This window comes from Lactuca saligna, chromosome 1 (genome assembly GCF_052625555.1).
Source record: "Lactuca saligna cultivar CGN05327 chromosome 1, ASM5262555v1, whole genome shotgun sequence".
NCBI classification, from domain to species: Eukaryota; Viridiplantae; Streptophyta; class Magnoliopsida; order Asterales; family Asteraceae; genus Lactuca; species Lactuca saligna.
This window is the reverse complement of record NC_136417.1, coordinates 50,851-122,939: the sequence shown is the minus strand read 5'-3', so window position 1 is coordinate 122,939 and position 72,089 is coordinate 50,851. Positions and strand designations below refer to the sequence as shown.

The 72,089-nt window shown below is 37.6% G+C and overlaps 1 protein-coding gene and 1 long non-coding RNA gene across 2 annotated transcripts; both read right to left on the bottom strand.

The window, feature by feature from the left end:
- Window positions 1–37,064: 37,064 nt before the first annotated feature.
- Window positions 37,065–55,165, bottom strand: LOC144996878 (SCY1-like protein 2 B). Its single transcript, XM_078976810.1, has 14 exons — window positions 54,476–55,165; window positions 53,424–53,528; window positions 51,585–51,695; window positions 51,281–51,463; window positions 51,009–51,135; window positions 41,589–41,650; window positions 41,412–41,498; window positions 40,999–41,085; window positions 40,761–40,874; window positions 40,221–40,349; window positions 38,692–38,754; window positions 38,390–38,551; window positions 38,172–38,290; window positions 37,065–38,095 (listed from the first exon to the last, which is right to left on the bottom strand). The coding sequence occupies exons 1-14, from the start codon at window positions 54,959–54,961 to the stop codon at window positions 37,312–37,314; spliced, it is 2,619 nt and encodes an 872-aa protein (XP_078832936.1). The 5' UTR covers window positions 54,962–55,165; the 3' UTR covers window positions 37,065–37,311.
- A 3,634-nt stretch (window positions 55,166–58,799) lies between these two features.
- On the bottom strand, window positions 58,800–59,386 carry LOC145047673 (uncharacterized). Its single transcript, XR_013682323.1, has 3 exons — window positions 59,223–59,386; window positions 59,006–59,099; window positions 58,800–58,916 (listed from the first exon to the last, which is right to left on the bottom strand). It is a non-coding gene; the product is annotated as an uncharacterized LOC145047673 (long non-coding RNA).
- Between the last annotated feature and the right edge of the window lie 12,703 nt (window positions 59,387–72,089).

Genomic DNA, 72,089 nt, shown 5'->3' with positions numbered 1-72,089 from the left:
CACATTTCCCGAAGTGTTTATTCTTACACTTGTCGCACCACTTTTCTTCGGCTCCTCCCCTCGAACCAGACCTCGAGAATTTTCTTTTCTTGTTGGACCCTGAAGATCCATCGAATTTCCTTTTCTCACCAACCTCGGCCCTCTCCAGACCCCTTTCCTTCTGCTGGGTCTCCACACTCTTAGCCGCTCAAATATTTGATTTCAGAGTGGTTGCCATCTTAACTGTTGGGCCAAATTCGGCTGGCAATCCATTTGCATAGTTCTCAATTTTGGAGAGTTTGGTTGGCACTAGGTATGGAAACAACTTCATCTTCTTCGTGAATGCAACAACATAGTCGTCGATGCTCATTCTCCCCTTCTTCAAGCTTTGGAACTCATTGTTCAGGTCAATCATATTTATCTCCAAACAGTACTGCGCCTTCAGTTGTTCCAAGAACTCATCCCATGACATCTTCAGAGCTTCTCCTCGCAGCATTGTATCCGCCAATAGCTTCCACCTGCTCAAGACTCCAGTTTTTAGTTGTCTCACAGCGAAGACGGTCTTCTGTTTCTCGCTACAGTCGCAAATCTCAAACACCATCTCCATCTCGGAGATCCAATCCATAATGTCAATAGGCTTTGGGCTTCCAGCGAAGATGGTCTTCTGTTTCTCGCTAAAGTCAAAAATTCTGCCCTCTGACAGATGAACTCGTTGAGTCACCTGATGAACTCGATGAGTCCCGACAGTGACTCGGCGAGTTGGAGAGTTAGAGACCAGATCTTTCAGGATTTTGGCCTATATTGGGTTGGTATAATTACCAAAAACGTTTTTGATTGATAAAATCCGAATTTTATTATATTGATATGATTATCCTTATCCAAATAGAAGATAATTGTCAATTAATAAGATAATTATTGCCTTATATGATAACTTTAATTATTTGAATTATTTTATTGTATTATCTTGCGATGAAATTGAATTAGGTCAATTTTAGATAATCACTAATTAATTTTTGAATTAAATTATTTGTAATTTGATCTAGAAAGTTTTGAAAAGTTTCAATACTTGTCTTCAAGTTTTGGAATTTAAATATTTTGATTAAAAGTTAACTTTTGAAACATTTAAATCCTAAACCCTAGAATTTTACAAGTTTAAAATTCAACCCTTATACTATTATTATTTATAAGAATAATGATTATATATATATATATATATATATATATGTGTGTGTGTGTGTGTGTGTATAAGATAAAGCTAGTCTTAACATTAATAGGCCTCATTCACGAAGCTGATCTATAAGGGGGTATAAGGTTGTTGCCTATAAAATGACATTTTAATGGGTGTCCACTCTTACCCACAGCTTCCTTCATTGGTGGAGGGTCATTAGCCGAACATGTAGGATAGGGCACCTAATTCCTCATTAGTAAGTATAATGAATGTATAAAGTAACTAAATGCTTTTATACATTCCCAATCTTAGTTAGTTTAGGCAAAATGTGAAATGATGCTATTCCATGAAATTACACCTTGCGCCTTGCCAGGTCGTTAGTGGAGCGTGTATGGCTAACCGGCACACAAATTTGGGACTAGCAAAGGTGGAAAAGGGTAGTTTGATGTTTATCATAGATCAATGGAGTGTGTGTGGCTAACCGGCACATTGATTAGGTGATTTCTAACATAGAGAGTACCAAGTACATTTTCATGGTTATTCACACCTTTTTTGTGATCCTCGGTATCCCAGTCACAAACTTGAAGGGCATATCGAGATTTAAACATGTCATTGAAAAGTTTAATGAATCTCAAAAGAATGTAGGAATTTAAATTCATTTAAAATTTAAAACTCTTTTTCATTTTTCATGGTGGAATTTAGTGAATCATCATTCACTTACCTTCAAATTATTTGCAATTTAGATTACGGCATCCCTCTTGTAACACCGTAAATTTTCAAACAATTTTTTTCATTTTAAAATCACATAATTCTCATAACACACTTCACAAAAATCTCATTTATTTATTTTATAAAACGCAACTCCATAATTGTTTGATTAATAATCCAGGATCCTCAAAACATAACTCTTTCTCTGGTGTGTACAATCAAACTTGCACCTTCTCGCGATTCTGAGAAGAACCCGAAACACAAACTGGCGCCTCTCATGGCTATAACTTGGCATGGACCCTCCGGTCTCACGCGTCTCAGTGAGGATCCTCCGGTCATGTGTCTCAGTGAGGATCCTCCGGTCTCACAACTCGGTTTAGACCCTCCGGTCCTGTCTCAGTGGAAACCCTCCGGTCCCACAACTTGGGTTGGAACCTCCGGTCCGATCTCAATAAACACAAAATATAGCATATATATCACACAGACAAAATGCATAATATCACATAACACAAATAAGCACATAAGACCCTCCAGTCACACATATATACCACTCATGGTAAAGTATAATGAGAAGACTCACCGTAGATGATGAACGGCTCCTATAGATACTGCTATTGCACCGTCCTCTAACACTAGACCAAAATCCACAATTACCCAATTAAGATCTATGTTCAAAGCCTCACTCTTTATGTTTAAAGGTTGTCCACTAACTAGCCCATCAATAACCTAAACACATTGGGCCCACCAAGGCCTAATAATGAGTGGGCTCTCCTGAGGCCCAATTCTCAAGTCCAAGCGACAAACCCAACACAAGAGCCAAAGACATCTATATAATATTTCTCTGCTCAAAATCTCTAGTACACAAGCCTAAAGATCCAGGCACGACCCTTAAGGCCCAAGATAAGACTTAGCCCAAAAAGCCCATGACGGGGTTACACGAGGCGTAACTCCCTTGGTATACTCAGCGTACACAAGCATGCACGAAATCTGATCGGGGACACCAACCAGTATGCGGGGCGTACTAGGATTACACTCGGTACAAATCCAGTATGACTTTTCTCACTTTCTTGGTCTTAACATGTTAAGACCTTAACTCATACATATATCTGGACTCCCTAGAGGCTCTTACTCCATAAAGTCTGTGACTTTAATCCTTTGCATGGCTGATAAAGTCACCAACACCCAAAACTCTCATTCTCTTATCTCGAAATGCTCATATCTCATGCATGGGTTGATTCAAATGTCTAAGTCTTGATTTTTATGACACTGTACTCTTAAAGACACTCAAAGGAGCTGCTCATAATCTCTGGAGCTCATTTTCTCATAAATCATGCAACTTTGGGATGAAAACCCTAAAATAGTCTAACATGATCCAAAAAACAAAAGAGTGAGAAAGTTTTGAGCATTTATACCTCCAAATGAAGCTCCCAACACATATATGCTCAGATCTATAGCCTGGCCTCCCACTGCCACTTCTTCAAAGCTCTTTATTGACTCCAAGAACACACAAAATCACTTAAATGCTCTCTAATGGACACACACACAAGCTCAAGAACGAGGATTAGGGTTTGAGAGGGTTGATTTCCCAAGGATGGTAGCCAGGAATGAGGCCATCTTATTCTTTATATAGGGACACCCCCTCATTTAGGGTTTTAACTATGTCCCTAGTACGCCCAGCATGCCCTCTAGTAGGCCCATCGTACTAGTTTGCTCCACTTAAAAGTCACACACATGAGTACGCTAAGCGTACTCACACGTCCGCCCATCGTACTCAGTTGCCACCTTTCTCAAATAAGGGACCTATCTTGCCAAAACTTCAAACTTCCATAGATTCCTTGATATATCTTTGTTTCCAATGAACCTCATACCCACGGATAGGTGACGAGAAGCGCTATGCTTCTAGCAACTCATCGCAGCTCTAGGGCTTCCTCATGCCCGAGTTGCAGCCCACGAACCCTAATCGCGGACGATCCGAAACAGGATGTTACACCTCTTTTAAATTGTGAATAATTGTGTGGGTCCTAGCCCTAGTTTCTCATTTGGGTGTTTAATTAGGGATTATTATCTAATCAAACTTTGTCTCTTTTTCTTTTCAGATGTCTACTTCAAACAACAACGCTTCTGGCTCAACCCCTTCCGGCTCATTCTCACTCATGAACTTGTGTGGGAGGGTGATTTGCGATGGGTCCAACTTCAATGATTGGATCCACAATATCCGAATGGCCACCTGTTATGAGGTCAAAGAGTATGTTCTCGACAACCAGTTGAAGGAGATTGACACCAACACTGCTACTCCCAAAGAGATTGTTGCCTACAAGGCTCATGAGTGCGATGCTATGAAGGTTCATTGCATCATGCTCGCAACAATGACTGCTAAACTCCTAAAATCCTATTAGGAATACTATTCGTACGAGATGCATCATGATTTTATGAATAGGTACCATCTAATGCCTGGGCTAATTCAAACATCCAAGTCTCGATTTTTATGACACTATACTCCTAAAGTCACTCAAAGGAGCTGCTCATAATCTCTGGAGCTCATTTTCTCATAAAGCATGCAACTTTGGGACCAAAAACCTAAAATGTTCTAACATGATGCACAAAACAAAAGAGTGAGAAAGCTTTGAGCTTTATACCTCCAATTAAGCTCCCAACACGGATATGGTCAGAGCTATTCCCACTCCTTCTTCTTCAAAGATCCTTTTTTACTCCAAGAACACACAAAATCACTTAAATGCTCTCAAATGGACACACACAAGCTCAAGAACAAGGATTAGGGTTTGAGAGGGTTGATTGCCTGAGGATGGTGGCCAGGAATGAGGCCATCTTATTCTTTATATAGGGACAACCCCTTATTTAGGGTTTTCACTATGTGCCTAGTACGCCCAGCATAACCTCTGGTACGCCCAACGTACTAGGTGGCCCCGCTTAAAAGTCACGCACATGAGTACGCTAAGCGTACTCACATGTACGCCTAGCATACTCAGCTGCCACCTTTCTCAAATAAGTGACCTATCTTGACAAAACTTCAAACTTCCATAGATCCTTGATATAACTTTGTTTCCAATGAACCTTATATCCATGGATAGGTGATGAGAATCCCTATGCTTCTAGCAACTCGTTGCATCCCTAAGGCTTCCTCATGCCCGGGTTGCAGCCAACAAACCCTAATCACGGACGATGCGAAACAGGATGTTACAATTCTTCCCCACTTGAATTAGATTTCGCCCTCGAAATTGCTCCTTATCAACGCATAGATCAAACCCAATAACCCGAGAAGCACCACTGAAAGGACCTCATATCATACAACAATCTCTTCCAAAGACACCCGAACCCAATAGGAAATCCGACCCCGAAGAAGGAGAGTTACTTCTGCCACTGTGGTACCCGATCTATCTCTCCAGAACTTGAAAACTCTAGTGGTCTGTCTCCCTTCCATACCACCTTGCAAAATATCATCATGTTAATCGCTCATCTAGTAACAGACTCTAAGAACACTCTACCAATTCTGATTCTATAATCGGTCCCGGTCTCACTCAAAAGGAATGGAAAGGTCACATCCCACCAAGGACCCACCGCCCGAACAACTATCAGAACTCATCTGAAGGAATGAACCTCAAAAATCTGTCCTCAAACACAAGAAAATGATCATACTCACTTGGAAGTATCCTCTGACATCTATACACATAAGTCCCAACTTCCTCTCAAATATCCCCTTCAACATTGAGCACCAGGTCAGCTCTCGACCCAATAGTTGAACCTCTAAAGGTTACCCATTGCATACCCAAAAAAACGTCTTGCTTGCTTCCTTCTCACGATAACTATCTTGGCCCTTTTGACACACAAGTCACGAAGTTTGCTTTATCCCAAGCGAATACTACAATCTCAACTAAAGTCACCTCACCTCCAACCTCTGTCATCTACTATCAATACCCCTTAAAATGAAACCCATCTATGAATTTGTAACCTCATCTCACTACTCAATACACGAATTGTCCCAAACTCAACATGAGAGTCTGATTCAACAACATAATTGGAACCACTCATTTCCAATCTGATACTCAATCCATACCCGTGATTCGCGAATTTATGCACACCCCATCTCTCTAATTCCTTCTGAGTATGATAATCCCTCCTCAACCCGGGATATAACAATTCTCGACCTTCACAGAGACCCCAATCTTGCCCTTGTTCCAGCAACCAGGTTCTCGAAGACTCAAGTGGTAAGGCTACCCAAGCTTAATAACTCATCTGCATCATACTATGACTAGTGAATACTACAACTCCCCGTAGTACCACGATACCCTCTCCCACTGACTCATGGATACTACGGCTCCCTGTAGTCTTAAAACGCTCTCTCACTCACTGACTCGCCATGGGCTCACTCCATGGTTTTTCCTGATAATCCCAAGCAACTACTCCCACTCGGATCCACTTTCTCTCTCATCACCCCATAATCTCATCATCAAGTCATCACTACACTGAGTTCACCAACTCATGCTCCGCAGCTCAACATAGATAGGTACCCATCTTATGCACCACCACTCCTGATGTAAGTTCTTGTAGGCAATGCACTTTCCTCAGCACAGATACACCCCTAGATAGTCCCACTCTGGAGACAATTAACTGATGGGTTCCCACTGGAACAAAAGTCACTCGATACTCCACTCGCCATCTCACAACTTGAGTCTCAACATCACAAAAATTAGGACATCATACTCTGGTACCTCGGTACACCATCACAGCATCTCACAATGTCTTGCCTCAACCATTGATCTTCCACTCACGCAAATTGAAACCTTGAAATACTCCCATCTCACAAATTGAAACATGGAGGAATTGTCAATGATTGAAAACACATCGACGAAAATCTGAAGCTCCATTCTCTACTGATCACCACCCATAGAAAACTACTCATACCGACTATGAAATTGGTTGACAAGTCAACTGTATCCCCTCCTGGAGTATAGATCACAATCTATAACTATACCCGCAAATCTCAGCTATTGCACCCTGAACTCAGCAACCCAACCGCCTCGAACTCAACATTTGCAAACCCAAAAATCCCTGGCCACAGTAAATTCTCTCGCCAACAGCCACCTATCGTGGATTCAACCATCCTTTCTTAAGCACACACACATACATCATTTCGCCTTGCACCTTGCCTCATCCACCAATAACCCATGTCTCATGTGTTTGCACCGCAGATCTCCATAACCAGTTCTCTAACCGCACTTGAACGGATCGTTGATCCTCTCAATAGAATACCCAGTTTCCCCCACTCAGGGTTCAAACCGTCACCAATTTCCATACCAACAATCTACTCCCTAGACTGTTTCACCAGACATATCACACTTGACTCTTGCAACGTACCACGTAATCACTTCAATGATCTTCCCGATGGGAACCAAGCAACTCGAAATATCCCTTAACTCAGACAAAAATCTCAGAATCCTCCCAACGTAACTGCCTTTAGTCATCTCGAAGCCTCAGACCGACACACCGCGGGATACCCCAACTGTTTCGAATTAGTCCTGACTCTCAATCTAGAAATAATGCACTATCACGCACCTCGTCTCTGATTCCTTGACCAGACTCCCATCATGGGAATCATCATAAAAGCAAGATATCTCACTCTCACAGTTGATACACAACATAGACAACAATGGCCACCACCCCGATATACTCCTCTTTATCACCTGGAACTACTGATAAAAGTATGCCTCTCTCAATAAGGCGCCTCCGTGTTCTATTCCATCTTTGTCCCACTAACGACTCTCTCATGGTATAAGAAATACCTCGCAGCAAACATACTACCCAAATACTCTGATGAAAATATTTCAACCCTATGCTATCCCTTAGGGTTTACCTCCAAACTCTGAAATCGATAGCTAGTTATCTCATTTGCTTCTCCTAGGAAATGGGGACAATGCAACTCTTGTCACAGAAGGTGAAATCTCATCTGTCGGTCAATTACTCAACTCAGACCGTGAACCTCCAGTAAGCATCATCTCTACTCATCCCTGAGTCTTGCGACTCCAACTGGCATCTCACCAATAAAATCTCTCGTAAAGTAACTTGAGTTCCCTCTCAAGGTATGCTCTATTGAAACTCGTTCAACATGGCCCTCTGTCCCCACACTCTATCATATATGTTCTCAATCTAATCAATCACAACGGGATAACTAGTCAAATCATAAGCACTAACAGCCACGATTCATGGTACTCGAACCATGTGATCACCTCTCAATCTACTACGAATCATGGTACTCGAACCATGTTATCACCTCTCAATCTGCTACTTAGAACTCCTGGAATTCTCCCTGTTTCTAGTATGGGTCCTCTGCTTTCAGTAGTACGGGCCCATACTACCTGCCACATCTACCCATACTTTCCGCATGGATCATCCTAGATTTCCTAAGTAGTTGCTCAACCTTCTCGATCACTAATCTCGTTATACCTAGTCTCTCTCCAGCAAATACTCTCCTCTATCAGTGTACTCATCTGACTAAGGTCACTCCATAGGCTCTTCCTAGGTTTTCACACTTCTCTGCCATCAACTAATGAATAACTCCTTATGATGCTAGCCATCTACCTCCTAAATATCATCATATTCACTTAGTAGCTGACTCCAATCATCAAGAGTTCCACAAATCACGAAGCAAATAGCATTCGGGGATCGAATAATCACCACCAACACGTAAAACCACTGTAGGTTACAACTCCACTTGCTCTACTCACACTCAAAAGGTATCACCAAACTCAAGTAACCCTACCTCTCGCGGGTATCTAACTACTCCCTCAGTAGGCTCCTCCAATTCTCATCTCGGTATCTCTCCTAGATTACTCCTCTACTCAAAGTTCTCTCTAAAAGATTCCTGCTGGATACTCTTACTCTGCGTATACTCAAAGCACATCACAGATAGCAAAATTCCTAGGCTAAGGCATCACAAATTAGGAAACTCTAGCCCTAAATTATGAAATACCTAACCTATCTTCTAGCATGCATCACTAATATCTCAATAATAACTCATAACACAAATAAGTAAAGGTATTTTAGGAAATCACCGTTCAGAATCTGGCTGATTGTACACACTGCTCATTCTCATTTTTCTCTTAAAAAGTCTTGCTCATTTTAGAAAAATCATTTCTTTAAAAAAAATTCTCAAATCCTCATTTTGAGTCTAGATCTACCCGAAGGTGCATCCGAATCCCTCAAACCAAGGCCTTGATACCAACTTGTAACACCATAAATTTTCAAACAACTTTTTTCATTTTAAAATCACATAATTCTCATAACACATTTCACAAAAATCCCATTTATTTAATTTACAAAACGCAACTCCGTAATTTTTTGATTAATAATCCAGGATCCTCAAAATATAACTCTTTCTATGGTGTGTACAATCAAATCAGTTCCTTCCCACGATCCTGAGAAGAACCTGAAACACATATCACATAACACGGTAAGCACAAAGCTTAGTGAGTTCCCCAAAATACCACATACACAAATAATAAGCCTCTTAAAGCTATAACCCGGCATGGACCCTTCGGTCTCATGCGTCTCGGTGTGGACCCTCTGGTTATGTGTCTCAGTGAGCACCCTCCGGTATCACAGCTCAGTTTGGACCCTCCGGTCCTATCTCAGTGGAAACCTCCGCTCCCACAACTCAGGTTGGACCCTCCGGTCCGATCTCAGTAAACACAAAATATAGCATATATATCACACAGACAAAATGCATAATATCACATAACTCAGATATGCACATAAGACCCTCCGGTCACACATATATACCATTCATGGTAAATTATAGTGAGAAGACTCACCTCGGATGATGAACATCTCCTATAGCTGCTGCTGCACCGGCCTCTAACACTGGACGAAAATCCACAATTACCCAATTAAGATCTAAGTCCAAATCCTCACTCTTTAGGTTTAAAGGTATTCCACTATCTAGCCCATCAATTGCCTAAACTCATTGGGGCCACCAAGGCCCAATAATGAATGGGCTCTCATGAGGCCCAACTCTCAAGTCCAAGCGACAAGCCCAACACAAGTGCCCAAGGCATATATATTATATTTCTCTTCTCAAAATCTCTATTATACAAGCCTAAAGATCCAGGCCCAACCCTTAAGGCCCAAAATAAGATTTAGGCCAAAAAGCCCACAAAGAGGTTACACGGGGAGTACCTCCCGTAGTACGCACAACATACACAAGCATGCACAAAATTTGATCGGGGACACCAACCCAGTACGCAGGGCGTACTAGGATTACCCTCGGCGTACATCCAGTATGGCTTTTCTTACTTTCTTGGTCTTAACCCGTTAATACCTTAGCTCATATCACAAATCTGGACTCCCTAGAGGCTCTTACTCCACAAAGTATGTGACTTTAAGCCTTTACATGGCTGATAAAGTCACAAATTTAAGCCTTTACATGGCTGATAAAGTCACAAACACCCAAAACTCTCATTCTCTTATCTCAAAATGCTCATATCTCATGCATGGGTTGATTCAAATGTATAAGTCTTGATTTTTATGACACTATACTCCTAAAGACACTCAAAGGAGCTGCTCATAATCTCTAGAGCTCATTTTCTCATAAATCATGCAACTTTAGGACCAAAACCCTAAAATGGTCTAACATGATCCACAAAACAAAAGAGTTAGAAAGCTTTGAGCTTTATACCTCCAAATGAAGCTCCCAACACAGATATGCTCAAATCTATAGCCTGGCCTCCCACTCCTTCTTCTTCAAAGCTCCTTCTTGACCCCAAGAACACACAAAATCACTTAAATGCTCTCAAATGGACACACACAAACTCAAGAATGAGGATTATGGTTTGAGAGGGTTGATTTCCTGAGGATGGTGGCTAGGAATGAGGCCATCTTATTCTTTATATAGGGACACCCCCTCATTTAGGGTTTTCACTCTGTGCCTAGTACGCCTAGCATGCCCTCTAGTACATCCATCGTACTAGGTTGCTCCACTTAAAAGTCACGCACGTGAGTACGCTAAGCGGACTCACATGTACGCCCATCGTACTCAGCTTCCACCTTTCTCAAATAAGGGACCTATCATGACAAAACTTCAAACTTCCATAGATTCCTTGATATAATTTTTTTTCCAATGAACCTCATACCCACAGATAGATGATGAGAATCCCTATGCTTCTAGCAACTCATCGCAGCCCTGGGGCTTCCTCATACCCGGGTTGCAGCCCACGAACCCTAATCACGGATGTTCTGAAACAGGATGTGACACCTCTTCTAAATTGTGAATAATTATGTGGGTCCTAGCCCTAATTTCTCATTTGGGTGTTTAATTGGGGATTCTTATCTAATCAGACTTTGTCTCTTTTTTTCTTTTTAGATGTCTACTTCAAACAACAACGCTTCTAGCTCAACCCCTTCCAGCTCATTCTCACTCATGAACTTGTGTGGGAGGGTGATTTGCGATGGGTCCAACTTCAATGATTGGATCCACAACATCCGAATGGTCATCCGTTACGAGGACAAAGACTATGTTCTCGACAACGTGTTGAAGGAGATTGACACCAACACTACTACTCCCGATGAGATTGCTACCTATGAGGCTCATGAGTACGATGCTATGAAGGTTCATTGCATCATGCTTGCAACAATGACTGGTGAACTCCAAAATTCCTACTAGAATTACTATGCGTACGAGATGCATCAAGAGTTTATGAATAGGTACCATCAAAGCGTGAGGTAGGAAAGGTATAAGATCATTGCTATAATGATCACTACCAAGATGAAGGATAGAGAGTCCATCATGGCGCACCTGTATAAAATTGAAAGGTATGTGGACCTCTTGTTGAAGTTTGTTGTTAACTTCGATGAGGAGTTGTCCATAAATGTCATTCTATAATCCTTGCCTCCTTTTTACGACCAGTTTCATATGACTTACCACATGAACAAGGAGGAGATCACTCTAAGCAAGCTTCAAGGCCTGCTAAGGACTACTGAGATTAGTCTGAAAAACAAATCCATTGCATCTACTCCTACTACTGCCCCTGTCTTGGCTTTTGGGCAAGGAAAGGGTAAGAAGATGAAGGCTCCTTCCAAGAGCCACAAGGGAAAGTCCTATGATTGTACCTCCTCTAGTGGAGCCAAGGTTAGTCCCTTTGTACCCTCATCTAACCCAAAGGATGCAGAGTGCTACTTGTCACACCCCAAAACCGAGACCGACGGAATCCGTTCTGAGGTGGAGGACTTCATGTTCAGTATCATAACAATGCATAATAGTAAGAACAAGCAACAACATTCATTACATTAATATGTTAATTGAAGTACATGTGTGTTCTGTACATTTAAGTAGACACCAAAAGTATGAACGAAATAAAAGATGAGTCTTATACATGCTCCATCTTCCTAAAAGTTGCATCAGTACCTGTTTATTTTTGACCTGAGAATACAAGGTATTTTGAAAACGAGTATCAATGTAAAGCTGGTGAGTTCATAAGTATTTAGTGTCATTGCTTGTATAAAAATGTTTACAATCATGTAGTGTAATGGCTGTTATCAAAATTTGAAAGTAATTTGATTCCTAGAAAATCCCATATTTTCCGGTAAAAGTAGTATTTTACCAAAACTAGGTTATTTGTAAGTTCGTGTCTTTGAAAATGTAATAATCTTCTCATGAAAATATCAATAATGAAAATACTGTTTTAAACTCGATCATTTTAGAGAAGGAATGGAGTTTCACCCTAGCAGCGTCCCTGTCGGTTAAATGTAATAGTGAATGTAACTCCGGATAGTATTAGTTTTGTATACACCTTGGGATGTGTGTTTAATTAAGGTTTTAATGTGAGCTCGTATGAAATCGTACTGAGAGATAGTAGTGTAGCGGTTGACCCTACAGGTCACCAATAGTGTAGTAGTGTTTTGTCATCCGTGGGCCAAAAAAGGTTGGGACTGTAGCTAGCAGTCGGGATGGGGGAAAATCCGTCCCATATAGATCTATACACATAGTGGTCGCTCTCCCTCCAGGAGGCGATGTTTACCCGACAGTTGCATAGCAAATTGTCGTATAGAGAAATAGTGCATCACATTCCATTGTAGTAATTTTCTCTCGTATAGTATATAGTATTCTCTTAGTGTACTATATATTGTTCTCTTGATATAGTTTATAGTGTTTCTTCATATAGTGGATAGTGTTACCTTAGTATAGTATAGTATATAGCGTTCTTTTCACATAGTGTATTGTACATATAGTCTTGTAATTGTACTGGCCATAGTGTGTATCACAGTAACATCGATAATGAACAGTAATCCTTAAATATACCTATTATAGTTAGATAGATTACTTTAGTTTAGTGTCTTCGATAAGTAGGAGTATCGAGCTAGAGTGAAAACTTTTATATCTAACACAAATATACAAGATATATAACTAAGTATTAAATGACAGTCGGACAGATAACCTAACACCCTAAGTCCACAATCAAATAAGAACAGGAAATAAGGCCAGTTATCAGTTCTAAGTCCTTCAATACTTACTTATATAAATATATTGGCGTAGACATGATTTGGAAATAATTTAAGGTTTGAAAACATTGAAAATCACTTTCGAGACAATTGATTCGTGAGAATGAGGTTAATAAACATTTGAAATAACTTTACTGACAAGATACTTTAAAAACGTAGAAAATCCTTTTGATAGCAAGTCTTAATCACGTGTGATTGATACTGCAATGTATCGGATTCAACTTGTATTCCCCCCCCCCCCCCCATAAAAGTAGTTAAAAAAAACATTTGAAAGGTTAATTAAGGGGTATGAACTCACCGTTTAAGGTAGGGTTCGAGTATGCGATTCGTATGAGTGTCGAGTGTCAACGGATGCTCTGAACGCGAGTAGCCCCTATTAATTATATGGTGACACATATATAAGTTAGAGCTAAGGTGTTTCATGACTAAATATGATGGGAAATCTCTCCTAAGGGCTTGGAATCACTAAGACTAAGTGTCCCATGTTCTATACACAATGATCTATGCAAGTTTAAGGCCAAATATGGGTATTAGGGTGTGTGTATGGCCATAAAGGTGAGTGTGCGGCTGGGGTATGCGGCCAGACTTGTGAGTGAGGCTGCATACTAGAGTGTGCGACCGTACAGGGTGTGTGTGCGGCCGTAAATAGGGGTGTGTGGCCGTACACTCCTTGCTTGAGTCCCATGTGTCGATTGTGTGGCCTTACTCTCACTTTGGAGGGTATTATGAGTGTGTGCGGCCACTTGATGAAGGTGTCCGGCCACACTCCTTCAAGGAGTGAAGAACACGAATAACATTTTGAGTTCTGGGCTTGGATTCAAGTGTTTTACCTCTATAACAAGTTGAAAGATGATGTTCTTCCTGTTTTGGAGGATTTTTAGGTGTTTTTAGGTTATGTTTTTAGAGAGAGAAAGTAGAGAGAGGAAGAGAGTGCAGCCAAAAGTGAATGGAAAGGGGTTCTCTACTATATATAGGGTTGAGTGTGAGGCTGAAGGGGGTTTGCGGTTGGGGGTGCGGCTGGCTGGCCGCACACACCCCTCTTGGTGTGTTTGGCTGGATTTTACAATGTAACACCCTTCCTGACCCTTCCTATGGCCCATATTTATGATATACTAAGCCTAAGACACTCGTGCGGACCCAATATATTGTTAAAAGATGCTAATTTCACGTGAATTATAGATATATGGATCGATTTCACAATGTAAAAGTGTCGGGTTGTCACACTACTACTGTCATGAAAAGGGTCATTCAAAATGAAGCTGCCCGAAGTACTTGCAAGACATCAAGGATGGGAAGATAAAGCCATCCTTCGCATGTTTTATGCTATTCAATCTAACAACTCATCACATGTTATGTCTTGGGTCCTCGATACAAGATATGGTTTTCACATTTGTTCTGATTTTCATGGTCTAAGAACAAGTAGGGATGTGGAGCATGGGAAGATAAACTTGATCATGTGGAATAGGAAAGCGTCGTATGTCACCAAGATTGGAGTTTACTGTTTAGTGCTTAGTAGTGGGTTAGGTTTAGATTTGAATAATTGATGTTACTCGTTAGAAATGAAAATAAACATTATTTCTTTTCATGGTTTATATAAACAAGGTTTTATATTTTTGTTTAATAATGAAAATGGTTCTGTTAATGCTTTCTTTAATGGTACTTTCTATTTTGAAGCATTGCCTTGTAATGGTATATATGAAACTGTTATGGTTGTAGACAAATTAGGAAATGATGTGTTGCATATCGATTCTTCCAATAGTTTGGAAAAATCATGCTTGTAGCATTCTCGTCTTGGACATGTCAACAAGAAGTGCATAGCCCAACTCCAAAAGGATGGAGTGTTGTAGTCGTTAAACCTTAGGGATGATCACGTGTGCGAGTCTTGTTTTCTTGGAAAGATGACAAGTCACCCTTCACTGGTTCTTGTGAAAGGGGTGAGGGTTTATTAGATCTCATACACACCGATGTGTGTGGGCCCTTTAGATCCACCACAAGGGATGTGAACCGCTTCTATGTGACTTTCACCGACGATTATAGCAGATATAGGTATATCTACTTAATCAAGCACAAGTCAGAAACCTTTGAAAATTTCAAAGAGTTTAAGCAAGAAGTGGAGAATCGACTGGGAGGAAAATTAAGATGCTCTGATTCGATCGAGGTGGTGAGTACCTTAGTCTTGAATTCCATGACTACCTCACGGAATGCAGAATTGTTTCGCAATTGACGCTACCGAGGACACCGTAGTTGAATGGTGTGGCTGAGAGGTGTAATCGCACTTTTTTGTACATGGTTTGTTCCATGATGAGTCGTGCTTTGTTACCTATCTCATTTTGGGGGTATGCCTTAGAGACTGTTGCCCATATCCTTAATCTAGTCTCTACTAAGAAGGTTGCCAAAATACCTCACGATATGTGGACAGGGAAATCTCCCTCATTGGTACATATCAATGTTTGGGGTTACGAGGCTTCCGTAAGACGAAAGACTCACGAAAAGCTCGAACCTCACAGTGAGCAGTTTATTTTCATTGGCTATCCACAGAAGTCCTTCGAATATCTCTTCTATAGACCGAGTGACAATGTTGTCTTCGTTACGAGGAGAAGGGTTTTCCAAGAGTGAGAACTCATAAGCCAAGAGGACAGTGAGAGGCAAATTGATCTTGAAGAGCTTCAAGATTCAAGCAATAAAGGAATCTATAACGCTGACGTTCAACCCGAGGAGGAAACTCCTTTTGAACCAATTGACGAGTCCTTACCTCTTAGACATTCCAGTAGAGTTAGTGTTCCACCTGAGTTTTATGGTTTCATATAATAATGAGGGTGATACGTTTATTAGTGATAGTACACTAGTAAATTTGGATGAACCTAACAACTACAAGGAAGCCATGGTAGGCCCAGAGTCTCCAAAGTGGAAAGAGGCTATGGACATCAAGATTCAGTCCATGTATGACAATCAAGTTTGGAACATGGTTGACAATGTACCGAGTCGTAAGATAGTCGGGTGCAAATAGATCTTCAAGAAGAAGACCAACATGGATGGGAAAGTACACACTTATAAGGCCCGACTGGTTGTAAATTGCTTTACTCAAACTCCCAGAGTTGAGTATGATGAGACCTCTAACCAGTAGCGAAGATAAAGTCTCTAAGAGTTATGCTATCCATAGCTGCATTTCCTGATTATGAAATATGGCAGATGGATGTCAAAACCGCATTCCTTAATGGGAAGTTGGCTGAAGATGTTTACATGAGTCAACCAGAGAGTTTTATCGATGCAAAACACCCTAATAGAGTGTGTAAGCTTGAGAAATCCATCTATGGATTGAAACAAGCGTCTCGCAGATGGAATCTTTGTTTCGATCAGAAAATCAAATAGTTTGGTTTCTTGCAAAGTGAGGATGAGTCATGTTTATGTCAAATCCAGTGGGAGTATAGTTAGCTTTCTCGTTTTGTATATGGATGACATACTACTCATAGTAAACAATGTCCCAACCTTGTAGGAGGTTAAGTCCTGGCTTGGGAAGTGCTTCGCTATGAAAGACCTCGGAAAAGTTGCTGATATGCTTGGATAAGGATAGTGAGAAACAAAAGTAAAAGACTAATAGGACTTAGTCAAAGCACTTACTTGGATAAAGTGTTGAAACGTTTAGCATGGAAATTTCCAAGAAAGGGGAGTTACCAATCCAAAGCAATACTAAATTGAGTAAGACTATTGAGGCTGAGATATCATAAATGAGTCGAGTACCTTACGCTTCCTCAGTTGGCTCGATCATGTATGCTATGACTTGTACTTGCCCTGATGTGGCCTTTGCTGTGAGCATAGTGAGCAGATATCAAGGGAATCCTAGTAAAGCACATTGGACCACAGTAAATAATATTCTTAAGTACCTTTAGAGGACTAAGGAATGGTTTCTTATCCTCGATGGGAGTATTGACTTAAAGGTGCGAGGGTATAGTGATGCCAGTTTTCAGACCGACTGAGACAACTTCTACTCTTATTCGGGTTGGGTTTTTAACCTGAATGGAGGAACAGTGACTTGGGAAAGTTCCAATCAGGAGACCGTATTTGATTCAACATGTGAATCAAAATCCATAGCAGCGAGCGAAGCGTCGAAGGAGGAAATATGGTTGAAGAAGTTCATCGGAGACCTTGGAAGTAGGTATGAATGAAGTCTTTCATGAATTAGCTTGTAGACTGTCTGAGCGTTTAGACATGGCAATAGTTTGTTGCAATGTTCATGAGTGCTTATGAAATAAGATTTGAGTATTAGATTAAACCCACACTCACATGAACCACTTCATGGAATCACAAGTGATTGTGAGACAATAATATCATATATTCTTTAAACCTAGATATATGAGTTGTTGTTTGCGAGTTGGTTGTGCATTGGTAATGTGTAAACACATATCTAACTAGATGTTATAAAACGTATTATTGTGTACGATTTGATGAGCAAATAGTACAAGCATATATGTCGAAGTTTTTCTGTTCCTTTTATCCTACGAATGTAAAAATGATATCTTGGGCCCCTCAATGATTTGTTTTACTTATGTGTCGGGCCCGGTCAGGACTGAATTGATGTGTTCAATTACATTTTATGTCAGACGAATTAGAGATCGAGAAACAAACTGCTGGACAATAAGTATGACTATGTTCCATGTAATTGTCCACGCGATATCTTGAGAACGGAGGAGTATACGATACCTTATCTAAAGGACGTGTTAGAGTTTGACGGTGGCTTTTGAGAGCTAGGATTGTTAATCGGATTTTGAATTCGTACTTGCATCTATAGTTATTAGGCTTATCTAAGTGGGAGATGTCGGATTACGTGCTAAGCCCATAACTATATTTGGTATGTACTTGACCCGGTTGTAGCATGTTCCTTTTGGGTTGCCTTCACCAGAGCAACTTGACAGGATGAATAATGGAGAAAGAGGTTATTATGGTTTATTAATATACTATATGAATAATATATTAAAAGAGAAATTATATGGATTAATTAATTGTAACACCCGATTCCTGGTATGCCTTTAATTCAAGTATTTCTTATGTTTTTCTTTGGGACTCGACGAGTTGGAGGCCCAACTCGTCGAGTAGAGTCGTGATTCGCGGGAAGTTTAAGTAGTCTACTTGATGAGTTGGGAGACCGACTCGACGTGTAGACATTGTTTGAGTGAAACCCTAAAATGAGGGTTTGCACACTATTTAAACACATTATAGCCCCTCAAATCAGCCCCCATCGTCTAGAGCAAACCCTAACTCGAAACCCTAGTCATTTTTAGTGTGTTCTTGAGCCTTGTGGTGTTACTTTGTGTGATTGAAGCTTGAAGAAAAGAAGGAGGCTTGTGAGATCAAGGGGAAACAAGAAGATTCAGAGTTTTGAGCATATTTCCAGCTTATTAGAGGTATAAAGCTAAAACCTTGTCTATTGATTGTCTAGATCTTGATTTTTGACCTTTTTCTACATCTTTCTAACCTCTACTGAGGATGTATTCGCGATTGAGTATAAGAAGTGAATTTGTGCTTCAGATCTAGGGCTATTGGGGGTCTTTATGGAATAAAGGTGCCCACTTTGTTGTCATAAACACCCCATGCATCTTGTAGACCACCGTTTATGGATATTTGAGCCAAAGATCCCATGAATGTGCACCCAGCTTGATACATTATGTGTAAAATGGACATTAGGGGCTAGATCTATGGTTTTTATGTGTTAAGACCCATTTAAATCGTTTGTATAGTAATGGTAAAGGATGCACTCGGCGAGTCGTTCTTAGGACCCGGTGAGTCGAGGTGTAATGACCACCAAATCCTTTCTATCGATGGACCAGATGATAGTGTGGAAGGTCCCTCAGTTGTTTAGGCTCTTAAGGGACCTGGGAATCATGGGACTTGACGAGTGTCTGAGCTAACTTAGCGAGTCCAAGGCAATCTCCCAATCTTTGAAGATGGACTCGACAAGTTGTTCTTACGACTCATCGAGTCATAGAACGGATGCATTCTTATGAGGGAGATGAACTCGATGAGTTCAAGGATGAACTCGGTGAGTCGGATAAAGATGGTACCGATGGTATGATCGAAGGAGAACCTGTCGAGTTCTTGCTAGAATCGACGAGTGAAGTCGTGGATTAGTCTAGGTTAGTGAAATATGGACTCGATGAGTTGGTAGACCAACTCGGTGAGTCAGGTCAACTGGATGTTGACTTTGACTGGCCCTGGTGTTGCATATTCAAATTGATAACTTAGAAGGATTGTCGTGTAGGGATCGAGGAGTCAAGAATAGTCGATTTGCACGTCGAGGATAACTCAGACACTACATGACATATAGGTGAGTTACCTTCCAGTAGGGGTGGGTCTAAGGCCACAATGTCGGCCCACCAACAAGAGTAATTGATAGATAATTGTCTTTGTGAAAATATCTTGGTATTCTTATGTAATATGCTTATGAGATATTCTTATGTGGTATGCTTATGAGATATGCTTATGTGATATGCTATATAAGTTAGTGGTAGTAGCAGGGACTAACTCTTCCTTGACTCGGTCGTTAGGACCGAAGGGTAGGTCAGTACCCCAGATATGCCTGACCGTATGATTATATTTGTTATTGTATGATAGAGGTAGGGGTGAAATAGTCCCCGTTGCCGGTTGAGATAGACTGGAGGATAGTCGGCACCCCAGAACGGCCTGACATATTAGCACCCCAGAATGGCTTAACATGGGTAGGTCAGCACCCCAGAATGGATTGACGTGGGTAGGTCGGGCACCTTAGAATTTCTCGGCCAATGTTTGCTATGTGATTGTATGGTATGTGGTATGATAGGGGAACTCACGAATCTTTGTGCTTACAGTTTCAGTTTTGGTTTTAGGTACTTCTTCGTCTATGGGGAAGGAGCCAGGGGTGTAGCAATGCATCACAGACACACACATAGGTTTCCGCATTGAGTTTCTGGGACTATACATTGATTTATATTACTTGTGTTGAGATGGTTTTCGAACACGTTGTTATAGCCTTTTGTGATAAAATGACCTGACCTTGGTAATGTTTTGGTAAACTATGCTGTGAAGTATTTATTTAAAATGAAATTTTTGGTCTTGAAAATTGGGATGTTACAGTTATGGATCTTGAAAACAATTGTAATCGATAATCCATGTTCATTTGAAATGATTTTGTTATTTAAAAATAAAAGATCTTATTGGAAAATTTGAGTTATTACAAGTTGGTATCAGAGCTTTGGTTTGAGGGATTTGGGCATACTCTCGGGTGTGTCAGGACTCAAACTAAGGAAATGGTAAATTTGTTTTCAAAAATCAAAAGTTAAAAACTTCTTAACACGGGAAATGGGGAGAGTGAAATGCGCGTAATCGGTCGAGCTCAAGTAAGTGGTTCCTCAATATGTTAGCCATGTTATACTGATAATTGGATTATGATAGTCGGATGGATTTTGCTATGTGTATGCTTTAAAAATTGTATACGGTTAGGATCTTATAGTGTTAGAATGATTAATTTCTCCTTATTTCTTGTTCATTGTCTGGTTGTGGTCTTAGGGTAGAGTCTGGTATTTGAAAGTCTATTTGATCATGTTCTGTGTATAATTTGCATGCATAGGGAAACCTGTTATGATTGATTTGAGTTCTGGCTTCATGGATTGAGAGAATCTTAGGATTGCCTAGGATTTGAGTATGTGGTAGTTTGGAAGTTATGTTTTGTTCTGAGATGAATTAGAGTTATCAGGTAGAGCCTTAGGGAAGGTACAGGTAGGTGTGGAAGGTAGTATTAGGCCCGTATTACTGAAAGCACAGGACTTGTACCCGAACTAATGTTAGATCTGGAAGCTCTAAGGAGAACCGGTGTGGAGGGATCCTCTTTTTGGACATTTGATTATTCTATCTTTTGGTATTTCAGATCAGAATAGTGGTGACACGACATGGATCAGGGGGTTTGGGATAAGGATCAAGATCCAGATCTGGGTCGGGCGACGGTACCAAGACCATTGACGAGAGGTTGTGCAAGCTTATTGCAGCCGAGGTTACGAGGGGAATCTTGATGCTACCCTGGTGATTTTTGGGACAGTCAAGGAAGGGATGATGGAAATCACGGAGGAGTAGCTCAGGTCTTTCAGATCCGAGATTGTTGGTGCTAGATTAGGGCCCGAACTCCCTCATTCAGGGGTTTCAAGGCGTATGGATCTCCTGAGTTATTCGGGTTCAGGGACCCCATAGCTAGTCGATGATGGGTGGCATACATGGAGAATGCCCAGCGCACGATCTTTTGCCCCGATGCGGAAAAGGTGGGGTTTGCCTCGTGTATGTTGAGGGACTAAGCCAGGGATTGGTGGGAGGAGGTGAGTAGCCAGGTGGGAGCAGCCGGTGTGGCTGAGATGACATGATTGGAGTTTTTCAGATGCTTTGATCTAGAGTTTGCACCATCTATTGAGGTGTAATGGTTAGTAAGGTAGTTCCAGGAGCTCCAGCAGACCACCGAGACTGTGGCGGAGATTACCGACAAGTTTCGGAAACGAGCACTGTTGATCCTGTAGTATGTCGCAGATGAGGATATGAGGAGGACGAGGTATCATTCCATGTTGTGGGATGATATCTATGAGTTCGTGAGCTTTACAGGGTGCAAAACCCTGAATGAGATGGTAGAGAAGGCCCAAAAGCAGGAAATGGGGTTAGAGCTTCGCACCAAGCGGAATCCAGAGCAGGTTCAGACAGTTACAAGTAATGCTAAAAGCCTGAGACCTCTGATTCCTCCAATAGGGGCCATCAGGGTCGTGGCTGGTGTGCCAAGTGTGGTAAGCTGCACAGTGTGGCTTGTCGAGCAGCAGGCTCGGGATGTTACATGTGTGGCCAATCGGGCCACATGAGCAGGGATTTCCCCAAGAATGGCTTGATTTGTTTCCACTACAACCAAACTGACCATAATAAAGGTAGATTGTCCGAGGTTGCGGGGAGGAGGAGGAGCAGTGGCAGCGCCTGCACCCACTACAATGAGGATCACTGATGGCTGCCCTGCCAAGGCGGATGCTCCTGCGGTGAAGATCTGCGCGATTTCAGTTAACTACCGAGGAGTCTCAGGCAGCACCAAACATCGTGGCTGGTATGTATTTTATTTTTCCTGCTTGATATCGATTGTATTGCTTATGTGTATATATGTACTCCTGTATAGGGACCTTTTTGGTTAATGGTATGTCGGCTCATGTTTTTTTCGATTCGGGTGCTACCTGATCATTCTTATCTCTTGCGCTTAGCAAGAAGCTCTGGGATGCTCCGGGAACCTTGGATTCCCCATTTGAGGTTGAGATTGTGGATGACAACATCGTGAGTTTTGCGAGGGTATATCGGGATTGTGTCCTGAATGTCTTTGGGGAGAGGTTCCATGTTGATTTGGTTCTAATACCATTGCAAGGGTTGAAGGTGATCATCGAGATAGACTGGTAGGGGGATAATGGGGCCATGATAGATTGCGAGCACCAGCTGGTGAGAGTTCGATCCCCAAGTGGAGGAGAACTAGTTATTCATGGAGAAAGAACTTCGCAAGGGCCAACCCTCTATTCAGCTGCGAGAGCTAGGAGACTTCTCCATCAGGGTTGTTCGGGATTTTTGGCATATATTTCAGATAAGAGGGTTGAGACCCTAAAAGATTTGGATAGTGTAGCGGTTGTAAAAGATTTTTAGGATGTCTTTCCCGAGGAGTTGCCTGGAGTGCCTCCGAGGAGGCAAGTAGATTTTCGTATTGATTTGTTGTCGAGTGCCACTCCGATAGCTAAGGCACCATATCGGCTAGCTCCGCCCGAGATACAAGAGTTGTCTACGTAGCTTCAGGAGCTGCTAGACTAAGGGTTTATTTGTCTGATCAGCTCCCCATGGGGAGCACCAATCCTGTTCGTGAAGAATAAGGACGGGTCACACAGGATGTGTATTGATTATCGGGAGTTGAACAAGCTAATGGTAAAAAACCATTATCCGATGTCAAGGATTAATGATTTATTCGATTAGCTGCAGGGTGCATCTTGATTTTCCAAGATTGATCTTCGGTCGGGGTACCATTAGATGAGGATTAGGGATGAGGATATACCGAAGACAGCTTTCAAGACTCGGTGCGGTCACTATGAGTTTGTGGTGATGCCATTTGGGCTCACCAATGCCCCAGTAGCGTTCATGGATCTCATGAACAGGGTGTGTAGGCTGATGTTGGTTCGTTCTGTGATCGTTTTTAACGATGATATCCTAGTCTATTCTAAGAACAAGGAGCAGCATCTGAGGGAAGTGTTGGAGACACTGAGGACGGAAAGGTTATATGCCAAGTTCTCAAAGTGTGACTTCTGGTTGCGAGAGGTGCAGTTTTTTAGGGAACATCATCAACCAATAGGGTATTTTGGTTGATCCAACCAATATTGAGGTAGTGATGTGGTGGGAAGTACCGAAGAATGCTTATGAGATCCGTAGCTTCTTAGGTCTAGTGGGGTACTATCGGAGATTTATCCAGGATTTCTCCAAGATCGTCGTACTTTGACTCGTTTGACCAAGAAAAATGTGACATTTCAGTGGGGCCTGGACCAGCAGTTGGTTTTTAAGACCTTGAGACAAAGGTTATGCCAGGCCTTGATTTTAGCACTACTTGATGGGTTGGATGATTTAGTGGTGTATTATGATGCATCTATCTCAAGGTTAGGTGTTTTTTGGATGCAAAGGGGGCATGTGATCGCCTACGCTTCGAGGCAGTTGAAGCCTCACGATGCAAACTACCCCACTCATGACCTGGAATTGGAGGTAGTTGTGTTTTCCCTCAAAATTTGGAGGCATTACTTTTACGAAGTTCGGTGCACCATATTTACCGACCATAAAATTTTGAAGTATTTGATGGATCAGCAGAAGAGGTGGTTGGATGTAATGAAAGATTACAATTGTGAGATCTTATACCATGTAGGGAAGGCCAATGTGGTGGCCGATGCTTTGAGCCACAAGCCGGCAAGTGCTCCAATCGAGAACATTTCTTTGAGGATGATGGTGATCTCTCGATTGTTGGATATGATCAAGGAGTCTCAGTTGGAGGGTTTAAAGAAACAGAACTGGAAGATAGAGCGGATTCAGGGTCAGATTCCTTGTTTGTTCGGGATGGTCGAGGTCTTTTGACACAATGTGGTCGGGTGTGGGTGTTGGCATCTGGGGGTGTGATACAAAAGATCTTGGAAGAGGCACACAAGTCCAAGTTCTGTATTCATCCAGGGGCCACAAAGATGTATATAGATCTAAGGTTGAGTTATTAGTGGCCCTGCATGAAGCAAAAGGTCGCATGGTTTGTGGAGAGGTGCTTGACCTATAGGAAGGTCAAGGCCGAACATCAGAGGCCTCATAGCAAGGTTCAATCTCTACCCATTCCTATGTGAAAATGGGAAGAGATCACCATGGACTTCATCACGAAGTTTCCGAGGCTGGCGAAGAGCGTGGATTCCATATGGGTCATTGTGGACAGGTTGACGAAGAGTGTTCAATTTATTTTGGTCTCCGAGAGCATCTCGGATGATAAATTAGCAAATATTTATATACGATAGGTGGTAGGAAGACACGAGGTGCCAGTTTTGGTGGTCTCTGACCGAGATGTTTTTTTACACCCAAATTTTGGAGGAAGTTCCACAAGAGTTGGGAACTCGATTACATTTCAGCACCGCTTACCACCCAATACAGACAATCAAAGCGAGCGGATGATCCAGACACTCGAGGATATGCTGTGGGCATGTGTATTGGATCTCAATGGGAGTTAGGATACATATCTCCCACTAGGAGAGTTCTCATATAACAATAGTTATCATGCTAGTATCGACCGACCCCCGTTAGAGATGTTATATGGTCGGAGGTGTAGGACCCCAGTTTGTTGGGAACTTGGGGTGAGGTTGGACACCGAGTCATGGGAATCACTGAGGTGGTGCTTAAGACTACCGAGTTGATCTGGCAAGTGCGCGACAGGCTGCGGGTTGCACAGAGCCATCATAAAATTTATGTTGGTCGGCGTCGATCAGATCTTGAGTTTCGGGTGGGAGACTTCGTTTTGCTGAAGGTGTCACCATGGAGGGGTGTATTAGGTTTCAAAAGAGGGACAAGTTAGGGCCCCGATGTATTGGTCCATTCAGGATTACTTCACGGGTGGTCAAGGTGTCATACCGATTGGATCTGTTGGATGAGCTTAGCCAAATTCACAACACCTTCTATGTGTCTCAGCTCTGGAAGTGTGTCACTAATGAGGCTGCAGTTATTTCTTTGGATGACATTCAGATGGATGAGAGCCTGAACTACATTGAGAGGCCCATTGCGGTCTTGGATAGGAAAACTAAGGTTCTTCATAACAAGGAGGTGAAGCTAGTGAAGGTGCAATGGCAGCACCGGAAGGGCTCAGAGTGGACATGGGAGTTGGAGGATGAGATGCGAGAGCACTACCTGGACTTGTTTGCACCAGCAGACTTCGAGGACGAATTCTAGTTCAAGTGGGGGAGACTTGTAACACTAGGTTCAGGTACTATTCAATTATAAGATTTTTATGGTTTTTTACTAGAACTTGACAAGTTAGGGAGCTCCAACTTGTCGTGTAGGGATTATTTCGGATGCGGGATTAAGGGCCTACTCGACGAGTTGGAAGGAACCAACTTGATGAGTTGATGATGGAAAGGAAAACCCTAATTTTTAGGGTTTGCACCCTATTTAAAGGCCTTAAGCCTCATTGTTAGCCTCCCTTACTTCCCCCTTTGTCCAGAGAAACCCTAATTTGTGCTTTCTATCCTTTAGAGTGTGTGTGATTGTAAAGAGTGTCTGTCACACCCCGAAACCAATGGCGGAAACGTTCCAGGGCGGAGGACGTCATGTAAAGTATCACAACCAATGTACATAGTAAGCATAGTAAACACAACCATTACATTACATAGGAATATTTACATTTGTTTGAAAGCAAAGTAATACATGTTTTACATATACATTAGCATAACAAAAATAGAGACGAGACTTCTATATGCTCCTTCTTCTCCAAAAGATTGCGGGATACCTGTCTAACGAGAACCTGAGAATACAAGCAGTTTTAAAAATAGCAGCATAAAGTTGGTGAGTTCATAAGCGGTTTGTTTCTGGTGAAAGAATAAGTTTTCCTTTGGTTTTATGAAAAAGTTGTTATCCAAGAAAATCCCATATTTTCCTATATAAGAAGTTTGGTTATTCATTTGTTAATCAGCCTGTTTATGAAAAGTTAAGTTACCCCAGGAAAAACCCTTATTTTCCTTAAAAGTTGGTGGTGGTTATCGATCCGGAATGAAGTGCACAAGTATCTACCATACTTGTAGCGTTAAGTGAAGTTTCCTAAAAGTCTGGTTATCCTTGAAAAGTACATTAGTTTTAACACATATATAAAACTAATAAGTATGTAGTAAACTAATTCCTAAGGTTATCAATTCACCAAGTTCTTTATTACTTAAAAGTAAATCTCCATTATCTAATTTTGCGAGTTTGATAACCATACGATAAACTAGATATCGCAAGAAGAAGGCCAGTATCATTTTATGACTTTTGTCACGTGTAGATCTGACGGTCCCACTGTAGCTAGCAGCAAGGTGCGGGGTAGTCAGCCCCATATAGATCTATACACTCAAGTCACGCTCTCCTTCCAGGAGATTCTGGTACAAGGACGGTCCTCCACTCGCGTATCTCTGTGGAATGTTTCTGAGGACGTGTCTCCAATCTTAAGAATAACGAATTTACAAGTAATAATATAGAAAATCATGTTTTATGAATGGCATGAAATCCTTTGTGAATTATAAAATATAACATTTTAAAATGAGTTTCGCAATTAGTTTGAAAACTAACTCTGCAAGTTAAACGGTCGGTTAATATGGTTTTCAGTGTTTAAAAGCATACTGAATATGAAACATTTCATACGAAATAATAATTTTAAGTACAAGATTTCCTTGTACTTTTGCTTGTATCCCCCCCCCCCCCTGAAAACATGAAAAACACGGAAAAAAGAGTAGGGGTATGAACTCACCAGTCGAGAAATGTGTCAGGTAGGATGCTAAGTGTCAGTTTAGGGCTTGAACACGCGCGAGGATCATATGTAACATGAGGAGATACATAATTGTATCTAATAAGACTTTGAACTACTAATTAAGTAAGATAATACACTCTGAGGCGCGAAAACACTTTATCTCAAGTGTTAGGAATGATAGAGGTTGCATCTAAGGGGGTGTAGGGCCTAGTTAGGGAGTTTACTCTTCAAGAGTAAACTCTTAAAAGAGTTTTTGGCCCAATGACCATATCCCCATGATTTTACGGTCGTAAACTCATGTGTGATGTGTTCTTGGATGTTTAAAGGTCTCACAACACTTGGGGAATTAAGCTAGGTTCAATTCTAGGGCATAGGAAGTGGCTAAGTCTTCAAATAGACCGTTTATGGGAGTTTACGGCTGTAAACATAGATTTTACGGCTATAAACTCTTACTTGTCTCCTCACTTCATGTTTTGATGGTTCTAGGTTAAGCACACATGATTCTAGTCCAATATACAAGCCTTGGAAGGAAGTTAGGGCACCATTTTACCTCCTTGGAGGAGTTTACGGCCAATGGACCAATTCTTGGGGGGGTTTACGGTCGTAATCTCTTAAGGTCTTGGTTTCCTTGATGTTTAAGGTCCCTACTTCGATGGTGGTTGGTTCTAGACATTATTCCAAGCCATAGGAGGTGTTTAAGGGGCAATTTAACACCTTAAATGGTGTTTACGGCCTATGAAGGAGGGTTTACGGTCAAAGAATGTTCTTGGGCTGTAAACTCATGTTTACTCCCCAAATGACAAGATTTTGGTGTTCTAAACTCGTACATGCAATTCCTTAAGTCATAGCTAAGCACTAGGAGTGATTTGGGAGGGTTTTGGGGCTTCAAAACCCCATTTATGGGTGTTTATGGTTTTGGAGTGTTCCAGGGCCGTAAACACATGATTTTTATACTTTTGGATGATTTAAACATGGATTTGCATGCTAAACAACAAGCTAGGATAGATTACTTACAAGTTTGGAGCTTGAAAGAGGTGTTTTTGGATCAAAATTGGCTTGTAGAGAGAGAATAGTGAGAGAGATGGTGTTAAGAGTGGAAAAGCTTCAAATGGAGGTCCACTCACCCTTATATAGGGTTTGAGTTTGTGGCCCGGTGGAAATCTACCCGATACCGATGTTAAACGGAGCTTATGGTCGTACCCGATTAAGTGGTCGTAACTTGACGTGGTCGTAAACTAGAAATCTTTTTAAAAGAATCAGAGGGTGTTTCACGTTTTTCTGACTCATTTGGACACTCATGAATTCATAATAAAGTCTTAATTCAATTAACCAAATTCAAAATGTTAACGGAACAATTTGATAAAGATGGGTTTTATTGACAGAAACGGGTTACAGTGACGGAATAAATTTCAGGTTGTCACATTATCCGCCCGTTAGAGGGAATTTCGTCCCGAAATTTAGAATTAAGATACAAATCATGGAATTAAAAAGAGATGCGGATATTTCTGCTTCATCGAGTCTTCGCGCTCCCAAGTGAATTCGAGTCCCCGCTTGGCATTCCAACGAACCTTCACTATAGGGATATGACTTTGTTTCGTACGTTTGATCTCTTGATCCATGATTTCGATTGGTTCTTCCATAAAGTTCAGGTTTTCATTGATCTCGATCTCATCAAGAGGGATCATGAGGGTGTCATCGGATAGGCACTTCTTAAGGTTAGAGACGTGGAATACAGCGTGGATGTTGCCAAGTTCTTGAGGTAGTCAGAGTTTATAGGATACGGGACCAATTCTAGCGAGGATCTCGAAAGGTCCTATGTACCTCGGGTTAAGTTTGCCGCGCTTTCCAAAGCGTATCATGCCTTTCCAGGGTGATACCTTCAACTCTTATGTTTGTCTCGTGAAGCTTTCAGTCGTTCTCGGATCTGGATGATCTTCTCGGTGGTTTCGCGGATGATTTCAGGACCAATGAGAGCACTGTCAGGGACTCGACTCTTGGCTAGCTGCGTGTCCCCTACCTCGATACATTGGCCTTTTATTGCTTAAATCCTCTTCTATAAAAGTTTATGGCTATTATTAGCCTAGTTTGGGACCATTCTTGGATTTGAGCATGTAAAGTAGATATGTCTTAAGATCTAGACATCCCAGGGCATTTTTATACATAAAGTTGCCAACTTTATCAAGTTTTGGTCCTCCTTCATGCTCTAAGTCCCTTGATAAGCTTTGTTTGAGTGTTTTAGCCCTTTGATGCCTTGCATGGATGTAAACTTAGCAACTTTACGTGGTATATTAACCCTAGGGGACTGTAGTTTGGGGATTTAGATTCAACTGGAAGGGGTTGAATACAACAAGACATGAAAAACTCGACGAGTTGCCCTGACAACTCGATGAGTTGGATAGGGTTTTCCCCGCCTTCTAGTTATAGAGCAAACTCGGTGAGTTGATAAGATAACTCGGTGATTTGGCTAGGGTTTTTCCCAGTTTGCTAAACACTGAAGGAACTCGGAAAGTTGCTAGATGCACTCGACAAGTAGGCTCAACATGGACAGTTGACCTTGACTGTTAACCTTGACTTTGACCATGGTTGACGAAGATTGACCTTAAGGGTATCTTTGGTATTTCAAAAAGTTAGTCACATGGTGTTTGTAGGCAGTTGAGTTGGATTTGAGGATTGGGTTTGAGTTTTACAGGTTCAGCACTTCTTGAGAGGTGAGTCTCCTCACCATACCAATGGGTCTCAGGCACCAAGGTCGGCCCATTCAGTTAGTTGTAGGGTTTATTGTGGATTCACTACTGATATATCTGATATGCATGTATATGTGAATGTGCTAGTAATTTATTGACTAGATATGGAAGACCCCGGGAGGAGCTCATGGCAGTAGAATATCAGACCATGAGGGGGAGCCCATGGCATTCCAGGTAAACACCATGAGGAGGAGCCCATGGCGAGTAGTTAAGACCATGTTGGGGAGCCAATGGCACATAGGTCTAAGACCTTGGGGGGAACCCACGACATCCTGGAGTAAGACCCTGGAAGGAGTCCACGGCATCCCTATATGTTTATATATGTGTTATGTAGTATGATATTTATTTATGTGATATATGGTATGTTGGTTGACTTTGTGTTATTTGCATGGAAGACCTTGGGGGTATCCCGTGGCAGTTAGATATCAAACCATGTGGGGGATCCCATGGCATCCTAGGTAAAGACCATGGTGGAGCCCATGGCATGTAGGTATAAGACCCTGAGGGGAGCCCACGGCATCCTTATATGTTTGTATGCATGGCATATGTGGTTTATGTAGCTTATATAGCTAATATGGATTATGTGATTATGTGGATTGTATGGAGTATGCTCTGGGGAACTCACTAAGCGTTAGCTTATAGTTTGTTGGTGTTTTAGGTACTTCAGAGCCTAAAGGCAAGGGCACGGCTTGATGGCGCGTCATGCACTCTCCAGTGTTATACTTGGGGACACTCTGATATTATAAATAAATTGTTTGATGTTATGGATCTTGAAAGCAATTGTGATCAGTAATTCATGTTCATTGGAAATGATTTTTTTATTTAAAAATGAAAATTTTTATTGGAAAAATTGGGTTGTTACACATTTGATGGATTTCCACTCCATCTCGCAACCCATAATTTAAGCTTGTTAACAACCAGGGCTTACAAGAACTAGCATTCTAATACTAGACAATCTTAGCGATCACACACATTCCAAAACCAGATGAATACTCCCCTAAAACTCAACGAGCACACTAATCCCAAGTACTTCCCACAATAAAACTCCAAATCCTTAATCCAATCCACCTCGTTGCATAGAACTATAACCCTTGACCAGAATGGAAGGATCAACAATTCAACAACTTACCTGCCGAAGAATCGAGATATTTAAAGTTCGCCGAAAGATACCATTCAATTTTCGTTGACAGTCTCAATAACTAAAGTAACCCATACAAATGATGCTTTCCCATTACTTAAGAGTAACACTTTACCACTGCTCAATCCCTACTGATGGTAGCAATCAAAATCCTGAGCTTTACATATGCTAGTCTTCCTTGCCCAGCCAAGCCTATCGCTTGTACGTTCCAATACCAGGTGATCATTCGCAAGATCTCAACGGATCTCAACATCCTTAGGCACCTTCCGTTGAATACAAAACTAGTCCTTGGCGATGGGTTGGTTTTCGATGAAGAACATCTCAAATATCGAAGCGGTTACCCAACCATCTCTACGACCCGCTTGCACTTAGAGTAACTTTCCATGCGCACCTACAACTAACCCCGCTTTGAAGGTGGGAACTTGAAAACTACCGATCTTACACCCATGATCACACCCATACCTATTGTCTTGAGATCGTGAAGAACCTTCACATATCCTGCAATCAAACTTAACATGCCCACCTTGTAGATTCCTAGAATTTTTGCTAATCCCACTAATGATCGGAAAGGCTGCTAGCCTCCTAAGTGGGATACTCAATCCTATTCTCAAGATCATCATGAAGAAAAATAATTTTTTAGATGGGGAGTTATATACAGCCCGCATAGCATCTCAAGCATACTATGATAAACATAAATAATAAGAGCATGAAGGAAAAGAATACAATACATACCTACAGCTTCGACTAATGGAACTTAGATCCCCTCATCCTATGACTGTAATGATCGGATCCTCACCACATGAACCTCCACTCTACACTCGCGACCGTCAGTAATCCTCCAAGTTAGCTAGAGCACGTGTCCTCAACGCTCCTCTCATCAACTCCGAACAGTTGTCCTTCTTGTGGCCCACTTGGTTGCAGCGAAAGGATATCGAAACTGATTCTCGAGGGCGATCCCTACCTAAATGAACCATTTTTCACAAATGAAACACCTCCTCCTTATCTCCCGATAGCCTCCCACACTTGGCACAACGACCCCCACCCTGCTGGCCTCTCAACCGCAAATCCTGAGTCCCAGGCCTTACCGCTTAGCCCACTACGGTCTGAAACGAGTCTGCCTTCCTCTTCCCGAGGTGCTGTAAATCAATCTCCCACTCATGGGCTCTAGCAATCCCTTCATTTGGGGTCTTGCACCCTGACACGCTCACAAAATCCCTTGCTAACAGTTGCACTAAGATAGTTGGTGCATCCTCCACCCAGAACCAGGTCATAAACTCTTCCCAATATATAGTCTTCAACTCAGTAAGCGTCATAGATTGTGCAATCAATTTCCAACAATTCCTTGTTGCGTGATGCAAGAGATCCAAGTCAAACTGAACCATGGCTCCTATGGGATAGGGACTAGTGAGGAAGACACCTTCCATCTCCTCAATCCATCGCTAACTTAGTACCCTGGATGTCCTTTCCACCAATCGGCTGATCACCAGAGCCTGGACCAAGACCTGCACCTCCTCCATGCATGCTAATCACCATTCTGAAAAGCAATCATACACATAATCAATAGATACCCAAATATTCCTCATCCCACAACTTCCTATATTCACCGTGTTTTTCCTGGTCTCGGATAGAATTCTTGTGCTTTCAGTAGTACGAGCGCAATACTACCTTCCACACCTATTTATACCCTTCTCAAGGACTACCCCGACTCCTCCAAGTTACTCTTCCCAACTGATATATTTCTCAAACTATAAGGTGTCCTACACACCAAAGAATCCCATAGGGACTCCCTAAGACTCCCTTCCTCACCCCTCTCTGCTATCAGCTACAGAAGGAACTTCTATAAATACTACCTAACTACTGCATGAACACAGTTACATACTACTAGGACTATATAATCCTTTGAATGATAGGTCCCACACTACAACGGTTGGACTCAAACAATATTTGCGCAATAGAGTTAAACCTATCATTCTAAAATTATCCAATCGCAATAATATGTAACCCAACGCATTCATCCACTAGTCAGCTAGTACCAACAGAATTTCCTAAAGAACAAAGCATGCAGCATTCGAGCATCAGGTAACTCGACTGAAAACATACCCTATACATGTCATCCTAATAAGTAATTGATCTGATACTAGTTTGCAAATCTAAAAGCTCATACAGATAGGTACATAAAGGCATCTCTCCTAACATTCTATCATGCAATTCTAAGTAGATCCTTAGCCCATAATCTAGCACAAAACATATAACTTGTATGGGTATTTTGGGAAGACTTACTTGAGCTCGGTTGATTGCACACATCACACCCCTTGTCTTTTATTAAAAATCCTTAGATTAAAATGTTTCTTTTGTGAAACAAACCTATCAAACCCTCGATTTGAGTCCAGGCACACCCGAGAGTACGCTCGAATCCCTCAAACCAAGGCTCTGATACCAACTTGTAATGTCCCAAAAATACGGATAAAATTTTGTTTTTAATTTCATTCAAATCACGCGACACTAATATCAAATTAGTCAATAGAGTATCATAGTAACATGTTATAAGAGTACAAATCCCCAAAATCAGTAAGTGTAGAAAACATAGGGTGATACGGTGCGATTAGGTCGATCCCTTCCTACTTGAACTGGAAGTACCTGAAACATAAACTGAAAATTGTAATCACAAAGTTTAGTGAGTTCCCCCAACATACCATATACTAAACAAACATACTGCCAAGCATATATGGGTGCTTGCCTACCCCCTTCAGTCTATTTCAACCAGATACTGTCAAACATATCTGGGTGCTTGCCTACCCATTCAGTCTATTCTAACCGGACACTATCAAGCATATATGGGTGCTTGCAATCCCCTTTGGTCTATTTCAACCGAATATTGGTTCTATTTCACCTCTACTACTACCACATAATATCATAACAGTAATCACAGAGTCACCAAGCAAATATAGGCATAACTGACAATTGTCACAAAGAAAATCATCACCCTACATCATAAAATAATGGGTCGGCCTTGGTGCCTTCAACCCATAGATTATGCGAAGGAAGACTCACCTTAGACTGAAGATATCAAATCGCACTCGGCAGATGACTCATGAAATCCTCTTCCTAACACACAAGCATAAAACCCTAATTATAAATTAGGCCACACTTTAACTCAAAGGTCCAAACCCTAATTCTTGACTTAAGGAAAAAGGGGCTCTTTTACTCTTGCCTCGATGGGCCTCCCTTCCCCTAAGGACCAGATCCATAAAAAGCCCAAGAAGCATCCAAGCCTAACTACAAGGCCCAATATGGCCCAAGAACACCAAACATGGCCTTAGGCCTAAAAATGGCGTGCGACAACAAGTGGGTCTGAGGCCCAACTTAAACAAGTCCAAAGCCCAACGGCGTACATGGCTGGTACGCTGATGCTCATCCAAAGTCGGAACACTGACCCGTACGTGTAGCGTACTCTAGAGTACGCCCAGTGTACTGGCCAGTCAGCCCATTCTCACTTCAAAGTCTTAATCCATTCAGCATTTGCGTCCAAAACTTAGATCCAAGCTCAAAATAATGTCTTAAGCCATAAAGTTGCAAAATTTATGATGTTGCATGCATGGATGGGGCTCAAACCATGAATTAAGTCCATTAACTCACTTGGATGGTCACTAACACATGCATGGTTGAGTCTTAACGACCAAGATCCGAGTTTTATGACTTAAAACACTCCCAATAGTCCAAAAGGACAGCTCAAATGGCCTGGAGTTGCTCATACTCCAAGATACCAAACAATGGGACAAAAAGATGTCATATCCTACCCTAATCCTAGATCTAAGCTTGCAATGATCAAGATTCAAACTTTATACCTTCACTAGGCTAGAAATAGTGCACAAGCTCTGGATCTTCAAGCTCCTTCTTCTCCTTTGCTTCCTCCCAAACTTCCTTCTCCTTAAAAATCACCAAAGAACACCACAAACACTCAAGGCAAGTTTAAAATGCACACAACGAGGCTAGTGTTCAAGATCTGCACTAAAAGGGCAATAGAGGCTGAGAGAGTAAAGGACTTGAGGGACTTAAGGTCTTTAAATACGACAAAAACCCTAAAAATTAGGGTTTTCATTTGGCTGGAGTACGCCCAGCGTACTCCATAAGGTGCCCACGATCCTTCTGCCTAGTACGCCCAGTGTACTTCCTTGTATGCCCAGCGTACTAGGCTTAGCTCTTAAACCATCAAACTTCCGGAAGCCATAACTTCTTCATTCTATATCTGATGTCGACATTCTTTATATCCACGGAAAGGTAATAAAGAGTTCTACACTTCTATCAACTCACCCTTGCCTTAAAGCTTTTCAAATTACAATCCAAAATCCATAAAGGCTCGAACTTACATATTACCAATATACCATTGGTGTAACATCCCAAAAATACAGATAAAAATTATGTTTTTAAATTCATTCCATTCATAAGAAACTGATACCAAAGTATTCAAAAGAGTCACATTATATCATAATATCAGAGTACAAATCCCAAAATCACTAAGTGCGGAAAAACATGCAGTAATGTGGTACGATCAAGTCGGACCGTTCCCCTTTGAACTAGAAGTATCTGAAACAGAAACTGAAAACTGTAAGAACAAAGCTTAATGAGTTCCCCCAACATACCACATACCAATCAAACATACTACACAAACATACTGCCAAGAATATTTGGGTGCTGGCCTGCCCCTTCGGTCTATTCCAACCAGATACTGCCAAGCATATTTGAGTGTTGGCCTACCCTTTCGGATTATCTCAACCGGATACTGCCAAGCATATCTGGGTGCTCACCTACCCCTTCGGCCTATTCCAACCAGATATCGGGTCTATTTCACCCCTACTACTACCACATAATATCATAACAATAATCACCGAGTCATCATACAAATATAGACATGCCTTACAATTATCACAAAGACAATCATCATGCTATAACATAACTAGTAAGCCAGTTTTTGTGCCTTCGACCCATGGCTACTACGAAGGAAGACTCACCTCAGACTATGGGTAATCGATCTTTCCAAATGCCCTAAGCCTTATGATAATCGATCTTCGGGCCGCAGCCCTGAATTAGGAAACAATTCAGAACGGGGTGTTACACGTTGACTTCTAATTTAAGTTTTTATTTCAAGTGTGTTATATTTTTTTAGTGTAAGTGTGTATTAGTTTACCAAAGGGTTTCTAGCCCAGCGGTATCCGGTGTTGTCTTCCCTCTTTGAAGTTGAGGGTTCAAGTCCCAAAATGAGCATAGGTGGAATAAATTATGAGTAATTTAGTATATTTGTAGTTCAAAAAAAAGTGTTTATTAGTTTAATTTCAAATGTATTAAGTTTTTTAAGTGTAAGTGTGATTTTCTTTAAGTTAATGAAATTTAAGTTTTTATTAAAATAATTTATTTATATTGATTTCTTTATGCTAAATATTAAAAAAATAATAATAACATGACAAGCATGGCAACCCATACCATGTAAGTAGTAAGTTTCTGTTGTGTGACAAATCTAACGTGGCGCCTACATGGACCGTAACAAATGCAGCACCTCTCCATCCAACCTTAGCACCCTTCGTGGCAAACCACCTTTTTTATTCATTATTTATGACAGGTATATTATGCCTTTAGCAGCCTCTCAGCCGTAGGGTTACAGGAGTCGCTAACCCTAATTTGTTACTTGAAACTTAACTAGTCAAAGCTTCAGCAAAGCATATCAACAATTTGCTCCAAGCTCCATAAAACCACGAAACCAATCTGATTACTTGTGTCACATTAATACTATATGAAACATTTTGAAACATGTATCGATAAACTGGTACATTTTATATAAAGAATTTTAAGTTTTAGCAACTAAACTCGTCAATGGCTAATGTAGTAATACACACAACACATAAAGCAAATATATTATGCTATAAAAAATACAGAGAATGCCCAAAAAAAAAAAAAAAAAAAATCTGCTACAAAAGGTATGCCAAACTATTGAAGGAAAGGTTGAAAACATGGGATAGGTGTTGATCCAATCACAAAATATATGAACATGCTGACTCAACTAGAGGAGATCCAGTAATGGAGGCTGCTCAGATGATGGTTTTGCACGGGATGGACGGGTTTGCCCTTGAGCTCCTCCTCCTCTACCTCTACCAACAGCATTCAGGGGAGGTGGAGCAAGTCTTAGTGCCTGGGGGGTCTTGCTTGAAGCAAATATGGAGCCAAGATCCGAGGCCTTGGGACCAGAACTTGTGGATGATGATGATGTATCACCCTGCTGATTGTATCTTGGGAAACCCCCATTAGGACTGCTGTCCAAGTTGTTGCCCCAGTTGGTATTATAATTATTATTTACTTGATTTTCTGTACCTGTTAAAAATAGACCACCAACACCATTCGTAGCAGGAGGCAAAGAATGATTACTGGTAGGCTGTGTAAGCCAGTTTGCAAATGGATCTAAATCATCAAAGCTTGCACTTGAGGAGGTATTCGATTTCTCTTGATGGGGCCACTCAAATTCAACTGCTGGAGGACATGATGTTTGTGTTTGTGTTTGTGTTTGCTTCTGCTGCTGAGTAGACATGATCATGGGAAATTGGACATCATGTTTGGGAGGCTGAGTTAAAGGTTTAGGTTCCATTGAGGATCCTCTTGTTGTTGTTGTCACCCAATCTTCATCCCATCTAGATGATGCATTACTTAACGAGGAGGAGGATGAAGCAGTTGGAATGTTTTTCTTCAAACCCCCATCACCAGTACTAGTAGTAGTAGTAGGTATAACAGGAAGCAACTTCAAATCAACTCCACTATCATTCATTGTTACTCCCTTTTTTTCTTCAACTTTCCTGTAATTCAACAATTACACTTGCATTTTGCAACACCAAAGAAAAAAAAAATTGATAGATAGATGGATAGGTGTACCTGAGAACACCCTTGACAAAGGACATGTACTTTGCAAACTGTTGAACGTTCAATTGTTGTGCAAGGACAAGAGGCACGACTAAGGGAAGAACATGCTCAACTACAAAGTCCACTCCATGCTAAACAACACACACAGAGGGAAAATATGAGAATAGAATAGAATTGTGATAAGTGAAATAAATGTGTGGTGGTGGTGGGGGTGGGGGTGGGTGGGTCACCTGTTTCAAAATGGAATTTGCTACCCCAAGGGTACACATAAGAGTTGGAGCAGAACGATCAACAGCCGTGCAACGTTGAATTGTTTGCAGGATCTCCAAGATAGCTGGCTTATCAAGTAACACAACCATATCACCTAAACATAACAAGGCATTCACTCTCACCTGCCACATATATACACATGTAAATCATCTCTATCTCTACAAATTCACAAGTCTTTGTAAATTGTAACAAAAACCATATTTAACTAACTATATCTCAACTGATACCACCCTCTGTCAATTATGTTAGAAAGATCACATACCGCAGCAACTGTCGTCTTTAGTGCCAATCCATGAACACGAGGCAAAATTGATTGTTTCACCAGCTGGATTTTAGTCAAAATACATCATGTATGTTAGTATAATATAAGCTTCATTAATGGATTCTTTTTCTTCAAGTAAACCTAAAACTAAAGCTAAGCAACAATGAAATTATCAATACAACCTATCCAACAATTATTAAGCAAATAACTGCTTTTACCACATGAAACTTGGAGGATGATTAATACTAATAGAGGCCTTATATTTTATATCGTAACTGCAACCTACCTACAAAGTAAAGCACCTTATAAATATATATGAGCAACATTGGCATCGCTATGATCCTTCTAGTTATCAGTTTCCTTAAATCCATGGATAAGAGTGAGGGTAGTTTTTATTGGTTTTCTTCTTTATTAGGTTCCTAAAAATGGTGTTCACCATTTAAGATATATATTTGACTTTAACTGTTATCCTTGACTAGACGAAATTATTCCTTCAGAAAGCTCATACAAGATAATGGACTATTAGACCATGTATTAAAGCAGCACACTCGATACATATCACATGTCATATAACAGAAAATTACAAGTAATAGTAAAAATTTGTTACCACAAAAGTTCAAAATTACCAAGACAAGAAGTTAAAAATGAGATGCAATACCAAAAAAATAAAACAGAATAGGTAACTTCTAAAAACTGAAAAGATTAGGTAGAGATAAGGAATACCAGAAGAGAAGAAAAAATATCAACTTTAAAAACAGAAAAGATAAAAAAAGAATTGTGCAAGTTGTAATTCACCAGTTTGTTCAGCTTCCCTTTAGATCAGTATATAACTTACATGTTAATCAATTACTCATCTGAAACACTAAGGCGGTGTTTGTTTTTGAAGAGGTAAAAGTCTTTGGTCTTTTTGCATGCCTGAGGAATAAATTGTGGACCAAACTTTTTAGTCTTTCATAAAAAAGAATTGTTTTTTTTTTGAAGCCTTCATTAAAAAAAGACCGTTGGTGTTGGTGTTGGCGGCGATGGTGGTGGTGGTGGTGGTGGAAGTGATGGTGGTGGTAGCGGAGGTAGGGGAAGGTGGCGGCAGAAGGCAGTGGTGGTGGCAACGGTGATGGCGGCATTGGTGGTGGAAAAGAAATATCACATAGGATTAGAACTTAGAAAACGTCTTCCAAAATCAAAAGCTATGTTTTTTGTCTTTTGGAAAAAGATGTCAAAAAGACTTTTTTATGTCTTGTCTTCTGAAAAACAAACAGTCTTTTCCTCAAATGTCTTTCCACCCGCAAACAGAAGAGGTCAAAAATACTTTTTGCCAAAAAACAAACACCACCTAAGATTACTTGTGCATTTCTCCGGTATTTAAAGAAAAGATGTTTGGTTTTTGCTAGGGACGTAATCAGGCAAGAGATGCTAAGCTTGAAAACATCTAGTTTGCAGCTATCACTATCACCTAATATTTTCAACCTATACATAGATATTGATAATCCTTTATGAATTACCAATAACAAAAACCAATGATGCAAAATTACCTGAGGATCAAGTTTTGTAGCAAGGGAGACAGTTTTTTTGAGCACTTCCTCTTGCATCCGAGCATCAGTATCATCATAGGCTCGCACAAGCATGGGCAACACATGAGAAACCAAGTGCTCCTGACTAGCCTGCCATCAATATCATAATTCATACACACCCAAACCAGCAATATTAAAACACTTGGGTAGGGTGAAAGACTTTCAAATAACATAAAGGCCGGACATACAAGATCAAGTAAGTTCTTCAATCAAAATTTTAAATAATACACTAAATACAAACAAGAGCCATGGAATTGTTTTAACAGTGTGACACCTGATGAGCTTCCTATAAAGGTCAGAAATGCAAGAAGAGGGATAAACACACCACACCACACTAGTTTAGTTCTCCCATATATTGAGAATTGAGATGACAAAAAGTTCCTATGAATGATTATTCGGTTGTCTTCACTCAAAGAGGATTAGGAAGATGGCCATTCTGAAGTTCTGTGTTTCAAATGAAAGACTTGAGGACTCTTAATGATAATAATACCAATTTGTTACCTTGTTGAAAATTAGCTCTGCATGCTTCACAAGTAGCAGTAGCGTCTCACCTGCAGCAGTTGTTAGGACGGGCACAAGAGCAGGCAGTGTTGATGTCTCAAAATCAACTTTATCCTGTCACACATTAGGCAAAAATATCACACCCAGTGAAGTGTCAAATTCAAAAACATTTTATATAGAATGAATTTATACAAGCTGAATGAAAAATCTCTCATATGACCGATTAGCTATATGGTACCTGAGACTCAGCTATCATTAAAACCATGGGCAGAATCATCGGTTGCATCACCATATTCCGAAGCTCTGCACAGAGAGGCGGAAGAACCTACACAAACAATAAGTTCATTCATCATTTTAACTATATCAAAAGCGAATTAAAAAAGACCTGAAAATCTGAAATGGATTGTTTTTATTGAACTATTAGAAAAAGAAAAAGAAAAAGGCCAAATCGGAGTCATTACTTTTGGAACAGAACAGCCAGAATTCACATTGCTCTAATGAAATAAAGCAACTGCTAGAGGCAAGTATAAACAATCTTACATACAACTGTTTATATACCCTTTTATCTTATGTAACCAATTTTATTCCAAAGCCCATGGCATAATTTCAGCTAAAAGATGAAGCACAAAGTGAGACTGGAAACACTTCAACCTTGTACCGTAAAACACGAGCATCAAAATCTTTCCACATGTCCAATAGTGCTTTTAGAAACTCTGACTTCTGTACATTATCTCTTGCCTGCAACCAAGAAAAAAATAAATCTTAAAAGCAAGCATATTTAATTAAGAAGCTTACAATAGATGATATAAATAAATTCCATGCACGTACAAGCATGTGGTCCAGGAAGCGAAGTGCTCGCAACCTAGTGTCATCACGGAAAAATGGAGAACCTGATAAGTAAGAACAGCATACAAGATTTAGATAATTCAAATATGGCTTCTCATTCCCCACCAGTTTTCCACTAAAAACCAAAGCTGACAATTCAACTTGATGAAAGTACATACTTCAACATTTGAATAAGTGAAAAGTATTCTCATATTCTGAAACAATAAGAAATGAGAAATAAACTCAAAGCTGCATTTGAGGGCCACAATTTAGAGCAAGAATAAACAAGGAAAAACCTCCTAATCTTGGCAACATAACTATACAATACTTACTTCTAAAATTAAAGATTCAGATAACTCAGGATCCCTTTATCTTCTGTTTGTGTGGTGCACCCACCACTGAAATTCACATACCAAAGGCAGAAATCAAAAAAGATTCCAAGAAAAGAGGGGACCCCTACTAGTCACACAAACATTACAGGATTGGTAGAGGAGCAGGGGATAAATGGGAATGAAGGACAAAAGTGATGTACTGCCTGCCTATTTATTGTAGTGGAGCCAGCATGAAGGATCATGAGAGAATATTGGAAGCTTCTTATCCTTGGAGACCAGTAGCAGCTCGCATTATTACTATCTATCTTATTTTCTTGCTTTGCTTGTTGTCTTTCTTGTTTATTCAGCCTTGTTTTTTATCAGTCCTTACCAGAAGTTAATAGAGCAGTAATCTTGAGTGTCTTATTTTGTGTGCAAAGCAAATTCATTACAATTGGTATCAGAGCACGTCTTTCCTGAAGTAGAAGAATGGTTCCACCCAAGAATGATGTCATTGGGGTTAGAGTGGATGTGGTTGAGGAGGAAATCGAATCCATTAAGGAAACCATGGCAAGTTTACAAGAGAATCTGAAGGCTCAACTCAGATCTCAGCACAGATGGAAGAGCTTACCAAGAAATTTACAGCTATTGCAACAGAAACCATCAAAACCACCATCTCTGAGTCTGGTAACGTCAGAGGAGGGGACGAAAGTCCAAAAGGAACACCAAAGAGCAGCGGCGGGTCTGGTAGCGGAGGAGGATCAGGGGGTGAAAATTATGACGGTGGATCCAACTGGTGATTCCGAAAGCTAGACATGCCGTTATTTGATGGAAAAAAAAAACCCCGATGGATGGATATTAAGAGCAGAACGCTTCTTCAATTTCTACAACAAGTTGTCGGAGGCCGATAAGGTGGAGGCGGCGTTGGTGGCCTTGGAAGGAGATGCACTCCTTTGGTTCCGGTGGGAACACAAACAACGTCCTGTCACATGGTGGAGCGAGATGAAGTAACTTTTGCTCCGACAGTTTCGTCGGACGAACGCAGGTACGATCTACGAACAATGGTTATCCCTTACGCAAGTCGGGTCGGTATTGAGTATCAACGATCCTTTATTGAATAGTTAGCCCCTTTAAGCAACCTACCAGATGACATAACTATGGGCCAGTTTGTTAATAGGCTCCAAGATGACATATGATGAAAATCCCAATCATACCCACTCCAGGCTTTGGGTTCTCCCTGGGAACAGGAAAATCAGTGGAAGGAAAAGGGAAATGCCAAGGAGTTTTAATTCGCATACAAGGGTTGGACATCCAGGAAGATTTTTTACCGCTTACCTTGGGAAATTCAAATGTGATTACGGGGATTCAATGGCTGGAAAAGTTAGGTCCTGTTACGACAAACTGGAAGACACAAGTGATGAAGTTCCAACTAGAGGGGCAGGCAGTTACTCTTAAAGAAGACCCCTCCTTAGACATGCCATTAGATTCAAGAAAGGCACTGAGCCTGTGTCGGTTCAACCCTACAGGTACTCACATGCTCAGAAAGAGAAAATTGAAAAACTGTTACAAGACATGTTGACCGCGGGGATCATTCAGCCATCTCGAAGCCCATTTGCCAACCCTATATATTGCTGGTGAAAAAGAACAATTTGTGGCGGTTTAGTGTAGATTATCGGACTCTCAACAAGGCCACTATAAAAGACAAGTTCCCTATACCGGTGATAGATGAATTACATCGGTCAAGAATATTCTCCAAGCTAGATTTAAAGTCCAATACCACCAAATCAGAATGAAGTTGGAAGATGTCCCAAAAACGGCCTTTAGAACACATGAAGGGCTTTATGAGTTCAGGGTCATGCCCTTCGGCTCACCAAGGCCCCTGCCACCTTTCAATCAGTTAAGAACGAGGTTTTTCATCCCCACCTTCGTAAATTTGTGTTTGTGTTCTTCGACGACATCCTAATATATAGCCGTGATGAGGAGACACAGCATCAACGTGAGTTGTATGCAAATCCAAATAAATACGTATGAGGAAAATCACAGATTGCATATTTGGGACACATGATATCAATAGAAGGTGTATATGTTGATCAGGAAAAGGTGACGGCTATAAGAATATGGCCTACTCCTAAAACCATACTAAAATTAAGAGGATTTTTGGGACGCGCAGGATATTATAGAAAATTCATAGCAGGTTATGCTAGCATTGCAGCTCCTTTGACAAATCAGTTGCGAAGGGACTGTTTTGGGTGGTCAACGCAAGCGACTGAGGAATTTAACACACTCAAGAATGCCTTGACTCATGCGCCCATCTTAGCTATGCCCGACTTCTCCAAGTTGTTTGTGGTTGAAACTAATGCTTCCGGGGCAGGCCTTGGGGCTGTCTTGTTACAAGACAACCATCCGATTGTGTATTATAGCCAAGTATTAGGAATAAAAATAGAATGAAGCCTGTGTATGAAAAAGAGTTAATGGCTATTGTGTGACGGTGAAGAAATGGAGGCATTACCTTATGGGAAGATATTTCTTAATCAGCACGGATCAACGTAGCCTAAAATACTTATGGAACAAGGCGAAGTGGGGCCCGCATGGCGAATACCAAAAATGGATGTATAAGCCAGGGTTCTAAATAACACGCCATGGTGGGCCATGGCATCAAGGCGTGGTGTAGACGTCCCGAAAACGACCTAGGCAGCTATGTAAAGCGTGGCTCCCAAATAACGTGGTAAGACGCGAAAAAGTGTAACCCAATTTTTTTTCTCCTGTGGAGCCGAGGTTCCGACATGCTTTACGAGTAACCGAGAGTCATCACGGGTGAACCTCCATGGCTACAAAGGGGTTTTTGTTCCTCCTTGGATTTGATCTAAGGATATCACATGCTTTTGTAATGTTCATCGACTTTTTGAAAGATGATATTTTTGTAAGCTTTTAGTATGATTGTAAATCAGTGACTATATCGACATGTGAAAACATTAAGTTTTTGTTAATATATGGCTTGTTTATATAATTGGATGATAGTAAAAATATATGGCTATATATATAATTATAAAATATATTAAAATTTTGCCTCCTTGTCATGCCTTCAAAAACGCCAAGGCTTGAGGCTTCAGGTTTGTCTATGTCGCCAAGTCACGCCTTACGTTATTTGCAACCATGGTATAAGCTCTTGGGGTTTGACTTTGAAATACAATACAAACCAGGAGCTCTTAACAAAGTGGCAAATGCTCTCTCTCTCTCTCTCTCTCGTGAATTCACCCCAACAACTGCATTGTGCACTCACTTCCTCCTGGTCTATTCAGTTAAGACTTGGATTAAGAAATAACTACAGATTCCTTTATTCAGCAAGTGATAAAGGACTTAAGAGGCGGAGGAAAACACCACATGGGGTACATGATGAATAGGGAAAGACTGATTTACAAGGGCAGGATGGTCATTCCACAAAAATCTGAATTAATTCCCAAGTTATTGAAGGAGTTCCATGATTCAGTGATAGGTAGACGCGTGAGTGAACTCAGAACTTAACAAAGGATAGCATCTGAATGGTTGTGGGTGGGCATCAGGAAAGAAGTTCATAAATATGTTCAGGCATGCAGTGTTTGTCAAACTCAGAAAGCGATATCCACCCACCCAGCAGGTCTTTTACAACCCCTACCAATACCAGATCAAGTTTGGGATGAGATATCTATGGATTTCATAGGACTCCCTAACTCACATGGATATAATGTTATTTTAGTGGTAGCGGATCGCCTTACAAAATCCTCCCACTTAATTGCTATTAAGCATTCGTTCATAACAGTAACCATAGCTAGCATACTCATCAAACAAGCGGTTCGCCTTCATGGATACCCGTCCTCAATAGTATCCGATTGAGATAAGGTGCTTATGAGATTATTTTGGAGAGAGATGTTTAGACTCCAAGGGACAAATTTACTTAGAAGCACTGCCTACCATCCAAAAACGGATGGTCAAGCAGAGATTGTCGACAAATTAGTAGAGATGTACTTACGATGTTTCATTCATCGTAATACTTCCTATCACACCAACAGTCACAATACTTCCTATCACAGCAACAATAAAATCACTCCCTTCAAAGCCCTGTATGGTAAGGATCCTCCACGTGTGAGGGGAATGGCGATGGCGGGCGTTCGCTCTGTCTCACACTTCAAACGGATGGTCAAATAAAGATTGTCGACAAATTAGTAGAGATGTACTTACAATGTTTCATTCATCATAATACTTCCTATCACACCAACAGTCACAATACTTCCTATCACAGCAACAGTAAAATCACTTCCTTCAAAGCTCTGTATGGTAAGGATCCTCCACGTGTGAGGGGAACGGCGATGGCAGGCGTTCGCTCTGTCTCGCACTTCAAACGGATGGTCAAACAAAGATTGTCGACAAATTAGTAGAGATGTACTTACGATGTTTCATTCATCGTAATACTTCCTATCACACCAACAGTCACAATATTTCCTATCACACCAACAGTAAAATCACTCCCTTCAAATCCTTGTATGGTAAGGATCCTCCACGTGTGATTCAAGTAGAGCAAGGGCAAACAGGTGTTTCAGCAGTAAAAGAACGGCTCGTGGAGAAGGATGCCATTTTAGATGATCTTGAGGGTTACCTATTGCAAGCACAACAAAGAATGAAAAAAGGAGCTAATAGATTTCGAAAAGATGTATCCTTTGCAGAAGGAGACTTGATTTATCTTAAATTACAGCCTTACAGGCAAAAATCAGTAACAAACAAACCATTTCAAAAATTGGTTGCACACTTCTATGGTCCCTGCCTGATTCTGCAGAAGATTGGATCGGTGGCATACAAGTTGCAGCTCCCAAAAGGTGCAAAGATCCACCTGGTTTTTCATATCTTAATTTAAATAGGCAACCAGACAGCCCATCCAGAATTACCAGCACACTTATTTGAAGAAATGAGAGTGACATGGGAACCTGAAATGAAACAGTGAAGGGAGTGCAAACCCATGAGGAGCCTGGCCAAAGGACAGAAGTATTGATTAAGTGGAAGGGAGTTCCAAAGTTTGAATCCACTTTAGAGGATTTCAAAATTAAGAACTATACAAGACAGATTTCCTGACTTTGACCTTAAGGACAAGGTCATACTAAGGGGTAATGTGGTACACCCACCACCGAAATTCACATACTAAAGGCAGAAATCAAAAAAGATTCCAAGAAAAAAAGGGACCACTACCAGTCACACAAACATTATAGGATTGGTAGAGGAGCAGAGGCAAAATGGGAATAAAGGACAAAAGTGATGCAGTGTCTGCCTATTTATTTTCTTGCTTTTCTTGTTGTCTTTCTTGCTTATCCAGCCTTGTTTCTTATCAGAGAAGTTAATAGAACAGTAATCTTGAGTGTTATTTTGTGTGCAAAGCAAATTCATTACAGTTTAAAATTCCATTCCAACATTCCTCCTCAAGTTGACAAATATATGTCCCACAATCCCAACTTGGAAACATTACACTCAATAAACTGGAACTTCATTATCACTACTTTTAGATGTCTAATTTCGTTGCAGAGAAGTATCGATTTACATCCAAGTTTTCATGTTTCTTTCAGAAGATCTAGAACATATCTTTGTTGAAACACAAATACTCATTGCATGAGTGGAGCAATCTCCATTCCAAGGAAATATTGTAGCTTTCCAAGATCCTTAACCTTCAAAACATGGAATGCAATTTTTTCTTCAAAGTTATCAAACTCTTGAATATCATCCCTAGTGATGACCATATCATCAACATACACAAGTGATATCAACTTTTTGACATCACTAGTCTGTTTTAACACTCCTCACGTTGGAGCATAAATATTACACATGCCCATGAGACGCACACTAAATAAGAGGTTGGTGGTTCCCAAGATGTCCCAACTACCTTTTCCGAAACAAAGTGACATTGATAGTTCACTTTAATTTGCTTAGTTCGTTCAAGAAAGATCTGGTTCTTGGATATGTAAGAGACAACTTCATTGTCATAATACATATCCATTAGTTCACTTGTGTTATTTCCTAATTCTCGGGCTAGATGAAGAATCCATGCCAACTCACATTGTTCAGGGCGTAGCTCGATATTTTGATTATGCACTAGATAAGGAACTATATATGTTTCTTACATTTTCAAGATACTAGATTTCCACTAAATAGGTTGCAATAACCTATGGTTGACCTTTGACTGTAAGGGCACAAAGCATGACTTGCATCTCAGTATCCGCCTATCTAAGTGCGACCACGATTTGTGTAGAGAAGCCCTGGCAAAAAAAAAAAAGCACCTTTTAGGTACCTTAGAATATGTAGCACTACATCCCTATGACTTGTGTGCGGTGAAGACAACAACTAACTAACCACACCAAAGGAGAATGCAATATCCGATCTCATGACAGTAAGATAATTAAATTTACGCCGCTAATCTTTTGTATCTTCCTAGGTCGTCCAATGGTTCTCCAACTTCCGGATACAACTTAATATTTGGGATCATTGGAAAGTCAGCATCGTAGATGTGTAGCATGTCGGTCTCAACAAGGATATCAAGGATATATTTTCCCTGACAAAGGAGGAATCCATAAGTAGATCGAGCAACCTAGATACAGAAAAAAGTACTTTAGGTTTCCGTGATCTTTTATCTGAAATTCCTTTTAAATGAAGGTCTTATAAGCCACAATTCCTTTGTGATCATCATTGGTGATAACAATGTCATTAACATAGAATACCAAAATGATCATTTTACCATGTCGATGTCGAAAGTAATCACACTCACTCCTTTTCCTTCCAAACTTGTCCGCAACATGTGAAAATTGAGAAAACCGGATTCTGGGAGCTTGTTTATGGCCATGAGAGAGAGCACAAGACAATATACTTTGGGTGACTCCTCCCCACTATAAAACCAGGTGGTTGTTACATATAAACCTCCTCCTCAAGAACAGTATAGAAAAACGCGTTCTTGATATCAAGTTAAAGGAGTGGCCAATAACAGATAACAGCTAGTGCAATAATGAGACGTACAAACGTCATTAGATGTCCTTTCGGCAACAGAGCTTAACGTCTCATTATAACCTTCCCCATAAATCTTGGAGTATCCTTTGGCAACAAGTATGGCCTTAAGTCGTAGGGAGCCAAAAAGAGAATACCCATTAGCTTTGGGCAAATATTTCTTCATTCACTGCCGCAAGCCAACCTGGATGAGCCTAGATACAAATCGAGGCATATGATAATTGTCTAATGCTGACACAAAGGCATAGTGTGTCGGGACTTATAGTAGGAATACAAGGACATCTTTGATATAGGTGGAACGAAGGGTCACAACCGTTTTGGTTATGGCTGCAGGGGACATGCATTAGAATATCTTGTACTACAACCGTTATGGTTATGGCTACAGGGGACATACAGTTAGAATATCTTGTATAGGGGCACAATTAACTGAAAAAGCAAACGGTGATGGGGAGATCCAAAAGTTGATCAAGGAATGCGAGACTCGACCAAACAAACATCCTAGATTTATGTTCATCATGATATTTTCAACTTTAGAAAAGGAAGAATAATGAGAGGCCCTGGTGGGATTCCAGAAGGAGATGAAGGACCTGTTTGGGTAGCTGGTTATCACACCCTCTTCAAATTGTTTTCATCAAAACCTCTTGCATCGCTCTACCCTAATGGTACACGTGAGGCTCTTCATCGCAAGGGTGAGGAATACAAGTTATTTGGGCCTAATCAACCAAAATTTGTAAGAATGGCAGCAAAGTACGGGGATACTATGGTACCATTTGGAAGTATCGAAGAAGATGACATCAAAGAGTTGGTTCTTCGGTATGAGAACATGATGAAAATCTCCTCCCTAAATCAATTTCATGAAAGCAAGGTTCAATCAAAGAAGAAACATATGAAAATGCATTGCAACCATAAAATCAATTTCCTAGATCCCGACTTGAGAACAAGCCTCTTCTTCAAGATGGCGGACTGGCAATATTTATAGAGAATGTGGTATGGGTCTTATATAAATATATTGGTACACATGGGGGACTTGATTGTAATATCTATTACTATTATCTATTTTGCACCCTATTTAGAACTATCTAAAGAATAGGATAAATAGAGTAGTGATAGGAATAGTTGGGTATTCGGTCTTTTGCATTTGGAGTTAATAGTCATCCGCATTAACTTGGGTAGGAGGTATCTTTTTAGACCCTCTCTGATTTAGAACTAAATCGGGAAGGATAATCATTTGATTAACTTCTTTAATTTGTTATTTTGTTATTTTCATTTGAAGTTCATAGTAATCAAGCATTCAATTCCTGTTCTTCATTATTGTTTTAAGATTCTTATCAAAATCCATCGAAATCCAAGTTCATATGAGGAAGTTATAGGTCGTAGAAATAGAGGATTGGATACAGTGTAAAGCACATTGCCCAAAAATGCACCAAAGGATTATATGATCATGCAAAGGCCTTACACAATTGTGTAAGTCTCACGAAGTAACAAGCATGCAAAAGAAAAGTAGAATGCTAATACTGGACCAAGGAGGATTACACGATCGTGTAAGTATGCCAAAGTCATAAAAACCGGATTTTTATGAAGTATGATGCTATTTTGGGCACATTTGAGCATTACATGATCATTTAATGAGTTACACCATCGTGTAACTAGGTCGGCCAGACATAACAAGTGAGATACAAGGTAACTGTTAAACCAACATCTCTCATTTCAGTCCCCACTTCATTTGAGAGCTCCCAAAGTCGCATTTGAAGATCTTGAATCAAGGTATCTCCTTCTTCTTCCTTAGTAAAACTCTTGTGTGCATAAATGGTGGAGCCTGAGGGAGTTGCTGGAACTTGATCCAAATGGTTTGAATTTCTAGTATGATGTTGTGAGTTTAGTGATTATCCTACATGCTTATTATGAGTTTGTGGACATACATGAACATGCTATTTTAAAATGTGAAACCTCGTATAATTTGTCATGTTTTAAGATACTTTGCCTCATTTCGCTTGGGTGATTACATCTAGCCTCAGGTAGTCAGGTGTGTTGTTGCACTAGCTTGACTCACATTTGACAACAATATAAATTTATAGTTTTACATAATGTTTGGAAACCATACCTGTAAAATCCAAAGCTGAGGGTCTTAGAGCCTCGTTTGCTGAAAGCATTCTTTTCAAGTCAGTAACTAGTTCGTGGGGAATGGATGAAAAGGCTTCGCTGGATAAGTATGTCAGATTATTCATGTACTGCATGAAAGAAACAAAAATGGACAGCTTGTATTATGGAAGGCATAAATTCTTTTTTCTTCTGGTTTGTGTGGTTGGGAGGGGGTTGCTACTAGATACATTGAAAGATACTATGAAAATAAATAAGTATGAGTCAGAGTAATACCATTTTCACGTTATTGTGGCAGTCGAATAAAGGCTTTTTAGCAATCAAATGGTAAGCGAGGCATCCAAAGCTAAAAATATCAGAAGAGCATCCGAATGAAGGTGCCTTAGGCCTGACTAGTTCTGGAGCAGTGTAGTTCAGTGATGGTTGAAGAGGCAGTACTGAATCTTCAACATCATATTCCTGATGGATAAACATAAACAGAGTCATTTGAAACATAATTCTAAACATTTGCAAATCTGATAAGAGTGATAGTAGAATTTAATTGACAAGTTTTACAGTTCCTATCAAATCTATGACTCACCGCATAATGGAAGGGCTGCATAGTAGATGGATCTGTAGATGAAAGGTCTGCTGATATTGAAAAACTGAATCCACCAAGCTTCCAAGCTCCACTTGAGTTGATGAGCACAGTCTAAGATATCCAATCAAGAAACATGGTCAGATGATATGCTGCAAATGTTGTGCATCAAATATGTGTAACAACACTCAAATGTTTGTCCCTCCATGTGAGATTAGAAGTCGTATAGTTTACTTCTATCATTAATCACTGATGATATATGAGAATCTAAACGAAAAACAAAATATGATAATTTGTTTGCTAAGGAAACTATGTAAATAGCACATTAGCAACATCAAGCAAATAGTTTGTAGAGTTCAAACAAACCTATATCATTATACATCTTATCTAAACATGCTTGAGTTGAGCAAAGTGAAAGTTAAAAACTATCAATTTCAACACAGGATGCACTAGACATCCTCACAGAAATCAATATCAACCACACATCACATATTCACATTAACTTTAATTCAATATTATTACCACAATAATAGCAATATTCGTTGATATAGAATATACATGGAAATTGACACATGATGGTAATGATTAAGTTCTTCACTGAATCAAAATATTGTGTTCATAATAGTCCTGAAATGTATGGAGGTCTTAACACAAATATATTGCAGCCTTCCACCCTCATACTAACCACATTCTCTCTACCTTTTTGTAAAGAAGACATTAAAAAGTTGGGATTTAAGGCTTCCCCGTGTTAATAGATTGAGAAAAAGGGATTTAATGCATACAACAAAGCTCATGATTATGTATTTATGTTTTAGGGAAATGGTCACCATTTTAAGTCAATTATGGATTGAATTCTCTCACACCCATTAATTTGTTTCTCCCATTTAAAGTTCAAATCACATCCAGACAAGCTAAGGAGATTAAGCAGTTGCATAAACAAGTGACGAACAAATTAAGAAGGTTAGTGTTGTTATGCTGCACATAAAGCCAAGACAAACAAAGCCGCAAGAAGGCGATTTTTGAATCGGCAGTGATAGCATCGTTGCGCTTAAAAAAATGAAAGATTCCATTCAAAGAGGAAGAGCAGGTTGATGCTAAGAGTTGATGTCCTATCTAGATCATTTAATAAATAAATGGCAACATGAATGTCTTGTGCACTACTTGGAAGATATCTACCTTGATGACTTGAGGGAAAATCCAGGCAGAGGAGGATGAAGTAGGTGTAACAATGCTCAAAAGATAATCAATCCTATGCAGACCCTAACTCGTATTAGCAATTTCTTGGCTCATATTCCAGCTTTGGCATGGTATTAAGAGTATACATACAATCCCAATTGATCAAATACATGAACATTACTTGCTTGAGTTTTTTGACTTAAATATATTTTGCAGAAAATATAATAGTATACGCACAGCATCAGTAGAAGGCAGCAACAATCAGGAATTTGGGGGACAATAGGACACATTATCTAGCTGCATGAATGTCTCCGCTGCCTTATCCAGAATTATTATTGGTTCCTTATGTTTTGTATTATTTTATCTAGTAGCAAAAAGGTCGTAACTCTTCCAGCGCCAAATAGGCTAAAATATCATCTGATCATGTACAGGTTATCTTTCTGTTCACTATACCTTCCTTGGGTTCAAGAATAGTTATTTCAAAAAATACCCATCAAAGATTTAGACTCTAGGAGTTCAGAATCCTTGCAAAGTCACTTGCACAGATATATTGAAATAGTTGTATCACACAAAACAAAGAAAAAAACAGTCTGTTTCGGTGGAGTCTTTTCAGGAAATGTATGCGACTACCAAGCACAGATGTCATTGATATAAGGTTGTGTATACCTCAGGGGATATGGCACGATGAATGAGGCAGGCATTATTGTGAAGAAAGTCCAAACATTCTGCTACCTGAAGTAAACCATGCTTTACCTCCAACAAACCCATTTCCTACAGAAGAAAGAACAAACTTTTCAGCAACGTGTAGAAAGTATAATCAAATAATTAATTATCCATATTTTTAAATGTTTTCAACAAGGTTAAAGACAGCATTCAAAGCAGCATTATGTACAGACGGGCAGTCCACCCTACCCTAGATCAGGTATCTGTCATAACAGGAGAGAGAAAATGGTTCTTGTTTTTCCTAGATATAAGATAAATATGTCTTAACAGATTAAGATCCAAAGTGAAGTATTTTAAAATAAGTAATTGGGAATAAAAAAGAATTGTCTAGAGGCCTTATTTTACAAGGCAATGTGGCCAAGAAAGTAATTATAGTAGTAGAGTTGCCATAAAGAATTAAATACACATCGGTAAAAAGGACATTTTGTTTCCAGAAGCAATTATATGCTCAACTAAAGTCTTAGTCAACAGCTATACCTCATTACCATAGATCACGATTCAGATAAGTAGTCTAGATGTCATAATAAAGAACATAACATTGATTATGCATCATTTTCACCAAGTTGTCAACGTAGCCTATTCTCATACCACAACATGGAATCCGAACTAATGGCGAACATACTACTAGATCAAATTCGTAATTCAACGGGAGTACACAGATGTCCTCGTAGACTATTATCATGTATAATGCATAATTAAGTTACATGTATGATGTATCTTCTTCAATATTGCATAACACTACAAGCTCTTTAGTACAAGTTAAGTTGAATCTATCATGTATTAAAACCATAAATTTTAAAATTTTAGAGTCCAAGAATATCCTACGATAATCTGCAAGGGATCTCCAGCTACCATACTCATATGCACTACTAAGAAGCATGATATTAGGCAGTGCCAAAAATTAGATGGAAACTTTAATTGTTCCACTGAAACATAAACTGCAACACTATGATGCAGGCTGAAAAGGAAAGAGGAATTTATTTTGAAATACCTACCATCCCTTGAAGTTCCTTTGGCACTTTGGATATGTTATCCAATATACCAAGGGCGTTGGCTACAGAAGCAAATAAAGGCTCAGTAACCATTGCCATGGCATTTTTGTTCTCGTCTAGGGCTTGGATCACATGAACCACTCCTGGGTGCCTCAATCTAACTAATCTGGACGCATCAGCTCTGATGATCTCGAAGAAGGAGTCTTCGGCTGCTCTGGAAAGCCCCACGCGTACCCGAGCCTCCGATAAAGCGCGTTTGTCAAGAACCCAAACGCAGACTGTAGGATACTGGTGAGAAAGGAGAGTGGAACCGCCACGAGCCTTGGCGGAGTATAGCTTCCAAGCGAGGCCTGGTCCAGCGGAGCCGATCTGGTCAAGGAGCTCATAGTCCTGGAGGGCTTTGGGTCCGGTGACGTCCTGTACGGTCTTTTCAATCACCGCGGCTGTTTTCGCGAAGGCCTGAGTAAGAGTTTTCATATTGAGGGACATAATTGGTTGATTAAGTTTATTGGGTATCTGTGAATTGATCGAGAAGGAGGATGAACCACAGGACCAATACTCTCAAAATTAGATCTATATTGCCAGACGTATATATCATTGAAGTCGTTGCTCAGATCAAATCCTTAGCCCCTCCGGCTTTCTCAGAGTCTTATGTCGAAGATAGTTGCGGTTTGTGTCGTGCATCTCACTGCTTCCCCTCACCGCCGAATATATATATATATATATATATATATATATATATATATATATATATATATATATATATATATATATATATATATATATATATATATACTAGGTTAAAACCCATGAACCCACGGGTGCTGTTTTTGAATTGAATTTAAAAATTAATTATTTAATAAAATATTATATCAATAATTCTGATAACTTATAAATTGTAATATTGAATATTTAAATAATTTTTTTTATTGGTAATTATTTAATTACTAACTAAATGGGAAGTATTTAATTAGGAATGAAGATTTTTTGCTAGGAGAATACCAATAAAGTTTTCATTTTTTTTTAATACAAATTAGATAAAGTACAAATTAAGCACCCTCAATCACAATATAATTTCACCTGTAAAAGTATTAAAGTATCAAGCTCAAGATAGTTTTAACATTTGAACAATAATAACCACATATGCAATATCGGCCAAAAATTTAAAATATTAAGAAAAAATTTAAAAAAAAGTTTACAAGCAAATATAATTAAAAGTTTATAAAATAAAATGAAAAACCTTTTGAACAGATTCGTGAAGAAAAATGCGAAGTCAAGAAGGACTGTGAAATGTGATTTGTTCAATATTGGAGTCAAATGCAGTTCACGTGTAAAAGCAAAAATGTTCGCATTTGGTAATACAAATCAAAATTGGGTTTCGCATATGAGGTTGTATGGATTGGGGTTAAAGATGCGAAGGTGATTATGGTTAATATTCATTTCGTATTTGGTGAGACAAACAACTCAAATGCGAATGAACTAAAAAAAATGACTGGAACATGCGAAGAAAGAGGGTGAATGAAGAATGTGAATTTTACAGTAGAATGCGAATTTGGGAAGAAAGATAAGAATTTCGAATTTTTATTATACAAATTGATTGATTTATTTATCTGTCTTAATTGTTAACTGCGATATATCAAATACTTATCAAGTTAGGGGCAATATGGTCTTTACATATATAGCAATATTTTTATTATACAAATTGATTGATTGATTGATTTATCTTAATTGTTAATTGCGATATATCAAGCAGATGAAGTAAGATCGATTGTTTTGAAATGCGATGTCAAATCTGTTGAAGGGTGTAATGATTATTGTTTTCGAATGGTATGTGTTCGATTGGTTATTGGGTTTGTATACAGGGATCGATTTTAAACGGAGGTTAAAGATTGTGGGAACGAATAACTGTTAAATTCGATGTTTTCTGGAACGAAGCCTTGGTTATTAAATGAATCATACGAAGGATCTGTTATTTGATTTTGGAATTGGGGCGAATAATCGAACGATTTGGAGTTGCGAATTTGATTTTGAAAAGCCAATCAGTTGGGTTCGCATATGAAAACAGATAAGTTTTGATTTTGGATTCGCAATTGGGTTAATTGGGTTATTGATTGAGGGACGATTCGTGAAGAAAAATGCGAAGTCAAGAAGGACTGTGAAATTTGATTTGTTCAATATTGGAGTCAAATGCAGTTCACGTGTAAAAGCAAAAATGTTCGCATTTGGTAATACAAATCAAAATTGGGTTTCGCATATGAGGTTGTATGGATTGGGGTTAAAGATGCGAAGGTGATTATGGTTAATATTAATTTCGCATTTGGTGAGACAAACAACTCAAATGCGAATGAACTAAAAAAAAAATGACTGGAACATGCGAAGAAAGAGGATGAATGAAGAATGCGAATTTTACAGTAGAATGCGAATTGGGGAAGAAAGCTAAGAATTTCGCATTTTTATTATACAAATTGATTGATTGATTGATTTGTCTTAATTGTTAATTGCGATATATGAAATACTTATCAAGTTAGGGGCAATATATTTTATTTGAGTTATAACCAAAATCAACTAACTTGTCCAATTTAAAACAATAAAAGTATCCAAAAATATTCAAAACCAATAATATTTGACATCCTAAATACCCCAAAATAAAAATCATACCAAGCAATTAAAATATCTTTATAACCAAAACAAATGATCAAAATATATTAAATGTGTCTTATAACCGATAGAAACTCACTTTTCAATTTTTGGAATCAAGAGTGGAGTTTCCTCTGCGGTTGACTTTCTTTTAGCCTTAGTTGAACTTAAATCATATCCAGAATCAACATCATAAATTTCTTGGAGGTTGCACTTCAAATCACCTGATATTTTGCAAGGACTTGTTGCGGTTGACTTATCAACTGTTGAGGGTGTAAAACTTTCGTCTGTTTGTGAGATCACATCCTAATTTAAAAAAAAAATGTTTGATTCCTAAAAAAAATAACTAATATAATTAAAAGTTTATAAAATAAAATGAAAAATCTTTTGAACAGGCTGTACAACATCATCGGATTCCAAAGCAACTTGATTTAAGGAGACAGATTGAATACTCTAAAAAATAAAATGGAAATATGTTAATCGTTATGTACTTTAACATTAAAGAATTGTAAATTTTCAACAATAAAAAATTACATACCATAAGTTCTATTTTACTTTCCAATTCACAAACAATGGACATATCTTTTGTAACTCTGAGAACTGTGTAGATGTTATTATAGTTGTTGACATTGTATTCTGTAATATCTACAACAAAACCAAACTTGCAGTTTTTCAACACGTTAAGTTGCATTGGAAATAGGGCATCACTGTCTCCGGCCTGTAAGATATATTTTAATAAATTAAAAAAATTAAGTAAATGTTTTCTGATTTTAAAGGTATGAATAATATACCGCATAATGTATCTTTTTCAACTCGTAGACACTTATATTTAACAACCTCCTTGCTTCCCTATCAAAAAGAGTCAATCCAATGGTTCCAGTACAACCTTGTACGTTAATTGGAATTATATACCTAAAACAAAAAATAATTATGTCATTGTTAGTGTTGTTTTAAGATTGACAAAATTAATAGAAATAAATATGTCTATACTTTATAACTGACTGAAATTCAGATTTTTTGCATTGTGCATTTGTACACTCGACAACCATAGTTTCTGAAATTCCCTCAGGGTTGGTATACGAATGATTGGTTTTGGGAACAGGGATAATTTTTTTCCACATTTTTTGCATGCTTCATAATACCATGGTAGATTCTGCCTTATATTAACAATGGAAGCAACTAATAAAAACTTCATTTCCTGTATCATATCAAATGTAAAAATTATTAAAATAAATTATGCAAAAATAAAATGTAAAACATATAAAATAATGCAATATACCTTAATTGGTTCGGTGATCTCACAGATTGTTTTTAATGGAAAATTACCCTTAAAGTCATCTGTATATGAAGAAGAGTAGCTTTGAAGTGTAGTTATGCTTTTTTCAGTTATACCGAAATTGTCATGACATTTCAACCTGTAATGTTTAATTTTGATTCATGAATATTAGGTTTTGTGTTTTTTTTTAAGTTAAAATACATTATAAAAAAATAAAAAACAATTGGAAACTAACTTATTTTTAAACTCATTTATTTCATAAATGTCAGAATTTATGAACAATTTCGTTACTTCAAAATGACTTTTAGCTTCACCAAGACCTGTAAAAAATGTATATCCAATTATTAAAATTTATATAAAAACAGTAATTATAAACGTCTATATATAAAGACTGAATACAAACCATTCCAAATGTTTAGCTTCAAAAACTGCATCACGATAACAACAAAATTAACAGTCGGGTTATTTTTTAGGTATTCTGAAATTTGATATGCTTGACTTCCAAAAATAGTAACCTTCAGATGTACAGAACTAAATAAACCATAAAATAGTATATTAATATTAATTTGTGATTAATTAAAGATAATAAATAATAAATAAATAATACAATATAATCTCACTCTAGGTTGCTAAGAGTGACTTTTATATAATGCTTGGATGGTACTGGATTTGAAGTTTCAAGAGGCCTAAATGACACGATATGTCCAATAACATCTACACAACAGATACCACAAAAAAATAAAAGTTTAGGATTAAATTCGTAATATTTAAATAATAAAATGTATAACCAAAAAAACAAATGATAAAAAATGATTTTATTAATATTTTATGACTAACCAAAGAATGTGTCTTTTGGGCATGTTTGTTCTATGATAGAATTAAAGTCAACAAACATAAATCCATTGACCGGACCCGAGAAATCATCACATTTTTTTAGGATGCTTTTCCAATCCAAAGTTAAGGTCTGTTTATGACCTGTATAACTAAAATCATTAGTAACAGCAGCCATATTGGGTTTTATAACTATATAACTTTCATCTTCCTTTAAAAGATGACAAAATCTGGAGAAATTCTGATTGAAGACACGAGCTTGGTATTGTGTACCCTGTTTAAAAAAAAATTAAAAATTATTATGTTCATGAAACATGTCTAATATTGAATGATGAATAAAAAATATATCAAATACAACAAACCTCCTCATCCATGATGATCATTTCAATGGAACAAACTTTATTATTTCTGACAAAGTTCCAAATTTTAAGCACCCGAACCTTGATATGCGATTTTTCATCTATCTGGTCAATGTTATTTAGGTAAACCTTATTTCCTATTTCCATTTTCTGCAATAAATTTAATCATTATAGAATTGTAAGGAAAATTAGCAACCTTTTAAAATGTACAGAACATCCTAACCAATAAGTAAAACAGAAAAATTATAAATCAACACATGACAATAACAACTGACTTAATGTACTCATAAATTTTTAAATTGAATAATTCATTTTATAATAAAATGGAATACAAACAAAAACAAATAATTCATATGAAATAATGTTTTAGATTGAATAAAAGTTTATATAATAAGATGGAACACAAATATATAATAAACATGAAAACGACAATTATACCGAAAATGCCCCTGCAACATACTAACACTAACAGATAACATAACAATGAGTAAAACAGAAAAATTAAAATCAACACATGATAATAACAACTGACTTAATGTACTCATAAATTTTAAAATTCTAAATTTTTTTGAGATTGTATTTAGATAAAAACAAACAAATTTTAAAATTTCATACCATAAAAAAAAGTTAATGTGCACATCTGAAAAAGACTATTTTTAATTTTTTTTAAAGAAAATGAACTTGTAATGTTCATTAGTTTTTCGTCTTTTAAACTGAAAAGGTAGAAGAAGTAGACGATTAAGAAGAATTACAAAAAAGAAGAAGAATAGAAATCATACAATGAGAACGTGATAGATACAGATAAATAAGAACATGGAGGAAATAGAAATATTGGTAATTCTTATTTTTGAATACACTAACCTGATATTTAATTCTTGAAGCGTTGCAGAATAACAAAGAATGAAGAAGAATATGTTTACTGTGGTTTCTATGGAGCAGAATTGTTATGGAGCAGAATGGTAAAAACAAAATAACCGTATAAATGATATTTACGTTTGCTGAAAAATACTGCAGATTTTTAGGGATTTAATGATTGCAATATATTGAATTTGCAATCAAAATAAACAAACTTTCAAATTTAATCGTGATTTTCGAATCTGATTATTCATTAACATATTTTTTCAAATTATTTCCATAATCTTTATTCAATTAAAATTAATGAATGAATATTTTGAATGCAGTTGACAGCTAAAATTTCCTGATATATTGCATCAGTTTGAACTTTTATTCAATTTTCGGATTCAATGGCATTTACGTAAATATAGAAGAAAAAATGAGCGGGAAAACTCTATTTTGGGGGGCTGGGAGAATGTCACGTGGCCGAGTTCTACTTATTTATTAGAATTAGGATATATATATATATATATATATATATATATATATATATATATATATATATATATATATAGGTTCAGGTTCATTTGAGACCATGCTAATTTTGTAAGACCGTGAGACCAAATTTAAAAATAATTTTAAAATGCAAAATAAATGGAAAAATCCAAAAATTCTTTTTTTAAATATTATTTTTGGAACTTGAATTAACTAAAAAAAATTTAAAAAAAAATCTCCTTTTTTTTTTAAAATACGTAAAATATTCTAAATAGAATATTACACTGACTTATTCTAAAAAATAATTTTAAAATGCAAAATAAATGAAAAAATCTAAAAATTCTTTTTTTAAATATTATTTTCGGAACTTGAAATAACTAAAAATAAAATTAAAAAAATCCTATTTTTTTGAAAAATACGTGAAATAGTCTAAATAGAATATTACACAGTACATATTCTAAAAATAATTTTAAAATGCAAAATAAATGGAAAAAATCAAAAAATTCTTTTTTTAAATATTATTTTCGAAACTTGAATTAACTAAAAAAAATTTAAAAAAATTTTTAAAAAAATAAAAAGATGCGTCTCACGGTCTCACAAAATTAGGCCGTCTCACATTAATCTAACCCTATATATATATATATATATATATATATATATATATATATATATATATATATATGTGTGTGTGTGTGTGTGTGTGTGTCTGTGTGTTCAGGTTCATTTGACACCATTCTAATTTTGTGATACCGTGAAATCAAATCTAAAAATAATTTTAAAATGCAAAATAAATGGAAAATCCAAAAAAAAAAAATTAAATATTATTTTCGGAACTTGAATTAACTAAAAAAAATTTTTAAAAAAAATCTCGTTTTTTTTTTTTGAAAAATACGTGAAATATTCTAAATAGAATATTACATTCACATATTCTAAAAAATAATTTTAAAATGCAAAATAAATGGAAAAATCTAAAAATTCTTTTTTTTTTAAATATTATTTTCGGAACTTGAATTAACTAAAAAAAATAAAATAAAAATCCTATTTTTTTTTAAAATACGTGAAATATTCTAAATAGAATATTACACTTTACATATTCTAAAAATAATTTTAAAATGCAAAATAAATGGAAAAATCAAAAAATTTATTTTTTAAATATTATTTTCGGAACTTGAATTAACTAAAAAAAATTTTAAAAAATAAAAAAATAAAAAAATAATAAAAAAAATGTGTCTCACGGTCTCACAAAATTAGGTCGTCTCACATGAACTTAACCCTATATGTGTGTGTGTGTGTGTGTATATATATATATATATATATGTGTGTGTGTGTGTGTGTGTGTCCGCGCTTTATACAGAAACACTTATATACTTGAAGTTTTACAAATATATATATTTTTAAATATAACAATAACGTCGTTGTTAAATTTGATATAATAATTTGTATACTAAATTGATATAATATATTGATTATTTTGAATTATAAGATTATATATATATATATATATATATATATATATATATATATATATATATATATATTATAACTACATACTCTCAATCGTTTGAATAACTTCTATCCGCAAGTTACACATTAATAAAATTAAATATAATATATGTTTTCATTTTATTTATAGTTGTTGTTATTGTTAATTAATTTTTTTAAAATTTATTTTCTTATTTTTTTAGTTTCTATAATTATAATTATTTAAAACGTCAAACATTATCTTTTGATTTTAAAGAGAACAATATAATCGTTTATATAGAGTTATTTTTAATTGTTGTTATTGTAAGTTATTTTATGCTACTAGTTTGAAATCTTTTAACGATTATAAAAATATATTTTGGAAATATTTTAGTTATATTGAGATTACAATTTAGTTTTTGCATTTATCACTACAATTTATCACTTTTAACTATTTATAAAATATCCTTTGGTTTTTTAAAGAGAACTGGACTTTATATTTAAGTTGACACTATAATATTATATTTAAATTAATAATTTAAGTATTTTGTCAAAATTATTTAAAAGCTGTAATTTTAAACTGATAATGGTTTACATACAACAATATTTTAAATCTAATAAATTTAGTGTAATATATTAAAAATTAAGACATAACATTATAAGTAGAAGTAAAGATATTATTTTAAAATTGAAATTTAGTTTATTTATGATTACACTTTAGATTTGATATTTATTTAACCTTATTAACCAATTTATAATCATTATTAGAAATACACTGCAATTTATCATTTTTAACTATTTACAAAATATATTTTTGGGTTGTTTAAGTTAAACTAAAATTTATACTTATGTTGACCCAATAATGTTATATTTAAATTAATAATTTAAGTATTTTATACAAATTGTTCCAAAATTGTATCTTTAAAATTATAATAGTTTACATCCAACAATATATTAAAACTAATAAATTAAGTATAATATGTTAAAAGATAAAAAGCATAACTTTATAAGTAGAAGTAAAGATATTATTTTTATATTGAAATTTATTTAAAATATGATTATATTTTAGATTTGATATTTATTTAACCTTATTAACCAACTTATAATTATTATTATAAAGAAATTGAAAAGTCATGGAAGTTTCAAATGCATGTGGTGAAAGGAAAAATGCATGGGAGTTTCAAATGAATGTGGTGAAAGGAAAAATACTTCATTTATATATATATATATATATATATATATATATATATATATATATATAGGGACATGATCAAATAAGAACACCTAAAAGGTTGAGAACGCGAGAATAGTTGTGGATCAATCATTTTATAAGGGTATATTAGTAACTTTATATAAATATTAATTAATGATTTCCTAAAATCTAGGGATAATGATTTTAATTACCTAAAAAAATTAATAGTTCTTTTTAGATAATGAAATATATATAAAAAAAATTATGATGATTTTTCCGAAAAATAATTTATGACCGTTTCTTTTTCTTTAAAAGGAAATCGGTACAACACAAATCACAAATGAATCCACTTTTATTTTAGATCCCATTTTAATACACTTTTGTTCACAATCACAAATGAATATACACTGTTATTCACAAATATCAGAAATAGATATTGTTTTAATCCCAAATGAATATAACAAAATAGTACATAAATTACATCTAAAAGAAAATGATAAACACGAATTTATGTTCATTATCATTTATTCAACCAAGATACAAACACCTTTAATCAATATTGAATACGTTTCAATCACAAATGAAATATACTTCTAATAAAAAATGAATTACAATACATAAGTTAGTTGTTTTTCTATCAGCATAAGAGAATACATATATGAAACATCAAGCTCCCTTTTCTTGAAAATTTGCTTCCAATTGCTATTTTGTTTCCTTATTTCTTCTCAATTATCACACCCGCAAACCAAGAATGGCAAATGTCTGGGGGTGGAGGACTTCATGTATAGTATCATAACAACATTTGCAATAGTGATTAAAGTAAACACAACTAACATAAATATAATTGAAAGAGTTACATCATTGTATGCGATTACATGTTTCCAAATCAATTACATTATGTTGACAAAATGAAATATTTGGCGCCTTAATGTCCCATCCTCAAAAGCACTTGGTTACCTGTTTAGTGATTTCCTGAGAATACAAGTTGTTTGAAAAAGTGTCAACACAGAGGTCGGTGAGTTCATAAGCATTGGTATGTAGTTATGAAAACCTTTTCTTGTAAAAGTAGTGCTCGTTCCAGAAAATTCAATATTTTCCTTAATACGTAAAATGTAGTCTTAAAACCCAAGACCAAATGTATAAGTAACTTTCCTTACTTATAGTAAACAATACAAGTTTAGATTGACATAAACTCATTTGATTTCAATGAAATCCCCGTAAATCCTATGTTTGTTAATACTTAATGTGAGTTATTATAACTATGCTATGACCTAGATGGCCTGAAACGACGTTCTTAAGGCGTCGAAAATGTTATGACATTTGTCACCCCAAACTTGCCGGTCTAGTTGTTGCATTCAGCTAAGGTGTGAGTTTGTCAGACCCAATAGAGATCTATATAAAACTATCATGCTCTCCTCCAGGAGACTCTGGTTACAATACAGGACTTATTTGTAAAGTGAAGCGATTGTCTCACAAAAGTCATTAACGAATTTACGTGTAATGTAATGAAAACCCCTTTTGTATAAATGTCCCCTTTCGTAATGAGTTTTTTATGTAAATGTATCATAAACTATACCTATTATAGTTTACCAAAAACTTTTGTAATGCAAAGGAACTCAATTTTATGCGAGTCGAATGTATAGCAAAAACATAACTATGTTTATCATGCCTTATCTTGTATTATTTGTAATGATAAAGGATTCTTACAAATCAGTGAGCATTTCCTTTTATATAAATATTCCACAACATAAAACATAGGTAAAATATGAAACCATCAAAGATTACACTTTGCTCAACATGTTACTAAGTGTGATGAAAGTTGTAAGCTGTCAACTTGTTTTTAACAATTCTGCACTGTTTTAGAAAAATCACAGAAAATTCATACGAAGTCGAAAACTGAATCCGTAAAATATGGTAGTTTATAAAATATGTCTAGTTTGTTCATAAATTTTGTCATGATTTTTTGGTAACTCTAACTTGCGTGAAAATTTCCATAAGCATAGACTGGTCCGGATTCATAGCTACAGTGATATGCAGTTTTGTAAAAATCGCCATAAATTGTAGAAAAATCATATGAACATGTGAAAGTATTCATTTTAAAGGTATAAACCTAAACTATTTGCATCTAATACAGTTTGAAAACTAAAATGTTTAAGTTGACCAAAACAGTCCGTGAATGGAGTTAAACTTTTCTGATGAAAGTTGTTGGATAAGTTTAGTTATGTTCTTGGTGTTTTAACTTGTATCCCCCCCCCCCCCCGGTCCCCCCTTAAAACTTAATAAAACATGAAAATATATGGGTATGAATTCACCTTATGTGATTTTAGTGGATGATTGTTGAAGAAGAGAAGTGTTCAACTCAAGAACACAAGAACACTTGGAGGATTGCTTGAAGATTCGAGAATCTAACACCAATGTGATGGAATTTGTGTAAGCAATCTATGATTGGAGTAGAAGGAAGTGTAATAATCATAAGGAATATGATGATACTTACCAAATGAAGAAGAAAAGCCTTGGAAATCTCGAATTGAGAGAAAAGTGTTTGATCTTTTGGTGGAAATGAGAGAAAATGAGTGAAGTGAGGAGAGAGGGTGAATTTTCCAGCTCTTAGAATGTGAATATGATTGGTAAATGAGTGGGAAAGGACTATGAAGTTACTAGGGATGGTGGGGAGGGGTGTGGGTTGGTCATAAAGTGGGTATGGGTGGTTGCTTGTGTCATAAACTAAAGAAAAGTCAACACTCCACCTCTTGTACTTCACCCAGTTTTCTTGGATAAGATATATCCCCAAAAATGTGATTAATTAATAAATATGGGGCCTTATATGTTAAAATAAAGTTTTTGGTGAAAATCCCGCGTTAAAATGATGAAAAACGGGCCTAAAATGCAAAACTAGTTGAAAACCGGGAAGAAAAGGCTTACCTGTGAGACCTCTCGGTACTGGGCTGAGGTTCGGTCCCTTCTGGTCATGGACCGAAGGCGAAAGTGGTTCGAACCTGAAATGGAGTGAAGGCGAAGGTAGAGTTCGGTCCTAGAGGACCTTCGGGTTCAGTCTATGCGAGGTTCGAGCCCGAGACTTCAGGTTCGGTTCGGTCCTCCGGCCTCTTTTGGGTTCGACTCTTTCCACTTCGGTCCTCAGTAGTTCAGTTCCCAGGAGGGGTTTCAGGTCCAAGAGGCTTCGCCCCATAAGAGGGAGTTTTGGCCCCTTGAAGCTATTTTACTCGTTTTTACCCCGTTTTAAGTGGTTTTTGACCCGGTTAAGGGTCGGGATGACCCGATTGATTATAAAAAGTTACGAGAACTTTTAAGAGAGATTTAGGAGAGATTTTTAAATAGAGAAAGATAGAGTGATAGAGATTGAGAGAGGTTTCATTTGTGACCTTTTTGAGTGTCCGGCTTCGCAACGCAAGAGATGAGGGTGCATTAGTGTTTTATTGTTTTGGTTCATTATTTACCATAATTTAGGCTATGGAAATTTAAACACATGAACTTTCCAATTGATAATTTCTTATTAAGATAGTGAGTTGTTCAGTAATTACATAACGTAAACCCTAGTATACAAGGGTTAACTGAGTTAACCGATTTGACTTGTTCACAATGTTTGACTTTGACTTGACCAGAATTTAACGGTTGTCACATCAATGGACCTAAGACAAAAATCACTGGATTAATTCATTAGTTTTAACCTTTTATCAACGACCGTTGTCTATGAAGTATGAAATTTTTTAAATAGATATGATCTTACTTGTATTGTTATTAGAAATTGGTGAGATTGAAAACCATATCTTTGAGTAATCTTGTTGGTTCATTTATCTTCTTTGATATCCAAAACCTACATCAAGTGTTATAATCATTAATGCATCAAAGTGTTATAATCATTAATGAAAGGGACTCAACGCTTACCTCTTGATCTTTGGATCGCTAGTAATCATTAACGATTAATGATGTTGGTGCTTTTTGCCTTTTGTGCTGCATCCAAATCTTGCTTTTATCTTCTCATGCTACCCTCTTGATCTATATGGCTATTATATCCAACCCTACTATGAGTTAGAGTGAGAATCAACCAACTTTGATTTATGATTTCCTGCTAGTATCCAACATCACACCCAAAAACAAAGGTATTTGTGATCATTGTCATTCTTAAATTAATTCCTGTAGAATGATTTCAATGATATTAAAAAAAAACAATGCACAAACTATAATAATGTATAGGGAATGTATATATACATCTTCATTTATTCACAAACGCTTGTATGTATGGTTATAGTTATATTCATGTATAATTATAGCTATATTCATGTATGATTATTGCAGAAAAGGAAGGAAAAAAAACATATGGCAAACAGATAGAATTATTTAAGTAATTTTGTTTGCATCAATACAAAGAAATTTGAATGTTCTATTGTTTTTTCTTGTCATTGAGGGTGTAGCAAAAGGTTAGGTTTGATTTTCATTCATTGAATATCGTCAGAAAAAAGAAATCAAAGAAAAGATTGAGAAAGAATCGAACAAGCATTCAAGTTCCAGTTTTCTGAATTCGGGCATTTCATCGGGCACCTTATGTGCACAACTTATCTTCTTCCCCTATTAGTCGATTTAAATGAGTAAAGTACCATACCTGAGAAACATGTAAAAGAATGTCACCTCTTAAATCTAGATGTAGATCCGGAATATTTGAAACCAAAATGATATGCAATTAAGTATTTGCTCGAATAGGGGAATAAGATAAGTTGTATGTGATTTATGTATTGAATTTCACATCCAATTTATGTATAGAATTACATGTATGTGATTCAAATGACACATTGGAAATCGACACATTGGCACAATACTTGTCGATCGATTTGGAGTAGATCAGGGGAAGGTCGACACTTCTTCTGCACTAGTGATGAGTAGATCAGTCATTCATTGTCACTCGATCAGACGAGGATCAAAAATTCCCCAATCGATCATGCCTCCCGATCCCTGCTCCGTTCGTGAATCATTCACCTCCGATCAACAACAATTTGGAGATCCTGTTTCTATTTCCTTTTTTTGGCTTCATCGATTCCCTTTTGGTGGTGGATCAATGATGTAGGGTGAAGGCATACCTAGGTTTACACACAGAGATGAAAAGAGAGACAATAAATGGAAGGAAATAACTGAGTGATTGAGGAATTATAGGAATTAACTAACGGTGGTAAAGATCCAATTACTATAATACCCTTATCACCATTTGAAGTTACACTTTAATACCTGTAACTTTTAAAACTTTACATAAATGGCTCATTCGATAATAACCTTAGATTTAGTTTTTTAAATGGTTCAGATTCGTACTCGCGTTCTCAACCTTTGGGTGTTCTCATTTGATCCTACTCATATATATATATATATATATATATATATATATATATATATATATGAAGCGTTCAATCGAGAACATTTTTTATCGCGAGAACATTTGAGAACAATTTTGAAAAACACAATTTTTTTAATTAAAATTATAAAATAATATTCATATAAATCAAAAAATAATTACAAACACTACTAGAAAAACAGTCTTTTACGACATTCTTTGCGCGTCGTAAAACGCTCAGACGACGCGCAAATGCGCGTCAAGGAAGGCCATGTGATAACGAGAGACGACGCGTATTTACAACGCGCATTTATGACACGCAATGCGTTTCATTAAAGTCGTTGTCAAGAAAGGCCATGTCATAAATGAAGATGACACATATATTTGCGTATCATAATTTTTATTTTTTATTTTTTAAAATTATTTATAGATTTACTAATTTCAAATTAAATTTGCATTTCATGTCTCATAATAGAAAATAAAATACCATTGACAAAAAATACAATCCATTGCACAAAAGTTAATGTCATACAAAATACAAACAATACAATAAATAATAAAGATAATAAATTGCACTAACATGTCAAATACAAATAATCATCCCTAACTATATAACTTAATACTACATTGCTATTAAGGGACATCATCATAACTCACTGAAGGTCTTGGAACAATGTTCTCGTCAATAACTCTTACACCAACCTTGCTTTAGTAGATGGTCTTGTAGCTACTATCTTTTTCAGCGTTAAATCCCTACATATACCATACCTGCAAATTGCAAATTGTTCTTAAATCTCAATACAAAGTATATATACATATATATATATATATATATATATATATATATATATCCAAGATGCAAATTATTCAAATAGGTGTTCTAATAACTCTTATATACGGTTGTCTAATAGCAACTACTCCTTTGTGACTATATCAAAACAGAAAAAAGATTGCCAGATTTAGCTATATTCAAAATGTATGAAAGTTAAATGTTATTGGTGAATAGATAGAGTGAAAGTATTACGATGTGGATGTCTTTGAAGCTTGAAATATGTTGTAAACTCCCATTATAGTCAATCTTTTACCAGGTACAAGTGTTTGTACAAGTTGTCTGTCTACAGATAAAAGCATGTTCCTTGGTAGCCTCACCAATTAGGACATCCTAAGATTTAAAAACATGCAAAAAAAAGTTAGAAACTTCAGTAGTAAATCATTGTAAGAAATCATTAAATGTCAAGCCTTTTTATCTCAGGGTTTTCTTGAAGTTTCAAGACTACAATCCATGGGTCAACAGGGCATGGTGTTTCACCCATCTGTAAAAATTAAGAGCAAACACATTTTAATATAAAAGGAGTTCACATTTATAGAGGAAATGGCAATGAGGTGATGAATGTCACTAATTACATGTGCTACATGATCTTGGCACAATTGCTCCACCAAGCCCAGGGCAACAAGGAATCTAATTCCACATCAGCATACTCCAAAAACACCTACACAATGTGCAAAAAAATAGCAACATACTTTCATTCGTTAAAATTAATGAATATTGTGAAAACAACATGTTGAAAAAATGTAATGAAAGAAAAACAAACAACACTTAAGAGATGAGAAAAGACTAAACTAACCTTGCCAACACCCGGTGTTGGTTCTCCGGTAGGGTTAGGGCGTGGAATTACAACATTCACTAGACTACCTGAAAAATTAGTGAGAAAAACTGAGATTAAAAAATTTTATTTGGTGTAAATATTGGATATGGATATAAACAGGTGGGGTAAAAAGAAGGGGCTTCTGTCTAGATGCTTTATATGAGTGTGATTACATTTAGGAGTATAAATATTGGTGTTGGTAGAACTAGCTACCAAAGCATTCATGGCAAGAAAGTGCTTGCAACAGAGTACCATGTGAACTATCCCAAAACTGAATACTGCCACTGTTGTCGCCACTCACAAGGGTCGCACACCTAAAACTACATTTATAGAAGATATAGATAAATAAAGACTTGTTTGTTACCTTACTAACAGAACGATAAACATATAAATCAAATTAAACATACATTTTTCATAAATAAAAACGATCTAGGGAGTTGCAAGAATTTGAAAACTCTTAGAACCATATATATTTTTCTAGATGAAAAATGTTAAAAAACTGGAAAATAGGGACGAAAAAATGCAAGAAAAAGAAAAAAAAGATTCTTTTCTATAAATTATCCAGAAACCAATCTTATAAGGGTATTATCATTTTTATCTTCCGTATGTAATGTTACATTATCACCCCCTGAATTACCTGTAATGTTTCTTTGACCCTTAGAAAAAATTCCACTTTCTAACCTTGTCATGAATCCAAGGGCAGCTAAGGGTATAGAAAGTGCACCATTTGTCTGAATGCTTTCAGTTGTTTGTTCATCTGTATCAACACTCATCTCTGGTCCATTTTGCATCCGAAGATCCTTAAAAAAAAAACAATTAAAATTTAAACCTGTTTATTTGTTTATTATAATTTTTATAAATAGAAATGAACCTTTAGTGCCTTTTGAAGATTTTCCATTTCATTATTTTCACCCTCCATTATTTCCCAACTTTCTAGTTGAGTCATCATCATTATCACGCCCTACTACGTATATTGCTTATGGGCCCACCTGGTATCACCAAACATCATATCAATAAACAAAAAACTACTTCAAACAAGAAGGGCAGTCATGTCTTTTTACAAGAAATATGATTCAACATACCATTCAAGAAAACTAAAAACCATTAAGTAATTGAAATCACCAGTAATAAGTAATCATTAAGATTGCTTCACTTACATTTTCAAGGGTACCAAAGTCATTTGACTTGTATGTCTCACCACAATACGCATTACACAATGTCTGTCCATTAAATGCTTTGTTTTACTTTCTTATACAATGTGCTTATATTTATGATATCTTAAAAACCCATACTTACTTCCCAAGCTGATGTCATTTCTGCATCAAAATCTTCCCATCTAGCAGGTGTATTTCTTAGTCAAAACTGCATTCTTCCCATGTGCCACATAAAAATGATTACATGTAAATGCAACTTCATCAAAACATTGTATTATACACAAGTACAGGCATATATATAGCTTGTTGTTGACAAGTATCAAAAACTCTTCTCTCTCCCTACTCAAATTGTTAAACACAACACAAATTAACAACAGAAAAGTAAGAAAAACAAAAA

Bases quoted from the DNA above. Each gene is read 5' to 3' on its own strand.
- LOC144996878 (XM_078976810.1), bottom strand. From the start codon at position 54,961: ATGTCCCTCAATATGAAAACTCTTACTCAGGCCTTCGCGAAAACAGCC. The intron at 51,464-51,584 runs GTGAGTCATAGA...TTTATCCATCAG, and splicing joins TGCAGCCCTTCCATTATGCG to GAATATGATGTTGAAGATTC. The intron at 38,755-40,220 runs GTAATTTTGCAT...ACTAAAATCCAG, and splicing joins CTACAAAACTTGATCCTCAG to CTGGTGAAACAATCAATTTT.